The 72,089-nt window shown below is 38.6% G+C and overlaps 5 protein-coding genes and 1 long non-coding RNA gene across 13 annotated transcripts in view; 1 reads left to right on the top strand and 5 right to left on the bottom strand.

The window, feature by feature from the left end:
- Window positions 1–6,223, top strand: part of LOC126812229 (nuclear pore complex protein DDB_G0274915) — a 9,605-nt gene extending 3,382 nt beyond the window's left edge. The window contains exons 5-8 of one of the 2 annotated variants that reach the window (XM_050538547.1): window positions 935–1,021; window positions 2,123–2,172; window positions 3,204–3,235; window positions 4,449–6,223. In XM_050538547.1, coding sequence (XP_050394504.1) covers window positions 935–1,021; window positions 2,123–2,172; window positions 3,204–3,235; window positions 4,449–5,242 — 963 coding nt within the window. In that variant the 3' untranslated portion in view covers window positions 5,243–6,223. Of the gene's footprint in view, window positions 1–934; window positions 1,022–2,122; window positions 2,173–3,203; window positions 3,236–3,684; window positions 3,726–4,448 lie in introns of those variants that run through there. The other variant, XM_050538630.2, reaches the window with a different exon arrangement.
- LOC126815651 (protein dhs-3) lies at window positions 6,174–21,646 on the bottom strand. Of its 4 annotated transcripts, none has more exons than XR_007678074.2 (7): window positions 21,395–21,645; window positions 17,021–17,205; window positions 15,105–15,236; window positions 13,521–13,765; window positions 12,470–12,595; window positions 7,127–9,674; window positions 6,174–7,088 (listed from the first exon to the last, which is right to left on the bottom strand). XR_007678074.2 is itself a non-coding variant. In XM_056099403.1 (7 exons), coding segments are annotated over exons 1-7 (930 nt in total). In that variant the 5' UTR covers window positions 21,537–21,646; the 3' UTR covers window positions 6,174–9,517. The 4 variants fall into 4 exon arrangements, 3 of the variants coding, with proteins under 3 accessions (XP_055955378.1, XP_055955376.1, XP_050397408.1); XM_056099403.1 differs by having other exon boundaries at window positions 6,174–9,518; window positions 9,576–9,674; window positions 21,395–21,646; XM_056099401.1 differs by having other exon boundaries at window positions 6,174–9,527; window positions 9,558–9,674.
- Window positions 18,118–20,543, bottom strand: LOC126817412 (uncharacterized). The gene is made up of 3 exons (XR_007679016.2): window positions 20,475–20,543; window positions 20,050–20,107; window positions 18,118–19,396 (listed from the first exon to the last, which is right to left on the bottom strand). It is a non-coding gene; the product is annotated as an uncharacterized LOC126817412 (long non-coding RNA).
- A 6,669-nt stretch (window positions 21,647–28,315) lies between the features above and the next one.
- On the bottom strand, window positions 28,316–40,450 carry LOC126811440 (YTH domain-containing family protein 2). The gene is made up of 5 exons (XM_050537091.2): window positions 40,242–40,450; window positions 40,039–40,063; window positions 36,285–36,346; window positions 33,156–34,601; window positions 28,316–29,309 (listed from the first exon to the last, which is right to left on the bottom strand). The coding sequence occupies exons 1-5, from the start codon at window positions 40,260–40,262 to the stop codon at window positions 29,277–29,279; spliced, it is 1,587 nt and encodes a 528-aa protein (XP_050393048.1). The 5' UTR covers window positions 40,263–40,450; the 3' UTR covers window positions 28,316–29,276.
- A 5,630-nt stretch (window positions 40,451–46,080) lies between these two features.
- On the bottom strand, window positions 46,081–57,076 carry LOC126815956 (epidermal retinol dehydrogenase 2). Its single transcript, XM_050542096.2, has 6 exons — window positions 56,532–57,076; window positions 52,413–52,597; window positions 51,257–51,388; window positions 50,424–50,668; window positions 49,294–49,419; window positions 46,081–48,474 (listed from the first exon to the last, which is right to left on the bottom strand). Exons 1-6 carry the CDS (start codon window positions 56,671–56,673, stop codon window positions 48,387–48,389), a joined length of 918 nt encoding a protein of 305 aa, XP_050398053.1. The 5' UTR covers window positions 56,674–57,076; the 3' UTR covers window positions 46,081–48,386.
- A 12,693-nt stretch (window positions 57,077–69,769) lies between these two features.
- Window positions 69,770–72,089, bottom strand: part of LOC126810113 (PR domain zinc finger protein 15) — a 15,949-nt gene continuing 13,629 nt past the window's right edge. For all 4 annotated transcript variants that reach the window (XM_050535134.2, XM_050535262.2, XM_050535308.2 and 1 more), the window contains exon 6: window positions 69,770–72,089. This exon is cut by the window's right edge and continues 5,186 nt beyond it. The gene's annotated coding sequence lies outside the window, so the exon portion shown is untranslated.

Raw genomic sequence — 72,089 nt, 5'->3', positions numbered from 1 at the left:
AACGTACATATCAGATCAAATGAATTGATCCAAAGGCTAGCTGTACAGCACCGGGCCACTGCTGATAATGCTTCCTTGAAAATGATGAACAATAAATGAAATGAAATAGGGTTTAACGTCCTACTGTTTTGCCTGGGCAGTGGCGCTATGCCCTACTCTTATATCGAATTCCAACTGCCAAGGGATATTTTACGTGTACACCAATGTATACACAGGACTAGTTTTTCATCCCATTCGAAGGACTAGACAGCTGTCCTTGTCAGGCCCCACGTCCCGCACCACTGCTCTCAAGACCTCAGGCTGCAGACTCTGAATGTCTTGACTGACCCCCAACCTAAAGACTCTGAATGTCTTGACTGACCCCCCAACCTCAAAGCTCTGAATGTCTTGACTGACCCCCAACCTCAAGCCTCTGAAGGTCTTGACTGACCCCCCAACCTCAAGCCTCTGAAGGTCTTGACTGACCCCCCCACCCCGACCTCAAGACTCTGAATGTCTTGACTGACCCTCAACCTAAAGACTCTGAATGTCCTGACTGCAGACTCTGGATCTTCTGTCAGTCTTTACTCAATATTCTCCTCGGTCAGAAATACAATGATCAATTATCACAGAGAGAGAGAGAAATGGGGTTTAACGTCCACTCGACACAAACTAGGTCATTTCGGGACTAACATGGTTTAATTTTATTTCAATAATTCGCTTGCGCATACAGGTCTTTAGCAGTGGGAGGAAACCGGAGGACCCGGAGAAAACCAACGAGGTTGGACAGGCGACCCTACTCCTTGTCACGTACAACCGGGGAATTCAAAACCACGCCAGTCGACTCAATGACAGACTTTATGATACAATGTGCGCACGCTAACCATTCAGCTATCCCCCCCCCCAATTATCACAGACAAATAAATAAACCTTTTAAACATGTTTTATATTTCAGACTGAGAATATTAAACGATTATCGAACGAATATAGTAACAAACGTCAGATGTTGAAAAATCCATCAGCTAGTGTCCGACAACAGTTGGTGAGTACCATATATTCGATTTGTGAGTACCATATATTCGATTTGTGAGTACCATATATTCGATTTTGTGAGTACCATATATTCGATTTGTGAGTACCATATATTCGATTTGTCCAGATCACACAATTAATTTTACTTTACTTTATTACAGGCCAAGCAAAATGTTTGCTATAGCCAAAAACATATATACAGATATAAATAGTATGCATTGAAATTTATATATACATAGATAACAATATAAAATATATACCCCTCCCCCTTTATAAACTCTATTGTACACCCATATCACTGAAAATAAATTCATATATATAATCCCCCTCCCCCCTTTATAAACTCTATTGTACACCCATAATTAAACATACCATTATGCAAGAGCTAAATCTGTCTATTGCAGGTCTTTCTTAAGGCCTGAAATGTTTTCTAAATTATTAATTAGACATTAATTAACTTATCCAGACCATAATCAACTCTCGATGGCATCAGGTTTCTCCCATATTGAATAGAACAGTTCAGCCATATTTTGATTTAAGCTAAAAATGGAGGAGCAAGACTTAGCTTCGAACAACCAGTACGGTGGTTGAAATTATTGCGCACTTCTTGTCAAACCTTCCAAGGCTAATATATTTGCTTGCAATAGAGTAATTTGAATGAAATTTTCAAATTATTCATTTTACATTATCTATTTTCGAACTATTATAGCAAGAATGGCTAGCTCTTTATCTATATCTTACATAATGTATTTTTAAGAGAGAGAGAGAGAGAGAGAGAGAGAGAGAGAAATGGGGTTTAACGTCCACTCAACACAAACTAGGTCATTTTGGGACTAACATATGGTTTAATTTTATTTCATTAATTTGCTTGCGCGTAGGGGTCTTTAGCAGTGGGAGGAAACTGGAGGACTCGGAGAAAACCCACGAGGTTGGACAGGCGACCCTACTCCTTGTCACGTACAACCCGGGATTCGAAACCAAGCCAGTTGACTCAATGACAGGCCTTATGATATTGATACAGCGTGCAGCGCGCACATGCTAACTATTCGACCATCCAACCCCCCCTGTATCTTTAAGAAGGATGTAAAATGTTTAATGTATTATTTTACAGATTGATTTTATTATTTCCTCCCGACAGAATAGTTCTACATCAGACTCCAAGTAAGTTAAATTAGTATACCTGTTAGCCTTTATTGTAATCATAATCATAATATTTACTGTTACTTACCTTGGGGATCACGTGGCTAAGTGGGTAAGACGCTGGCTCGCTAGCCTGGAGGTCGGGTGTTCCATCCCTGCATTGGCCGAGAAAGTTCATCCAGATTTTCCGGCGTGGTTTCCCCTTGTCAGTGATGCGGGACGGACAAGGACAGCTGTCTAGTCCTTCGGATGAGATGAAAAACCGAGGTCCCGTGTATATATTGTATTTGTGCATGTACAGTGTTCAGGGCGGGAAGAGACACTTCCGTCTAGAGGATTTGGGAAGAGAACATGGCATCGGCCTCCCTTAATTATTAGTGATAATAAAATTTACTAATCAGTGATTTAAGTGTCAACAATACCAATCTGGTTAAAACACAGATCCAATTTCGTTTCGTTTTTATAGTTCAAAATTTCGTTTTTACTTGTCTTTACTACACTTGGATCTGGAAGCGTTGTTATTTAACTCGTGTTCTGCTTGAAATGAGGGGTGAGCCAATCAAATGGTCTGTCGAATCGACCGTTTGACCTTTTTTGCGCGGAAGTGTGGGTAGACATTAGCGGCAATAGAAATCAAAACAAAGCAAAAGAGATCAAAAATACATGGCGGTCGCTAATTGGTTAATCGTATGACTGACGTGATCGGGTCAAATGTCGCTTGCTTGGTACCTGACGTCATAGAACGTGAACTCCCACTATAACTTGTTAGATCTACATGTAGTGTAGGCCATCGAAAGTATAAAAACGAAACGAAATATAGATCTATATTTTAATTAGATTGCAACAATACCTACATGTATTCAAGTAAACTTAACTCACTCAGTGAAATTCCCCTAAAAATCACTAGTGAAATTCAAGTGCCAGTTTCTACTTGTCAGTGGTGCAGGATAGAGGGCCTTGACAGTTAAAAAATTTAAAGTAGTATATTAAACCCCATTTCATTCATTTTGATTTAAATTTTATTATCTTATTGAATGTTGTGTAAATTTCAGGTCGTCCATATTTAAACCATCAGCATTCGGAAGTAAGTTGACATCAGTACTTTATAATCTTTTATTGTTAGGGTTAAATTAAGTTGACATCATCATCATCATCATCATCAGTAATTTATAATGATCATCATTTTACGATCATTTATTGTTGTAGTCTTGACTGAACAAGCCAGTATTATCTTGTGTCTCATGTTTTGGCGTATTTTTGTTGCAATTATCACTCTTACTTTTTACATCACATTTATAGCTTGTGTTTCATTGCCTGGCAACCTATCTGATTTATAGCTCTCGTTCGTTGTGTTTTGATTGATCATTGAAAAGTTTGTTGACCAATCGTATTTTGACTAAGAAAGAGTATTCAGTCCAGTAAGGCTTTAAATTTCGTTGAAAACGGAATACCAAGAAATGCTTTAGCTATGTTACTCAAAGGCTACACAAATTTGAAACTATGTTCTACGGAAACACCTATTGCTTTCCTCAGGTTAGCAGGGAGCCAAAGTGGCTCAGTGAGTAGGACGTTGGTTCGCTGACAGAGGTTCCGTGTTCGATCACTGCGTTTGCTGAGAAAGATCATCAGGATTTTCCGGCGTGTTGTAGGACAGAAGACCTGGAAAGGGACAATGTATAGTTGCTTGGATGGTACAAAAAACTGAGGTCTGATGTACACATGGGCAAGCCCGTAAAAGAACCCTTGACAGTTGTAATTTGATATAAGGGTAGGCCATAGCACTGCTGTCCTGGTAAAATTTTCCCTTATAGCACTCTGCATATCGTATGACCATTTTCATAGCCCAGCTGGTGTAGAGAATTAGGACGTTAAACTCCATTTCATTTCATTATTTTGGGGGTGGATGGCCGAATGGTTAGCATGTGCACGCTGTATCATACGGTCTGTCATTGAGTCAACTGGCGCCGTTTCGATCCCCAGTTGTACGTGACAAGGAGTAGGGTCGCCTGTCCAACCTCGTGGGTTTTCTCCGGGTCCTCCGGTTTCCTCCCACAGCTAAAGACCCCTACGCGCAAGCAAGTTATTGAGATAAAATTGAACCATGTGTTGGTCCCGAAATGACCTAGTTTGTGTCGAGTGGACGTTAAACCCCATCCCTCTCTCTCTCTCATTTCATTATTTCTTCAGGAAAAGTGCTTTTCCTGGAAACTTCTATTCTAGTTCCATATTTTTTAAGTTTTGAAATTTTGTACAAAACAGAATTCAAAATTAAATTCATTGGCTTTATTTTATTTTAGCATCAAGTACCCCCTCTACCAACAATGGCATTTCTGGAGGTCAGAGTTCAAATAATATTTTTGGAGGTCAGAGTTCGTTTGGAAGTTCTGTTCAACCCAAGAAAACAGATAATTTGTTTGGCGGGCAAAGTAGTTTTGGAGCACAAAATCAAACCTCTGGAAGCATGTTCGGAAACAATAATCAAGCGAGTGCCAGTACATTTGGGGGTCAAAGTTCAAGTAGTATATTTGGAAATGCTGCTCAAGGCAGTACTTTTGGTGCACAAGCCACAGGTGGCGTGTTCGGCAACACGGCACAAGCAAGTTCTTTTGGACAGGCTTCAACCGGACAGCCAGCAAGTTCAATATTTGGACAAAGTGCAACATTCGGACAGACGGCAGCACCAACACCAAGTTCTGCAGGATCCATATTTGGACAAAGTGCAACATTTGGACAGACAGCAGCACCAACACCAGCCACCGGGACAGTGTTTGGTCAAGGTCAAAGTCAACCAAGCTCAAATCCCTTTACCACAAATCCTGGAACCCAATCCGGTTCTCTGTTTGGCTCAACAGGGTTTGGAACCACAGGAACAAGTTCAACAGGAAGTTCTGTATTTGGAAATAGTGCTGCCCCTAGTGCTGGTTTATTTGGTAAAGGACAGACAACTCCTGCTCCACTTTCCAACACCAAGAATACCGTGTATACACCCATGGACAAACTAACAGCAGATGAAAAGGCGCAATTTGAGGCAGATCATTTCACTTTAGGTCGGGTTCCGATTAAACCACCTCCAAGGGAACTTGTGAAATAAATCGTCGCCTAGAATTTGTGTCAAGTCTTAGCTTGGAATTCTTGTGAAAAAAATGGCCGCCTAAACACGTGTCAAGTGGGAAGTCTGAGTCTAGAAAATTGTTTCAAGTTACCATTCGTGGTACTTAAAGACAGTGATAAGTCATTATGATTCCTCGATCCAATATATGGGACAAAGACACTGATAAGTCATTATGATTCATCTATCCAATATATGGGATTAAGACACTGATAAGTCATTATGATTCATCTATTATAGGATTAAGACACTGATAAGTCATTAAGATTCATCTATCAAATGTATGGGATTAAGATACTGATAAATCATTATAATTGATCTATCAAATATATGGGACTATCAAATGTATGTTTTCCGGCAAGTTACCAAGGTTACAGAAAGGCCTGGTAACCATCTTCCACAATTCCATTTTGAGTTTGTCATACGTTAATTTGCATGAAGTCAGCTCAGAACTATCAGACCACAAGGAACAGTGCTCAATTCAACATAAGGGGCTGGCCTAGGTTCCACACTGGCTCATCACTGACCAGGAGATTCAGGGTCCGATCGCAGTGTGGGCCGATAATGTGGGAGAAAACCTATGAGATTGGGCAATCTACATACAGTATTGTCACTTATGCTACTGATATAGAAACCACACCACTTGAAGGCCTTATCATCTTAAGTGCATGTGTTAGACAATTCGACCACTAAATCTCCCACAATATAAACCTGATTATCTGAAGAATTTTGGGGCCTATGCCCAAGCCTGTTACTGCTCAGTCTCATGCCCACATTTGCCCATCAAGCGAAGCGGTATTCATGTTAGCTGTCTAGAGTCTATCCCCAGAGAAAATCCAATAAAATATGAAATATTTTAATAAAATATATTGTGTCATGGATTTCAACAATTGTATATAATTAACGATTACTGGTATAAAAAATTTTCTTGAATCAAATAAATAAAATATTTTGTAATATTTATATTGACTTCACATTTACATGTAACAAAAAATTTCTGGTTCTCTGCTAAATAAAAACAGGGGCCTGTTTCACGATATTCTAACTAAGATAAAATCCAAATTTTAGTAATTTGATTGGATAATATTAGATTTATTTTAGTGCTTAGCCAATCAAAATTGAAGTATCTACTAAAATTTGGATTTTATCTTTAGTTAAGATTTCAAGAAATGGGGCCCAGTCTCATTAATTACCACATGTAAATATTTTACCCTGGTTACAGGAATTCATAGGCTCATTTATCAAGTACACAGCCCTGATGTATGTTAATGACAATCATAAATAATACTGGATAATCATGCATTCCTATAAACAAACAATTTAGCCAAGTAGTGATTTATTAATATGGGGGCCACGGTGGCTTAGTGAGTAAGACGCTGGCTCGCTAGCCTGGAGGTCGAGAAAGTACATCTCGATTTTCCGGCTTGGTTTCCCCTTGTCAATGGTGCTCACTGTGTACACATTGGCGTGCATGTAAAAGATTCCTTGGCTGTTGGAATTGGATATAAGAGAGAGAGAAATTGGGTTTAACATCCACACGACACAAACTAGGTCATTTCAGGACTAACATATGGTTTTAATTTTATTTCAATAATTCGCTTACGCGTAGGGGTCTTTAGCAGTGGGAGGAAACCGGAGGACCTGGAGAAAACCCACGAGGTTGGATAGGCGACCCTACTCCTTGTCACACACAACCGGGGGAATTGAAACCCTGCCAGTTGATTCAATGACAGACCGTATGATACAGCGCGCACCTGCTAACCATTCGACCCCCCCCCCCCCGAATTCGATATAAGAGTAAGCTGCAATGCCGCTGCCTTGGCAAAATCTCCCTCACTGTATGGCTTATGCCTGTGTTCATTAGACCACAAAAGTAAGAAACTCCCACCCACAGCTGATTTTTGGTAACCAGAATATTTTTGGGTGTGGCATAAAATTTCATACACATTCTACTTTAATTCTATGTTGGGGGAGCCACAGTGGCTTAGTGAGTAAGACATTAGCTCTCTACCTGGGAGGTCTTGGGTTCGATCCCTGTCTTGGCTGAGAAAGTTCATCGATATTTTCCGGCGTGGTTTCCTCCTTGTCAGTGGTGTAGGACGGAGGGTCTGGCAAGGGACAACATATAGTCCTTCGGATGGGAGAAAAAATATGAAATGAAATGGGGTTTAACGTCCTACTGTTATGCTCCTATACTGGGCTAATGAAGACATGCATACACCATACAGTGTGCTATGAGGGAAATTTTGCCCGGGCAGCAGCACTATTGCCTACTCTTATATCGAATTCCAACTGCCAAGGGATCTTTTACGTGCATTCCAATGTATACATGGGACCTTGGTTTTTTATCTCATCCGAAGGACTAGACAGCTGTCCTTGCCAGGAGAAAAAATAACAAGGTCTTCTGTACAGATTGACATGCACATAATAGATCTCTTGACAGTTTGAATTCTATATAAGAGTAGGCTGTGGCGCCGCTGTTAGGGAAAAATTTCCCTCATAGCACAGTGCATGGCAAAGCTATCTTCATTAGCCCAATTTTATTTCATTTATTACGAATAATGACTAGAATGGACACTGCTATGTTTAGGACTCAAACACAGTATGTACAAATTATTGACATTTAGAAACATACCTTTCAGGGGAAGCAGTCCTGTCTATCACAACTGGATTTTAGTAATGAGAGAAATATGGTTTAACATCCACTTGACACAAACTAGGTCAGTTCGGGACTAATAAATGGTTCAATTTTATTTCAGTAATTTGGCAGTGGGAGGAAACCAGAGGACCTGGAGAAAACCCACAAGGTTCGACATGCGACTGTACTTCCTTGTCCCGCATAAGCTGGGAATCAAAACAACATCACTTGATTTCATGCGCATGGGTTAAACCATTATACCACCCCACCCCCGAGTTTAGAAATGATTAAATTATAAATAAATAAAAGATATATAATGTTTAAAAAGCTTAAAATAATACAACAATCAAATATGATTAATCAGCTGATACATAACATGGACACTTATCAGAATCAAACTGGTAGCCATCTTGGTCAACTGATGACTCAGTTACCATGAGGATGATATAATCATCTGCAGAATATTGTCTAACAAGCCAAATTAATTTATTTTCTTCAGCTTTTCATAGGCTGAATATAATTAAAGGGACAATAACACTCTTGCTGGCTTGACAGCTCCAGAAAATAAAAAAATATGTGTTAGTGTCCTACCTGTTGTGTAAATTATCCATTAAATCCTATTTTACTTGTCCATAGGGTTCACAAATATTTTTAAATCCAAGTCACATTTGAAAAGCTTTACGTCAGGCTTTTCGAATCATTTAGTTGAATTTTTCCAATTTTTTAAATTAGGTGTGTTAAGATGAAATTTGTATCATCAATTAATTGTAATATTGTAAAATAGTACAATTTGTTGACCAGAACAAAGATTGGGACATATTATTCAGTTACAACAAGAGTGGTATTGTCCCTTTAAAGATATATTATGTAAGATTTAGATAAAGAGCTTTCTTGTTATAATAGTTCAAAAATAGATAATAAAAAATGAATATACTGAACATTTTCATTCAATTGACTGTTTGAAGATCGTTTATTATTGTAGCAACAGACCATTTTATCATAAAATTTTTAAATCTCATGGGTGTTTAAATCCGTTTAAATCTTAGCCATCTGATGGTCTAGGGAGTTAAGTATAGGCTTGTCATCTGAGTAAATATCTAAATAATAATTTCAAGCCAAAAGAAAGGTCTGAAATAGACAGATTTAGCTCTTACACGATGCATCTTTAAAGACACACTACGCAAGAGCTAAATCTGCCTATTGCAAGTCTTTGTTTTGGCTTCAGAAGTTATAGAAATTATTAATTGGACCTTTATTTACATGACAAGCCCAAAATCAACTCTGTGGACCCTCGGATGGCTTGGATACAGTCTGGATTTAAACAGTCGTCACTGATGTCCCTACCGGAGACTATCGATGAAAGGCCTGTTAATCGAGGGTACACTCGATATCGAGAATGTTACTTGATAATTCGAGAATATGTGGGTGGAGTTATCGACTGTCAATCAAACGATCGTCAATTCTCGGAGACAGTTTATGCCTATTTCTAGTCCAAACTTCCAAAAGTGACAACCCCGTTCAGAATAAAGTAATTTGAGTGAAATTTTCAATATTTTTTCATCTATTTTTGAATTATTATAGCCATAATGCCCAAGTCTTTATTAAACTCTTAACTAATGTATCTTTAAACTGTTTTAAAATCAGGGTTACTATGGTTACAAGTTTTTCCGTCATGATTAATTCTCCTTCTTCTGACCCCGACCCTTGAAATCATCCATGCTGTTAGAAATTTGAAAAAAATCAACCAAAAGTTGGCAACATTTAGTTGGTAACATTCTGAAATATAACAAATAAATATTTCATGACAGGCCTTGATAAAAATCAAACATGGCGGACAGGCCTTAACACAATCTCGACTCCCAGAGACAAGAGTTTACCTTTCGTTTCTCTCTGGGCAATCGCGTCGGCCATACATTGACCATTTTGAATGTCATGTGATGTATCCTTTCACAGGTCTCGTCAGAAAGATCCATGATGGCAGCTCAAACTCGTGTTTCTTCACTGTGTATTTTACGCTCATATGTCTGAATCACTCACATTGCTCGCTAAAAATAGTTCCCGGAAAATCATGAAATGGCTGTTTTTGATTAAACTTTTGATGTCAAGATGTGGAAAATGTTCCAAGGATCATTAATATGTAACTCATGCGACGAACCGATGTCTAATTGTCGAGAAGCTGGCAGCGTTTAATTCAAACAAATCCAGCCAATCAGGAGCTACTGGGGGAGGAGCTTATGAACCGAATTCAGGCTGAAACATTGTCGGCGATATTTCCCAAAGAGAGGCGCACGGTAAACTTCTCTCTGGGAGCCGAGATTGGCCTTAACAAATATCAAACATGGAGGACAGGCCTTAATCGAGAATAAAGTGCATTGAGCACTAGACAACCTTGACCCAAGCTTATCTTAAAATAATAAATTAAGTGAAATTTTAAAGTCTCTGGTTAAGAACTCTTGATGCCCTGTGTTAAGACCTTAATGCCCTATATTTAGACCTTGATGCCCTGTGTTTAGACCTTGATGCCCTCTATTTAGACCTTGATGCCCTGTGTTTAGACCTTAATGCCCTCTATTTAGACCTTGATGCCCTGTGTTTAGACCTTGATGCCCTCTATTTAGACCTTGATGCCCTGTGTTTAGACCTTGATGCCCTGTGTTTTGGAATAATTAAAACTTATATAGGGTTGTAATTAATCATATAAGGATCATGTTAGTTAATTTGATATCACATGTGTTGGTGGACTGCGGCGACGGAGCGTGATGGCCGAACACACACACACATACACAGGGGCGGATGCAGGGGTGGGGGGGGGGGAGTGTTGGAGGATCGAAACCCCCCTCCCTGCTCAGCTACATAAATTTTTATACGCCCACATTTTCATGTGGACGTATATTGTCGTCGCCCCTGTCCGTCCGTCCACAATTGTTTGTGAACAGTCTACAGGTCACAATTTTTATCCGATTTAAATGAAACTTGAAATATAGTTTTATCACCCTAAGATCTCGGTTCCTTTCGATATTGGCATGTATCGGACTGTAACTTCATGGATTATGGCCCCTGATTGTACGAAAAATCACGTTTTTAGCTTGTGAACACTGTAGAGGCCACAATTTTTATCCGATTTTATTGAAACTTGAAATGTAAGTTTATAACCCAAAGATCTTGGTTCCTTTCGATATTCGCGCATATCGGACCGTAACTTCTTGAATTATGGCCCCTGATTGTACGAAAAATCACATTTTTAGCTTGTGTACCCTGTAGAAGTCATAATTTTTATCCGATTTAAAAAATCGTATTATTATATCACCGTTACACCTTAAGGACGGCTGAGTTCGAATTTCGTGAAAATCGGCCCAAAACTGACAGACAAAATGGCCGCCCTTAGTTCTCAAATAGTGTAAAAATATGGTATATCAAGGTTGTGGACCCTATAGAGGTCACAATTTTTATCCGATTTTGTTGAAACTTGAAATGTAAGTTTATAACCCAAAGATCTCGGTTCCTTTTGATATTCTCGCATATCGGAATGTAACTTTCTGAATTATGGCCCCTGATTGTACGAAAAATCGCATTTTTAGCTTGTGGACCCTATAGAGGTCATAATTTTTATCCGATTTAAAAATACGTATTATCATATCACCATTACACACTAAGGATGGCTGAGTTCGAATTTTGTGAAAATCGGCCCAAAACTGACAGACAAAATGGCCGCCCCTCGTTCTCAAATAGCGTAAAAATATGGTATATCAAGGTTGTGGATCCTATAGAGATCACAATTTTTATCCGATTTTCTTGAAACTTGAAATCTAAGTTTATTACCCAAAGATCTCGGTTCCTTTCGATATTTGCGCATATCGAATTGTAATTGTCTGAATTATGGCCCTTGATTGTAGGAAAAATCACTTCCTTTTTAGCTTGTTCTCTATCCATCTCTCGAAAATGTGGGCGTATCCTGCCTGGCAGCCACTGGTTTTGTAAATCAACACTTTTTATGAGAAAAGTTTCTCGGCCGTGTGCTTTATCCTTTATCGTCAGATGGGCACTTAAAGCACGAGATAATGATATAGACATTATGTCATATCACAATTAATGCTTTGCATCCATGAAATTGAATCACAATGTCATTGTATTAATTCATAATAAAAATTGACGTCAAACGAGGTGTTGAATTTCTCTGTTTAAAAAGCTCAATGTGTATGTATATACGCCAAAATGACGATAGAGACCATGCGGGAGGTGGGGGAGGGGGGATACATTGTCTCAGGAACCTGACAAACCCACTCCTGCAAAAATTCCTGGATCTGCCCCTGATACATACACACACACAGTTTTATTATCAAAATTAGCCTTTCAGTGTCAGGTAGAAATAACTTACCCTTTCAGTGCCAGGAAGAATGACAGAGTTTTAGGAAGAAATAACTTACCCTTTCAATGCCAGAAAGAATGATAGAGTTTTAGGAAGAAATAACTTACCCTTTCAGTGCCAGGAAGAATGACAGAGTTTTAGGTAGAAATAACTTACCCTTTCAGTGCCAGGAAGAATGACAGAGTTTTAGGTAGAAATAACTTACCCTTTCAGTGCCAGGAAGAATGTCAGATTTTTAGGTAGAAGTAAGACAGTCTGATTACACAAGATGGCATCCATGATTTTATTAACAGCGTATTCTGGATCTAATATAGGTAGCAAGAAGGGAAACCTGTTAAATAAAATATCACAATCAGACACAGGCGGCGTCCTTACTGCACTGCTGCGGTGACGGAAAATGGGCTCAGAGCGCATCGAGATCGTTATAAGAAATGGGGTTTAATGTCCATTCGACACAAACTAGGTTATTTTGGGACTAACATATGGTTTAATTTTATTTCAATAATTATTAATTCGCTTGCGCGTAGAGGTCTTTTAGCAGTGGGAGGAAACCGTAACACCCGGAGAAAACCCACAAGGTTGGATAGGCGACCCTACTCCTTGTCATGTACAACTGGGGACTCCAAACCACGCCAGTTGACTCAATGACAGACCTTATGATACAGCGCATACGTGCTGACCATTCGGCCATCCAACCGTCCTAGAAGCCTTGTAAAAGCGTAGTGGAAATGCCAGATATCCTGCTGTGGTTTTCATGGTCGCAAATGATCGGCGAGTCACGCCGTTTGGCTTGAGCATGTTCAAAACCAATGCCAAAATTCTACGATCTGACCTGGAAAGCTGCGAGAACGCGACTTTTTTCAAGTTTGTAATTTTTGGGACATTTTCTCGCATTGTGTTAACGTTTGCCGGCGGCCTTCTGCATTTCCTGGTCGCTGTACGGCTGCAGCAGCACAGTAAGACCGCCACCCTGGTCTGACGGGGGCATAAGGCCACACAAAAAAAAATATGCTACTTTTCATTTCTCTGTTCCTTTTTAGTCGAAAACACTAAGTAAGTACATTTCAAGAAGTTTGAGAAGCATATGTTCTGCTAAGCTTTCATTTGAAAAGGTTTAATTGGTCTTTTTGTGTATAAAAGATGTGAACAAGAGTAAAACGGCATTACAAAACAGTATACTAAATGGAAGCCATTTAGTGCAGAGATCTATTCTCAATGTAGTGTAGGTAGTTCTCAGTGTGGGGCTGTTAACTTACCTAGTTTTAACACCATCAAACATTCCAGTATTAATAAAATAAGGGCAGACAACAGTCGTGTGTACACCTGTTTTACCCTGACTGTTCAACTCAAACCTCATGGACTCGTCAAATCCTACGGCGGAATATTTACTGGCGCAGTAATCGGCAAGACCGGTAACACCCAGAAAACCTGCCGAACTCGCGATGTTCACCAGATGACCGTGATTTCTTTCAATCATACCGGGTAGAAAACATTTGGCCGTCTGAAATAAAATCGAAAAATATTAAAGCTACAGTATTTAAATCCATAGACTAAAAGCTACTAATTTTGCACAGCTTATTGCAGATCTTTGTTTGGCCTGAAATGTTATATAAATTATCGAGATACATTATGTAAGATTTAGATAAAGACTAGCCATTCTTGCTATAATAGTTCGAAAGTAGATGATGTAAAATGAATAATTTGAAAATTTAATTCAAATTATTCTATTGAAAGCGAAGATATTAGCCTTTGAAGGTTTGACAAGATGTGTGCAATAATTGCAACCACTGTACTGGTTGTTCGAAGCTAAGTCTCGCTCCTCCATTTTTAGCCTAAATGAAAATATAATGTCTAATTAATAAATTAGAAAACATTTCAGGCCTAAAGAAAGACCTGCAATAGGCAGATTTAGCTCTTGCATTTAATGTATAATTAATTAGATATTTATATACATGACAAGCCCATAATCAACTCTCTAGACCTTTGGATGGTTGCGATTTTCCATGGATTGAAAAACGATTGCCATTTAATGATCTAATTTAAAAATGAATCATCTAGACTTTGTTTATAATCGTAATAATGGTACTTGACAATCAAAACTAACTTGTGAACACTACAAAACCTGATGGGGGGGTTGGATGGCCGAATGGTTAACATGTGTGTGCTGTATCATAAAGTCTGTCATTGAGTCAACTGGTGTAGGGTCGCCTGTCCAACCTCGTGGGTTTTCGCCGGGTCCTCCGGTTTCCTCCCACTGCTAAAGGCCCCTATGCGCAAGCGAATTATTGAAATAAAACTGAACCATGTGTTAGGCCCAAAATGACCCATTTCTCTCTCTCTCTCTCTCTCACAAAGCCTGATAACTTCGCTCAGAAACGAGTAAATTGACCAAAATTTTCAATATATTAATTTTTAATTTTCTACATCTTACATAATGCATCATTAATCAACACCAATATATACTCAAATTGATTGATCACTTGGCTTGGATTCAATCCGATTAAAAACAGACACATCAATAATTTTATATTCACAAGATTTTTTGGAATATTTTGAACGCACAATTGCGCAGTCTGGCCCCGAGTTCACAAAGCCTTCTCAGACAAAAGTTAAGAATTTACTCAACTTTGAATCACTGTTTATGAGAAATATCTTTGATCCAGAAACACAAAACTTTGCACATAGTTTCTTATTGATGTATTTGATACATTAAAACAACAACAGTTTTACAAGGGGCTATATTTGAGTTAAAATAAGGTGAACAATTTTGAGTAAATTCTTAACCTAAGTCTAAGAATGCTTTGTGAACTTGGGGCCTGCATGAAGGTTTTGAGACTTACCCAAAAATGTGCCATGATATTCACGTCCATAGTTCTGATGACGAGATCGTCAGGGCAGTCAAGAAATTTCTTGCCAGTAACAACACCAGCATTGTTAACTAATATATCTATCTGTCCGACATCTTTCTTTACCTGGTCAAAATAAAATATCTTACACTAGCAGCATTATATACATGTAGCATAGGGGCGGATCCAGGATTTTCAGAAAGGGGGGGGCGTGCTGCCTCCATTTGGGAGAGCGAAGCCCGGCCCTCCGTGGGCGAACTGATGGGCAATCAACCAAGTCACCAACCGACTCATTTCGGAGTAAATTACAATTTCCACACTAAACTGACTTAATTCCTTTCCCACGAGAATATATGGGGTGTCCCCCCCCTCCACCCCCTGGATCCTCGCCTGTAGCATTCCGTCACTAGGATTATATATAGCCATCAACCAGAATTAATATCACTCCAGGGGAGCCACGGTGGCTAAGTGGGTGAGAGAGAGAGAGAGGGGAATGGGGTTTAATGTCCACTCGACACAAACTAGGTCATTTCGGGACTAACATATGGTTTAATTTTATTTCAATAATTTGCTTGCACGTAGGGGTCTTTAGCAGTGGGAGGAAACAGGAGGGCCCGGAGAAAACCCACGAGGTTGGACAGGCGACCCTACTCCTTGTCACGTACAACCGGGGATTCGAAACCACGCCAGTTGACTCAATGACAGACTTTATGATACAGCGCGCGCGTGCTAACCATTCAGCCATCCAACCCCCCAAGTGGGTGAGACGCTGAGGACCAGAGAATGACCTTCATATTTTCAGCTCTAAATTGGGGGGGGGGGGGGGGGGAATCGCCAAATGGTTATCACGTGCGCGTTGTATCATAAGGTCTGTCATTGATTCAACTGGCGTGGTTTCGATTCCCTAGTTGTACGTGACAAGGAGTAGGGTCCCCTGTCCAACGTTGTGGGTTTTCTCTGGGTCCTCCCACTGCTAAAAAGAGAGAGAGAAATGGGGTTTAACGTCCACTCGACACAAACTAGGTCATTTTGGGACAAACATAATAATATGGTTTAATTTTATTCCAATAATTCGCTTGTGCATAGGGGTCTTTAGCAGTGGGAGGAAACCGGAGGACCCGGAGAAAACCCACGAGGTTGGACAGGCGACACTACTCATTGTCACGTACAACCTGGGGATTCGAAACCACGCCAGTTAACTCAATGACAGGCCTTATGATACAGCGCGCACATGCTAACCATTCGGCCACCCACCCCTACTGCCCTCCTTAGAACTGGTATTGCTTTAGGCTGACTTTAAAAATATCTTTGTTTCGCCTAACGCGACCGACTAACTAAAACCACCCCCGACTTAAATTATTTTATTGCACTTTTCCGCGATCTTTTTATTTTATTTTGTGTGTCAACCTGAAATATATCACGAGAGTTATTTCCCTTTACTATGGCTATGGTTTGATTCATTATTGAAACTGGTTGATCAAGACGAAAGCATCATAGGTGTCGCTTCTCAACAAAATGGTTGTAGACGAAAGCACGTCCATTCCAACGAAATGATTCTGCCTCTATTTTTCTCGAAAACGGATATTGAATATCCGTTTTCGAGAAAAATGAAGGCACAACCCGCACAATCGTTAAAAAACGTGTTGAGGGAGTTTCAAACGTCAGTTTCTGGCAATTCGTGTGCGAGTCGTGCATCACGAAAAATCCCGATGTCATTGATTTGTTTGACAATAAAAGAAGACGAATGTTTGCACCCGGAAAATTATCAAGCTGTCAAATTAGCTCTTAAAAAAAAATCTGAAAAAAAACCCCGACCTACGGACCCTTCTCCTCGATTGTGGGTCGGGTTTGGTGAAACAAAGATATTTTTAAGGTCAGCCTAATTGTGTAAATATATTATATCTCTCTACCTCATTAGCTGCTTTATATATCTCATGTCTATCTGTCAGGTCTACGGAATAAGCCATAACTTTCCCGCCACGTTTTCTGATTTCTGAAGCTGTTTCTTCGTTTCCTTTATTATTAACATCCCAGACAACAACACGACATCCTTTCTCCGCAAACTTTATCGCCATTAATCGACCAATACCAGAACCTGTAATAAACAAAATAAATCTGATTAAAATTTCATTTTTTTTATACTTTTGATGGCCTACACTACATGAAGATCGGACCGAATGCTGTGTAAGGTCGTGTCAGAGGTCAGAGAGAGAAAAATGGGGATTAACGTCCACTCACTTGACACAAACTAGATCATTTCGGGACTAACACATGGTTCAATTTTATTTCAATAAATTGCATGCGCATCAGGATTTTAGCAGAGGGAGGAAACCAGAGGACCTGGCATGGACAATAGAACACAAGGTCTGTCTGGGAGTGGGGTCATTATCTGTACATGCTCAAAATATCTAAATCCACTAGATTCTCAAAGGACGGTGGCTGAGTGAGTAAGCTGTTGGCTCGCCTGGAGGTACCGCGTTCGATCCCTGTGGTGGCTGAGAAAGTTCATATCAGTGGTGTAGGACGGAGGGCCTGGCAAGGGACAATGCATTCGAATCTGTCGAAAAACCGAGGTCGGCCATGTACACATTCATGAATGCAAAATTTATTTATTAATGGATTTATTTACAAATAAGCCTATTTGATAAAGCTACATTTAAATAGCATAAAACTGTTTACAGATTGGAGATATCTTTATTAGAAGCCAAGATATGGACATTTATGTTCGGTGAATCGGGGTACTTTTTGTCTAAAATTTTATATAGACTCTTATAGAGAAAGTCTCAAGCAATTTAAAATAGACTGACAGGTCAATGGCACAAAATTCAGGAATTAACAATGGATCAGAAGCACATAATAATGCATAATACCTGGACAAAATATCCGATCTTGCTGAAAATTGGCACAACGCACGCCCAATCGATACTCTAAAGTATGACAGAAAAAAAAACATAGGTCGACCACGATGTCGGCCATTTTGAATAAATTAAGAACAAAAAATGCGTAATATTGTTGAAATCGTAACTATTTATATTCAAATTCCTGTTACATTTACAGAATAATTAACAATTAATACAACATCTAACCAAATAAGAATCATGGTGATGCAAATATGCAAATTAGGTGATGTCAGCCATATTTGAATCCAAGATGGCCACCATTATATAATCTAGTATGGAGTTTATAAGTGTCTATATATGTAAAAAAAATAAGTGGTTTATTCATTAAAAAATCTTGAATCAAACCTTACTAAAAAAAATTATTGGTCGATATTGGCCATTTTGAAATTCAAGATGGCTGCCACCAGCGTCCACAAACTATTTTATCGCAAACCAAAAAAACAAAAAACTGAACAAATGTCATCATCCAACATATCAAACTGAAGCAAATCTAAACAGCAATTCAAAAATAACACTTTTTCACTTTTTAAACCATTACAGTAATAACAGACAAGACAAATATAACTTATAATTTAATAAAAAATCAAAAAGTATCATGTTTAAATGTATTTTCTGTGATAGAAAAGTCATGCAATGATGTATTAGCATTTAGGAATCAAAGGGAGGTAATAGGACAGAGTTCACTCCCCTTAGACCACAAATATCATTAATCTGAGAAAAAATCTGTAAGATTCTGAATATTTTATACAAAACTGATCATCTTTGGTGGATGCTTAGTGAACATGCTAAGTAACATTATAATCATTTAAATTCCATTTTTTGTCTGTCAAATTAAAATATTTACAATATCCGTCATTCTATTTACTGCATTTTAGTAATGATAGTGACCCTTGTGACATTAAGGATAAAATCAACAGATTTTACAAATCCACTAGCAAACTAATTTTACATATAATTATAAAGTGCAATATTTATATAAAATTGTGCTGTATAAATAGTACTGAATCAAAGCATCACATGAATGATTATTTTACTGATTTGTTCACTTAAGTAATTGCAATATATCCTTTTAGTTTTACTGTTTATTTTGGTGGGGTTTTTACGGCCACAAAATGTTGTTTTACGTTGTAGGTTTTTGTAGCCCTATTCTCAACCCTCCTCCTTTCACAGCTCGTGCTTGCATGGGACCGGCCTCGACAGATTTAAACAGGACAACAGTAGCAAAGACAACACACACAAGAAACCTATTACAATAACACACGATATAAGGAACAATTATGAAGATAAACACACACGACGATTGCTATGATAGTATTTTTTCAATCCTTTGTCATTAAAATGGATTTTGTCCATCAAAAGGATCATCAGGCAGGATGCAGAATATTTCTGAAAAAAAAAAAAAAAGACATGAAACAATCATACAAAAGACGGTTAATTGCTTTTCTCTGAGATTCACAAACACTTAAGGTAAGACTGGGAGATTTTGAGAAATTTTCCCGCTCAACAATACTCCCCACATACATGTATGCAGATACATAATAGGCCTACTAAAATATTACTAAGTGTAAGTCTGCTGCTAACGTCTTTACGCGTACTATAAATAGGTAGCCTACTACGTAGGTAGATGATTTAGTTTTCTGTCGTAGGCCTACTGATTTTATATTTTATGAAAATTTTAATGTAAAATCTAATTAAAATTAAAATTTTCATTCAATCAATGATGCTATTTTTTAAGTAGGCCAACCTGTAAGTAAATTTACCAGCATCAACAATTAAACGAGAAAACTGACAGTGACAAGATCAAGACTTCTATAGTCTATAGGCTAGCTAAAAAAAAAAAAAAAAAAAATATTTTATCATGTCTTTTAATTGTATTGATCAAAATCAAAAGACAGTAGATGATTTAGTCTTCTGTCGTACTGATTTTTTATTTTATATTTTGATTCAAATTTGAATGAAAATTTTAATGTCGTCTAATTAAAATTAATTTAAATTAAGACTTTAAAACATTAAGAAGACCTACCTATAAGTAAACTTACCAGCATCAACAAGAATTAAACGAGAAAACTGACAGTGACAAGATCAAGACTTCTATAGCTAACAAAAAAAAAAAAAAAAAAAAAAATATTGAAACATTGCATTGATCAAAATCAAACTAGCTACTAAGATAGGCATACATTACAAAACAATGACAACTGCTGATTGAAGCAGAAGACTGTACCATCCAGACGTTTTTATTTCTGTTTTACTGTAGACAGACATACACGTCATAAACTGGATGAATAGGACTACATCAACTTCTAACGGCTCCTGCATTTCGAATGGGACATGCTGGTTTACCGTTTGTCAACAACAGCCATTGCAAAAACGCAATAGGAACCGTTTTATAAAGTGGAGAAATGAATTTCCAACATCGTTTTGCGATTAAGTTAGATTAAGACGAATTCTACATTTGAAAACTTACATAATGCTCCACAATCTTCTTCTGTGGACACGTCCTTGAAAATCTCGCGAAGAAACGTAGCGCGGCCACGCCCCCTGGATTTTGTCTCGAGAATTGAGGACTACCCCTCACTCACATATTAGCTTCGTAGCTATTTATTTATTAATATTTTAGAATAATTTTTTTTGCAGTTTGTAGAAAACATATTAGTCTTCACAAATCCGCGTGCGCGTGTAAAAATTTTCTTTTCTAAATATTATTAAAAAGCAATTTTTTCCTTCAATTTGGCATATCTTGGCTTCTAATTCGGTTAGAAATCGGGCGCAAACGGTATAAATAATTTTAGGATTTCCTCTTTTTGATTGGACAGGAAATTTGGTTCTGCGATGCATCCCCATTAGCTACGAAACGACTAAAAATAGCATACAAAAATCGAAAATCGTAAAAATCTGTGTGCCACAAAATTTTACGGCGAGAAAATCCCTCGATAAGCCGTATACGCTTTTTAACGGACGATTTCTCGGCAGGTAATTAGCGTACCAAAATATACATAACACCATTGACAGGCTAATTCAATTCTGATTCATACCATATAAATCATTATAATTTTAAGTAGAGACATCTGCTTACAAATTAGTGTTTTGTAATACGTGTCCGGATTTTTGACGCCATCGAGGAAAATTAGCCACGATGACGTCACAGCATTCATAGCCCTACGGCCGGGAGTGACGGTGACATTGGCATGCAAGAACCCTTGACAGTTGGAATTTGAAATTAAGATAATTTATAGAGTGGCTGTCTAGGCAACATTTCCTCATAGCACACTACATGGCGTATGCACGTCTTCATTAGCCCAGTCGGGGCAGAACTGTAGGACGTTAAACCCCATTTCATTTCATTTCCTAATCGGCTTCATTTTTTTTCAGCAAGAATATACCTACCAGCTCCTGTGATTAACACAGTGTCATGGGAGATATCTTTGGCGAGAAAGGAGGCTGGAACGAAAAACAGAACAATTCCCTCAATCCAGTAGTACACCATTTTCAACAACATCTCCAATAATTCAACAAAAACATTCGCCATCGTTCCGATCTTTCTTCTCGACCAAATAATCACAACCTGCTTGTCCTGGGAAACTTTAACCCCCCTGGATGATTAGGACTACATCGAAAGATTCCTTGTCAACCAGACTACCCTTTGTTTTTTTTAATAAAAATATGTGCATATATTTTAGAATACTGCAGTTATTCGCAATGTGAGTGTTTTTATGTTTTGGTCCACTGTCAATCGATAACGGTTTATCGGTGATTTAAAAGACATTTTTTTTTAAATTGAACAAGGGGAGCAACTCTTACGAGCTTGACGACTTCAAATTTACTGTATCTAATACTTTCGTCTTCGTGGATAAACAATTTCTACATTTCTCATTCTAATTAAAATTTGGATCTTTATTCCGTTCCCAACCGGATAAATTGTTGTTCAACATCAGTATTGATTTGCCAATATTGAGTTACTGGTATAGCAACTTTAGGCGAAAATTACAAAATGAAATGAAATTAAATGGGGTTTAACCTCCTACTGTTCTGCTAATGAAGACGGGCATACGCCATACAGTATGCTACAAGGGAAATTATGCCCGGGTAGCGGCACTATCGCCTACTCTTATATCGAAGTCCAATTGCCTATGGATATTTTGCGTGCATTCCAATGTATACGTACACGGGACCTCGGTTTTACGTCCCTGCACCACTGAAAATCCCGATGACCTTTCTCGGCCAATGCTATTCCATAAAACACGGGCTTGATCAGATCCACTATACATCTTTGTAAATGCTATCTTATAAAATACTGAACGGAATTGAAGCATATTTGAACAGGTATTCCTTTCAAAGATCCAACATTGAAAGTTACTTTAATTCATTAAAGGCAATTTGGATCAAAAGATTATTAGATCAAAATTGCGCCAATTAGAAGATTATTCCATTAAAATTTTATAATAAACTTGGAAAGAACCTTTTAATTTTTCACATGAATATAGACAGTATAAAATCTATCCAAAATATTAATTCTATACCAGAATTCTATCAAAATATAATAACATGCTGGGTGAAATAAAATTAAACCATATGTTAGTCCCGAAATGACCTAGTTTGTGTCGAATGGACGTTAAACTCTCTCCCTCATTCAGCTACTAAATGCCACTTAAACAATAAATTTACCTCAATAATAGATTTATCTAATAAAATCTAAGGAATCTGCAACAAATACCTGCACGTGAAAAGTAGGACGTTAAACCCCATTTCATTAAATTTCCTTAAATATCCATGCGTTTTACTAAGCCCGTCCATACCTTGTCATTGTTTGCATGGGGATGAGTTTGCATGGGTATAATTTGTATTAAAGGACAATATTGGTGTCAGTCATTATAAAATATGTGATAGAGCTCGTTAAATACATCCCAAATATAATTTTAACACACAGATCATTGCTACGGGATGTGTTTCAAGCACGTGGAGAAACGGGAAGTGACGTCAAACATGACAAACACGAGTTGTCCTTCTATATAACTGACTGAAGTAACGAGCGATAACAGACAAACGATCGAATTTCATTTCACTGATAATTCAGTTGAAGATGAAAAGTTGTTATATGAGACGATGAGGGGATATCTGACAATTCAAAAAAAAAAGAATTGGCTGTCAGTAGATAAAAGATAACGAAGAAATTAGAAAAAGTCCGTGCATTACCATGTTTTTGGCCTTTAGAGCGTCCACAAGATTTTTTGAAGTGATCAAGGGCCATAACTCTGGCAGTAATTATCGGTAATCGCTGAAAATCAATAGGCTTCTTCGTCTCATGACCTTAAACACTGTGTCAATCGGATATTAACTTTGGTCTCTAGAGCGTCCACAAGATTTTTCAACGGGATCAAGGGCCATAACTCTGGCAGTAATAATCGGAAATCACTAAAAATCTGTATTTTTAATCAGATTGGACACAGCCTACTCTTATTTCGAATTCCAATTGCCAAACGATCTTTTATGTGCACACCTGAACTTGGCAATATTGTTCATTGCCAGACACTGTGTTCTACACCACTGACAAGGGGGAACCATGGTGGATGAACATAAAAGAGCCACAATTGTGAATGAGAATTATCACTTTTATGAACAAGACAGATCAAGATGTCTGATGGAAATCAAAATGAAATGCGGTTTAACTCCCTACTGTTCTGCTCCAACTGAGCTAATGAAGACGGGCATACACCATACAGTGTGCTATGAGGGAAATATATCGAATTCCAACTGTCATGGGATCTTTTACGTGCACGCCAAAGTGTGCACAGTACCTCGGTTTTTCATCCCATTTGACTAGACAGCTGTCATGCACCACTGACAAGGGGATACCACACTGGAAAATCCTGATGAACGTTCTCAACCAACACCGGGATCGAACCCATGTAGAGTCAGCAACTTACTCACTTAACCACCCTGGCTTGAAATCCAACAGCCATACGTTATGAACAAAGACAGATGGAGATGTCAGATGGAAAATGAACGGACATAAGTTATGCGGAGATTGATAGGTTAGGAGATTATCAAGATATTGGAATTCTTTTAGCTGCATGTCAACAACCTTGTTTTTTTGTCAGAATAAAGTAATTTGAATGAAATTTTCAATATATTCAATTTACACTATCTATTTTTGAACTATTATAGCAAGAACGATAAGCTCTATGCAAATCTTACCTTTGAGCCTTGTGAAAGTAAGACAAGCCTACAGTGAGGCTGATGTCCCCCGCCGAAATCCCCAAATAAATAAATGACATTAATTAATCGCACATCTATTTTTTTTCAAAAGTATCGAGCCATCAAACTGATTATCAACTATACACTAAGTGTCATCACTCTATCAGCAGGAAATTGCTTATCTTTGCTTAGCTTTAGCTCGATATGTTAATCATTGAACTCAGTCAAGACGATCATCTACATCAAGTTTAAACATTCTACCTTAATTAGAAGCAGAGTTATGTTCCAAAGTCTTGACTAATCAAAATGCTTATTTCTCCTTAGCCTAAGCAGACAATTCTCATCATCGAACTTAGTCGAGGTATTGGTGTAATGAAACTATACACCAAGTTTTATCAGTCTCACTTAATTAGAACTAAAGTTATCTTGTCCCAAAGCATCAACCAATCAAATTGCTTATCTCTGCTTACCCTAAGCAGAAAATGAACATTCTAGGTCAATTAGAAAGAGAGTTATTGTGTCCTAAAAAGTGTTACGGATAGACAGACAGACGAACCCATTTTAATAGTCCCCTGCTTTCTTCGAAAGGCGGGGACAAAAATCAAATACATGGCCGTACATGTATGTTACAAATCAAAAGATTGCAAAATCATATTGGATTAAAATCCGTTAAAATACTGGGGCCTGTTTCACGAAATTGTAACTTAGATAAAATCCAAATTTTAGTAATTTGATTGAATAATATTAGATTGATTTTAGTGCTTAGCCAATCAAACTTGAAGTATCTACTAAAATTTAAGATTTTGTGGAACATGGCATAGATCTATATTTCATTTTTTTTTACATTGATGGCCTCTACTACATTAACAGAGATGTTCTTACATGTAGTTTCTACACGTATAATGTAGTTTGTATCAGTGAAGTGAGAGAGAGAGAAATGGGGTTTACCGTCCACTCGACACAAACTAGGTCATTCCGGGACTAACACATGGTTCAATTTTATTTCTATAATTCACTGGTGCATAGGGTTCTTTAGCAGTTGGAGGAAACTGGAGGACCCAGAGAAAACCCACGAGGTTGGACAGGCGACCATACTCCTTGTCACGTACAACCGTGGATCCGATACCACGGCCGTTGACTCAATGACTGACCTTATGATACAGTGCGTACTTGCCAACCTTTCGGCCATTAAATCCCCTTTATCTGCGAAGTAGACTTACATGTACATGTAAACACAGAGAGCGGAAACCAGAGTACCCGGAGAAAACCCCACAAGGTTGGACAGGCGACCCTACTCCTCGTAACGTACAACAAGGGAATTGAAACCACACCAGCTGACTCAATCACAGGCCTTATGATATAGCGTGCCCGTGCTAACCATTCGGCCATCCAACCCCCCAAGAAATTGTGGAGGACAGACCTATGGACAGGGTGACAACAATATATGACAATATTTCCATGTAAGATCTTGGTGACAATCGCAGGTAATTCTGTCTTGTTTTGACTATTTCCAATATACTGACAGAAGATGAGGCTAAATCGACAAATCCAATTCAATTATTAAATGCAACTAAAACAATTTAACAGAGAAAAACAAAAGGGGGTTCAACGGGACTATCATATGGTTCATTTTTATTTCAATGATCCACTTAGGGGTCATACATGTCTTCAGCTGTGGAAGGAAACTGGAGGGCCCCCAAGCAAACCCATATCATGTACATGTACAAGCGTCAAATAAAAATCGCGCCACTGGACCCAATGTAGTCTCCATCACCCAGCAAAATATTCTACAAAAATTAGTCTGGATGCATTGTCAACATTTGCGAAGAACAGGTCATTGGCTAGATTATCCAGTCTTTTACATTATCATAACAAAGTGTAAGGGAGGTAACTAGTCTTAAAACAAGATGAAAATTAATTTAAGAATGCCATTTCAGAAAACCCATTTGATTGCAATGCCAGTTCAATATCAAAAACTTAAAAAAATTTTTTTAATGTAAAATTTCTCCCTTCATGGGTAATATCTATGTTTTTTTTAAATTAATCCTAATTCCTTGTCACGATTTACGATTTATTTTTGTTTATATTAATGCAAGGATTATGGGATTTATTGCGGGAAGGGGTGCAACTCTTACTTGGCTTGGCCGAAGATACTGTATAATCAAGCAAATAAAAACAAGCGGTTGCCATGCAAGATACGCCCACATTTTGCAAGAGATGGACAGAGAACAAGCTCAAAAAAAGAAGTGATTTTTTCGTAAGTCAAGGGCCATAATTCAGGAAGTTATGATCCAATATGTGCGAATATCGAAAGGAACCAAGATCTTTGGGTTATAAATATGTATTTCAAGTTTCATCAAAATCGGATCAAAATTGTGACCTCTATAGGGTCCACAACCTTGATATACCATATTTTTACGCTATTTGAGAACTAACGGCGGCCATTTTGTCTGTCAATTTTGGATAAAAATTATGACTTCTACAGGGTACACAAGCTAAAAACGCGATTTTTCGTACAATCAGGGGCCATAATTCAGGAAGTTACGGTCCGATATGCGCGAATATCGAAAGGAACCAAGATCTTTGGGTTATAAACTTACATTTCAAGTTTCAACAAAATCGGATAAAAATTGTGACCTCTATAGGGTCCACAACCTTGATATACCATATTTTTACGCTATTTGAGAACGAACGGCGGCCATTTTGTCTGTCAATTTTGGGCCGATTTTCACGAAATTCGAACTCAGTCGTCCTTAGGGTGTAACGGTGATATAATAATACGGGTTTTTAAATCGGATAAAAATTATGACTTCTACAGGGTACACAAGCTAAAAACGCGATTTTTCGTACAATCAGGGGCCATAATTCAGGAAGTTACAGTCCGATATGCGCGAATATCGAAAGGAACCAAGATCTTTGGGTTATAAACTTACATTTCAAGTTTCAACAAAATCGGATAAAAATTGTGACCTCTAGGGTCCACAACCTTGATATACCATATTTTTACTCTATTTGAGAACGAACGGCAGCCATTTTGTCTGTCAATTTTGGGCCAATTTTTACGAAATTTGAACTCAGTCGTCCGTAGGGTGTAACGGTGATATCATAATACGGTTTTTTAAATCCGATAAAAATTATGACTTCTATAGGGTCCACAAGCTAAAAAACGCGATTTTTCGTACAAACAGGGGCCATAATTCAGGAAGTTACAGTCCGATATGCGCGAATATCGAAAGGAACTGAGATCTTTGGGTTATAAACTTACATTTCAAGTTTCAACAAAATCCGATAAAAATTGTGACCTCTATAGGGTCCACAAGCTAAAATCATGATTTTTCGTACAAACAGGGGCCATAATCCATGAAGTTTCGATCTGATACATGCCAATATCGAAAGCAGCCGAGATTTTTTTGGGATAAAGCTATATTTCAAGTTTCGTCAAAATCGGACAAGAATTGTGACCTGTAGAGAGTCCACAAACAAATTGTGGACGGACGGAAGGACAGGGGCGACGACAATATACGTCCACATGAAAATGTGGGCGTATAAAAACGAACACCTGGTTAAGCATGGGAAATTGAACTTTTCGTCAAATATTAACAGTCCCAGACTGTATGTTAAAGACTGGGAGGTTCTGGGTGACCAAGACTAAATCCAATGCCCCCCAAATCACATCACTAGACCCAATGCTACCCAAATCACGTCACTGGACCCAATGCCACCCAAATCACGTCACTGGACCCAATGCCACCCAAATCACGTCACTAGAACCAATGCTACCCAAATCACGCCACTGGACCCAATGCCACCCAAATCACGCCACTAGACCCACTGTCACCCAAATCACGTCACTAGACCCAATGCTACCCAAATCACGCCACTGGACCCAATGCCACCCAAATCACACCACTGGACCCAATGCCACCCGAATCACGCCACTGGACCCAATGCCACCAAATGCCACCCAAATCACGCCACTAGACCCAATGCCACCAAATTCACGTCACTAGACCCAATGCCACCAAATTCACGTCACTAGACCCAATGCCACCAAATTCACGTCACTAGACCCAATGCCACCCGAACCCCAAGATTAAGAAAAACCTTTGTGGCTACATTTTGGGATATATTTTATTCATTGGATTATCTGACATTTGAGTTGCTAACTTCTCACTGGCTGGAATCAGCTGTCAATCATTATAGTATCCATGGAAACCCCTCCTTTAAACGACAGAATAAGGAGCACAGTTAATCAGCAAAAAAATAGCCAGTTTGTTTTTGTTAAGTTTATCGTTTAAAAAGTTTCTTTTTTAAGTTTCTTAGTTGTCATTTTTTGTCCTTTTTCAAAACACAAAGTGTCCATAATTCCACAGTTTTTGTTTTTATTTCCGTACTAAAAAAAGATCACAGATTCAATGATTATCGTTACAAATAACCATATTTTAGTTTTAAACACATTATTGAGGTCTATATCACTTGAATTCTGTTAAAAACACAATTAATTCCAGTTCGGAGGGTCGTAGTTTGACGAGCCGATTTGTTTTCATAAATAAACACACAATTTTTAGGGGGTGGGGCTCGTTGATTTCTGTCCACAATTCAACACTAAATGTCCAAACAAAAAGATAGCTGTCATAGTCAGTCAGTTGTCAATCATGTAATTCAAATTGTATAGAAGGATTTGAGTGGATAATTACCACAAATGGAGGGGTGGCTTCAGTCTAAAATCACGCCCCTGATGCCTGCACTTTTTATCCACAACATTTGCCACCTTGTGTAAATCATAGTAGTGTATTATTAAGTGTCTGCATCATTCTATCCAATAGGCCATACATAATGTACAATTCGTCTTTAAAAAAAAAAAGTTATTAAAAAAATAACGTAGTAGTTGTATATGCTCCTGTGTCCCTAAATCCAAAATTCCATCCTTTATAATCGGAGAAGAAAAGAAAAAAAAAAAATAACTAATAAGGAAATCCACGAATGGTTTCTCTAACCATAGAACTATACTGGTTGTCATAGTAACTGAATAATTCTGTATGCACACACTATGATAAAGTAAGGAAAAGTTGTTTTAATTCTGACGAGGACGACGCTCTGGACGTTCCTGAAAAAAAGAAAGAAAAATATTAACATAAATATACAGTATACGTTGTATCATAGTTATTCATGGAGCTGCCTTGGCTTAGTAAGACGACAATATTCGAGGGGAGGTGTCACCACATCTGATAGGAGGGCCACATCTGCGGGGAGGAGCCACCACATCTCAAATGAAATGAAATAGGGTTTAACGTTCTACTCCGACTGGGCGAATGAAGAAGGGCATACACCATACAGTGTGCTACATGTATAAATTTGGGAAATTTTTCCCGGACACTGTCACTATGGCCTACTCTTAACGAGTTCCAACTGCCAGGGATCTTTTACAGACATGCCAATGTGTACACAGGGCTTTTTGCATCCCATCCAAACGACTATATGTTATCTGTTGTGCCCGAGTCTTTGTCCGGCACCAATGACAAGGAGGAACCAAACTGGAAAAACCGGTCACGTGGCTAAGTCGCTGGCTTGCTAGCCTGGAGGACGGGTGTTCGATCCCTGCATTGGCCGAGAAAGTTCATCCAAATTTTCCAGCGGGGTTCATGCTTGTCAGTGATGCAGGACGGAGGGCCTGACAAGGATAGCTGTCTAGTCGTTCAGATGGGATGAAAAACCGAGGTCCCATGTACACATGTGCAGTGAGAAGTCGATATAAGAGTAGGCCATAGTGCCGCTGGCCGGGTAAAATTTCCCTTATAGCACACTGTATGGCGTATGCACGTCTTCATTAGCCCAGTTTAGGAGCAGAACAGTAGGACTTTAAACCCCATTTCATTTTTTCTACTAATGCAGGGATCGAACACGCAACCTGTAAGTTAGCGAACCAACATCTTACCCGCAGGAATCCTCCCCCCCTTCACATTTGATATGAGAAATTTAAAGATCAATACATATCAAGTAAGTTCCATAATTTATAAAATATGTACCGATTAGGTGATTAGGCATAATATACATGTACATGTAGTTTATTGGTTACTTATTATTTTAGTTACATGTACTGCATCAAACCATATGAATTGACTTAGATTTCAATCTATCCCAATTCCCAACCGAGCAAGGGACTTCACTCTAACATGTTTACTTTTTACCGTTAGGAAACCACAAGGGGTCTCATATTTCATTTTCATATTGTGTATTACTATACAGGAGTAATTCTTTGAGTAACATTATAAGTATGGTTAACTATTTTATCCTTGAATGACATTTAGAAGTAGAGGTATAATATTCATAATAACACAATAACGTTGCATGTGTTATGAAATGTCATTATTAAATAACTGCGGAGTAGTTATATACTTTGTGTTGTGTTATGTACACTTGTATTATGAATGTAACGTGACCTGCATGTGTTATGAAATGTCATTATTAAATAACTGCAAAGTGCATGTAGTTATATACATGTACTTTGTGTTGTGTTACATGTATGTACATGTATACTTGTACACACATTCTTAATGCATTAGGCTAACCTTAAAAATATCTGTTTCACCAAACCCAAACCACAATCGAGGAGAAGGGTTGGTAGGTTGTTTTCTTTTTCTCCCTTTTTTTTTTTTAAAAGTCAGTTGGGTTAAGTGAAGGACGAGATATTTTTACTTTAGGCCTTTATACATGTACAAGCCTCACACGGTAAAAATGGACCCCCCAAATTTTTTTTTTTAATACTGTGAGCCCTTAGATCTCGGCGGCCGAAAAAAAGGCTACAATACTGATTGGCCGAAAAGGTACCTGCAATCCAGCCATGGGGCATCCGGATGGCGTTTATCTTATTTTACTAAGTCCGGTTTAAAGGTCAAGAATGAGATCTTAAGATAATGATACTGCTCTAGCGTTATCAATATATTACACAATTTCAGGCTTGACACTTTTAAACTTAAAATACAGATATTATCAAGCACGTTCATTTTTATGAAATCATCATGTGACCGCTATCTATATATTATGCAAAATTGGCACAGTGCCCATAATATTTCAAAGGTGCATATATTTAAAGATATTGAGCTCTCTATTGCATATATCTTTATTTCGGGCTTCAAAATTATTATTTAGACATTTATTCACATGACAATCCCATGATCTACTCTCTACACATAGCTCATCGGATGGCAGAGATTTAAATGGATTTGAAATGAAATGTGTTTTAACGTCCCACTGTTCTGCTCCGACTGGGCTAATGAAGACATACAGTGTGCTATGAGGGAAATTTTGGCCGGACAGCGGCACTACGGTTTACTCTTATATCAAATTCCAACTGTCAAGGAATCTTTTACATGCACGCCAATGTGTAGCCTACACAGGACTTCAGGTTTTTCGTCACATCTGAACGTCTAAACAGCTGTCCATGTCACATTCTCCGTCCAGCATCACTGACAAGGGGGAACCAGGTCGGAAAATCTGGATGAACTTTCTTGGCCAATGCAGAGATATAAATGGATTTGAATGATCAATTGATAATACAATACTATTCTATTTTTATTGCACCACATCCGTGCATGGGCATGCTCAAACAACAGTCCAAAAACGATCACAACTGTCACAAAGTGGCAGATCATTCCACTCTGTTGAGGCTAAGTAGAAAAAAGTCCTTTGACCAAAACAGGCCGTTTTAGGCTTAGGTACTAGTACTACAGATCTTAAGGTCCTTGCAGGAGTGTAGGAATGTCAGATCACTCTGGTATTTTGGGGCAGTACCCATTTAAACATCAAAATGTATAACACAGAATTATTGTCATGGCTTTATATATAATATGCATGCATGTGGTCCTAGGTTTTTAGACACTCAATACTTGTTGGCCTCATATGAGGTGCTACCCCCTTTTCAAATTAAGACTGGACTTGTACAGGGTTCTCGCGGCTTCGTCAAACATTTTTTCAAGGATATTCAAGGATAAATATACGTCAAATTCTAGGATTTTCAAGGACATTTTTTAGCCTAAAGTTACAATTTTTCATCTTTAATAATAACCAAAACATTACCAACTATCGTTATAATCTCATATTTAAAAGGAATTGAAGACATTTGAAACAAAATTAAGGATCTCAACTGAAATTCAAGGATATTTTCCTTTTTCCGCGATATTCAAGGATATTCAAGACCTTGAAAATGAAATTTTAAATTTTTAAAAAGGATATTCAAGGATTTTCAAGGACTGCGGGAACCCTGTTGTAAAACCCAAGATTCAATCATGGGACAATAACCATGACCGCCACTCTTATGACAAACCGTTAAGCAGGCATATAAATGACAATTATTTATCTCATGTGAATGGGATGGCCTAGTGATCTAGAGCTTTGACCTCTAGCTGGCCTGTCACCTCTGGCTTGTGATCATGGTTTTGATCCCTGCTGTGAACGTATGTGGTTTGAGATAGGGGCACCTTCTCAACCTTGTAGGATTACTCCAGTTTATCTTCCACAAGGGGTTTAACGTCCTACTGTTCTGCTCCTATACTTGACTATTGAAGACGGGCATTCGCCAAACAGTGTGCTATGAGGGAAATTTTGCCCGGGCAGCGGCACTATCGCCTACTCTTATATCGAATTCCAACTGCCAGGGGATCTTTTACGTGCATTCCAATATATACACAGGACCTCGGTTTTTTTGTCTCATCCGAAGGTCTAGACAGCTGTCCTTGTCGACCCGGAGAAGGCCCACAAGGTTGGACAGACATCCCTACTCCTTGTCATGTACAACTGGGGATTCGAAACCACGCCAGTTGACTCAATGACAGGCGCATGAATTTTCAACAGATTTCATTATCTAGTGTTTAACTATTATAGCGAGAATTGTCAGCTCTTTATCTAAATCGGACATAATGCATCTTGGGAGTTATAATGGAATAATTTACCATACCTTTTGAGAGTTAGAATGACCTTGAGGAGGTCGTTGTTGAGGTGGCGGTGGACCAGCAACCGGGTCCTTTGTCTGATCTTCTTCCTGGCGTTTCTCGTAGTGAATGAAGTCATCAAAGATCGACGTATTGTGATGATAGTTATGCAGAATTTTCAACACTTGCTTTCCTTTCTCCGGAGGAACCTCCTGTGTATCGCGAGAATTAGTAACGGGTTTATTTTCGTTATTTTCCAGACGAATGTGACGCAGAGAACCGTTCGGCACGTCCTTCACGTATATCCACTTTACTTCAAATACGCCCTTCCACTTATCCTGGGCCCAAACTCCACTAGAGCTATTGTAGTCCACTGCTGACATCATCTGCGCCATGCCGCAAAAATGTCCGCTTCCATTGACACTGTAGAAGAGATAGATGGGCCCCTTGCTTTCGCGTTCCCGATAAGCACTATCCAATCGTTTGTTGCCGTGTTCTGTACTACACCAGATACTGTATTTTATAGATCGGTGGATATCGTCCTCGGAGTAGCTCTTAATAATAAAATATCGAGCTCCTTTAGGGTTCAAGTTAAACTCTTTCGGATTGTACATGTTAGCCGAGCGCAGTTTTTCTAATACAGGGTTATTTTTGCCCACGGGTGCTGCGGCCCCAGCTGCGGTATTATTGTAACCAGCATTGCCGTTAGAGTTGCTTTGGTTATTGTTTGAGGCGCCACTAGTCGTTCCTGAACTAAAAGAATTGGTGGACGCCATCTGACGTCTCGGAGCACTCCAAGTTTGTCTTTGCGGAGGTGGTTGTTTGTTGCCTAAGTTACCGCCACGATTGTTATCCCAGGTTCCAATGTCCATGTTATGCTGCTGCTTGGGGTTCGCCGGGGCCCTTGGGATCAATCGCTTCATAGGCTGGGGTCGAGCTGGTTGGCTGGCAATTGCTGCCCACGAGGTCTTTTTGGGAGCAGAGGACATAGCAGTCTGCATTGGGGGCGCCACATTTCCCGACACATTGCTATCGACCCCTATATCACTAGGACCGTTTTCACCCACGTTCTTATCTCCGCCGATTGACATTCCCTTTAAGCCTTGATCTACATTGTTAATATCGTGGTCGAGTTCTCCGTTCATCATATAGGGGTCGCCACCCATCATGTCCGGTTGGTAATATTCCGTATCACTATAGGGTCGTGCATCTTTCCGCCCTTGTCCTACTGTTCCCCAATAGTCATTGGCACTATAGTCCCAACCGTAAGGAGGAAAACCGAAACTGTTAAACATTCCATTATAGTCATACGTGCTCATCGAAAACATGGGTTGATCACCTCCATTAGACCACGCTCCTTCATTCATTCCCTGTCCCATATAGTTAAAGGACATGGAAGGGGTGAAATAATTGGGAAGGAACGAGTTCTCGGCTACACCTGGACTGGACATGTTACCTGGACCGTAGCTAGTCTGAAAATATACACATATCAAATATAAATACAGTATATACAAGCTGAACTGTTAACCTTGCATGAAGATATTCATTTTGTTGTACTCGACTATATGTGAGACACTAATAAATTAACCCTTTCAATGCTAGACGTAAATCCACTGCCTGTGCTAGACCCTTTTTTTGAGGAAAAAAGGGAGGTTGGAACTAAATGCCAAGCAGTAACTGTGGAAGCTTTTATGAAAAATCTTTTTGTCTGTTGGGATGGGCATGAAGTTGGGCTAAGAGGAAAAAATAGAATTTTGGAAATTCGCATAATAATGTAGTCACGTGACGTCATGGCGGCCATTTTGGATTTCTCATTTCTCACTAAAACTAACACGAAAACGAATTTTTCTCCATGAAATACTTAAAAGATATTGTTTTTTTCACTGGATTTTGATAAAGATATATATAAAATGAACAAAAATATCAATAGCAGCCATGAGCAATGCCGCCACGAACACGCGCATCACGTCTCCCGCTGCCATGACCACGTGCGGATTGCAATACCTTGTTTTTACTTTCACTTTCATCCCCAAGTCCCATATCATTATCAATATAGTCAGTCAATAGATCTACACTTTCGGGTCTCAGGAATTGCCTACGTCTTTTACGATCCAGCAGGCCAGCATTATTATCAACATCAGAATTATTGTCAGAATCTACTGCAGACACAGGGCTATTGTGTTCACATTGGGCTTGTTCATCATGCACGGGAGACATAGCTAGCCATGGGCGGAACGTCGCGCAACAAATCACACACTTCATAATACCAATCACTGTCCTGACTACTATCATTATCAAGTAACTGGAAACGAATTATGTGTATCACCCGCCTCGAAATTGTCCAATAATTCGTTTGAGCATAGAGGTCTTTACCAGTGGGGGGGGGGGGGGAGAAACCAGGGGACCGTCACAAAGAAAAAGTGTTTTTTTTTATTTTGTCGAAGGAGAGAGATGGAGAAATGGGGTTTAACAACCACTTGACACAAACTAGGCCATTTCGGGACTAACAAATGATTCAATTTTATTTCAACAATTTGCTTGTGTGTAGGGATCTTTAGCAGTGGGAGGTAACCGGAGGCCCAAGACATGCAACCCTACTCCTTGTCATGTGCAAGCGAGGAATCATGTTAACCATTCAGCCCCCCCCCCCCCCCGTCAAAGGATCACTACTGGGCTAAATTACTATCATTTTTTAAACGAATTTTTTTCGCACCTAAATACATGAATTTACTAAATTTCCGACAGTTATCTTTGTCTTTCATGTTAAAGCTATCAATGGCTATTTCTAGGGCTTACGACAGCTATTGCCAGAAGGCCCATCGTCAATTTTGAGCCCTGCAATAAATACTTGTATTTTTAAATAGAGAGAAATGGGGTTTAAGGTCTACTCAACACAAACTAGGTCATTTCTGGACTAACACATGGTTCAATTTTATTTCAATAATTCGCTTGCGCATACGAGTCTTTAGCAGTGGGAGGAAACCAGAGGACAAAGAGAAAACCCACGAGGTTGGACAGGCGACCCTAGTCCTTGTCACGTACAACCAGAGAATTGAAACCACGCCAGTTAAGTGAATGATAGACCTTATGAAACAGCGTGCATGCGCTAACCATTCGGCCACCCCTGCCCCAACTATTAATAAAGAATAACAAACCTGAGATGGTTGCAAATAGGCATCAAACTTCTCTTCTTTATCTCTTCCAGGACCATTGGACACTAGATTGACAACAAAAACACACATTTCAAATAGCAAATATAAACAAATTTTTGGATTATTCGTAGGGGTGATGACTTTCTGCAATAACAGAAAAAAAAAATGTGGAAATCGCAGAATCTGGCATTTGGAACAGTGTTACAATCAGAAACGCAAAATCGTTTAAAAGATCATCATTCCAAAAATCTACAATGTGATCATAAAATACACTTATTGCTGATGTTTTATTTTCGAATATGCCCCCCCACCCCCCAACTCAAAAATTGAATTTAGTTTCTTGTCCAATACCGGAATAACTGGTCACTAAGACTAAGAGGGAATTTCTTTATTGACAACTTCTGGGAAAATCTATCTACAGATGCACGAACTACGGCATATTCAGCTAATAAGATGAAATGATCTCACTCAGTAATACAAATTTCCTCTGCAAATGTAGCCAAACAGTTTGGAAATAGACATTACATATAACTGATAAAACGGAAAGTTCCATTTCAAGTAAGGAAATAAAAGAATTCACAATGTTTAAAATGGTATTCCTCATTTTGAGAAAAGGTATTCCCATTTTGTGAAACGGTATTCCCCATTTTGTGAAACGGTATTCCCCATTTTGTGAAACGGTATTCCCATTTTGCTTAAACAGAAAATCATCACCCCTATATTTGTAGAGTAAAATTATTTAAGTAAATGTACCGGTATTTTATTGATTTCATTTTCATTAGCCCGTTTGGTGCAGAAAATAAGGATGATGAACCCCACCCCACCCATTACCGATAAGTTTTCTCCTGCTATACCATACAAGTTTATGTACAATTCATATTTTCAGTCTCACCCTCCCTCCAAAGGAAATTTAAATAAAAGAAATCCAATCTTAATTTGATAATTGAATTTACTGAAAGTGAAACGTAATCACTTTATAAATTGTCATTTAAGTTTAACATTCACAAAATAAATTCAACTTTTATTAAGATTTTATCAAACTAAACTTAGGTTGTCTGTCTACAATTAGCCCCCCCTTGAAAACAGACACAAAGCTAGTAGACCGACATTTTAAGTCTTAAATCGACAATTTTGATCGAAAACACTATGTTTACTTTGGTTATTTTGAGAAGTATTTATCCTGTTTCCATTTAATGGAATTGAAAAGGTTTAATTACGACTACAGAGACCGTACACAGATTTATGTCAAAAATATATATTTTTATGAAAGCTCCTAGTGGAATCTAATATATTTTTCAATCAAATTTGTGACGATTTGATCAAATATTATGACGATTTGATCAAATTTTATGACCTTTTTATGATGTTTTTATCACATTTCAGGCCTTTTTATGTTTTTACGATTATCAAATATTATGACTTTTTAATAACTGCACTGACAGTAAATAACTTATCTATGGTCCATGAAGTAGTGTTCAGCCAGTGTTATGTGGATAAGAACGTCCCACCAGTAGTACTGGTGGTATTAATGGTCGCAGTAATCTTCTCCTATGTTCAAATATCCACATAACATTGACTGAACACTGTCAAACAGAAAATGAAAGAGCAGCAAGCTGGGGATCATAAAATGCCTGGATATTTTCTTATTCACATCCGGGTTTATTAGTATAGAAATTTATTATTGGGAGTAGTGATTTATGGTTAATTGCCCGTCAAAAAACGAAATGTGTTCAAAATCTTGCTGCAAACTTATTAAGCATTGAATGACAAATCACCACTATATTTAAAACAGCTGTTAAAACGATGTGAGAACAACACAAGAACCTTGAGGTCATCGTCAGAAAATAAACTGTTAACTCTGTCTGTGAAATTTGAACTAGGAAACTGAGCTTTCTCATTCTCAGCCCCCTACCTATGGAATAATCTTCCCAAAGAATTACGAATGATTAAATCTGTTGACCAATTCAAACGCGAGTTAAAAACACACCTATTCAACATTTAGTTCTTTCATAGTGCTCGTTAATTGGAAGCGCATTAGAAACTTTAGGGTAATCTTGCGCTATATAAATCTGTTATTATTATTATTAATTTTATATTTTGAACTATTTTTCTTCTCATTTTATGAAAATATAAATGTTTTTGTACTGTACGGTCCCAAGATACCAAAACTTTTTACCCAAAATACCTGTACCAAAAAACATACATGTAACCCGGAATAAAATCTGAGGCGTTTTTACGAGAAAACAAATCGGTTTCGATTACCTATCTCGTTTTGTACACGACTTCGGTCTCGAGTTGGTATTCGAATCGCTGAAGACTGAAGAATTTGAGGAAAAATGGTAAATTTTAAAAATTCATTTTTCTTTATTCTCTTCTTGAAGACACCGCCCAAAAATAAAAACGAGAAGTTGTACCCGTTGACTGTTCCCAAATGCCCTGTATTTGTATTAGGAATGTCCCCGATATTCATATTTCAAAGGCTCAATACCACTCTTGTTGTAACTGAATAATTGAATATGTCCCAATCTTTATTCTGGTCAACAAATTGTACTGTTTTACAATATTTCAATTAATTGATGATACAAATTACATCTTAACACACCTTATTTAAAAAATTTGACTTAATGGTTTGAAACGTCTAACATAAACCTTTTCAAATGTAACTTCGATTTTAAAATATTTTCGAACCCTCTGGACAAGTAAAATAGGATGTAATGGATAATTTGCAGAACAGGTAGAACACTAAAACATCTAGTAATTAGATAAGGATATTATTTATTTTCTGGAGCTGTTAAGTCAGCAAGAGTGGTATTGTCCCTTTAAAGTGAAATTCAAAAGAAAACATCATGTCACTTGTGGGGGATGCCATATTGGAAATCGAATCGCCAATCCAGCAGGCGAGCCATCAATTTGGCAAATCGTTGTGGAAAATTTGACAATTAGGTGAAACTGATTAGACTATTTTTTGTCGTAAATGTGTTTGAAAAGGATTTGCAAATCGATTAGCCATAATCGGTTTCTCGTAATAAGGCCTCTGTACAATGGGAAATATTAAATATATAAGTTTCAGAAAAGAAAAGTTGTGTTTTTGTCTTAGAACAGAATTACAATCGGAAAATGTGAAGAAACAACCCTCAGCAATGAGCATGAATTATGACCATTATGGAGATTCTAAAATTTGTGACCCATTTCTTTAAAGCTTTATTTGAATATGGCCAGTGATAAATCATTTTTATTCAGATCTCTTGTGGACCTGGTACAGGACTACATAGGTTTGACACCTTTTAGTGAAATCCATATCTGGCTGTGTAGTAGTACAGCCATATCAAGGATGTAAATATCGATGATTCACAAGGAAGACAAAATGGGTGTAATTTGTCTTGTCTTGCTGCATATTGTGTTTAGTCATGTAGAACGTTTATTGTGGTGTAACTGCTGACCTCACCCCTCACTTAATACACAAAATGGCCGTTGAACAAGCAAGCCATGATTCAGGGGATAACTTCAATACGTTTCATAACTCAATGGCTAAACATAAAATAGCTTTATGTGGACATTTCGTAAGCTCTACTTAGAAAATTTTGGCATGTGCTAAAAAGAAATGTAATTTAGCAAGGTATAGTGTACAAAGTTGTCAAAACATGATTCAATAATCTTGTCGACATGCCCTCATTCAGACAGAAAGAAGGCGGGAGCTGACATGCGTGTCAAACCGGTACTAGAATTACTTCACTTTTAGACGTAAAAAAGTAGTTACCTTGATTCGCTTGTCCTTTTCCTCTCTAGAAAAATGAAATCACATGAAAAAGAAGAAAAAACAAAATATTAGTACACAAAAAATCGTAAGAAACAGGCAGAATTTGTTGTGTAAATTCTCGAGATGAATGGGAGGGCGCGCGCAAGTCAATCTACACTGATCTACGTAAAGAAAAGTTGAAGCGTGGCTGGGGGCTCCTTTACCTGGTCAATTAAGTCAGACATTACACTATTGTAAACAGTTTATAGTACAAAATAACTAGTCTTTAATAGTCTGCACACACGGGGCTTTTATATAACACACAAAAACAAAATCACAAGTCTGTCAATTTAGTCCTTGAGCGTAAATTATTTCACAGAAATCCACTATCTCCTTCCCCTGTATACGGCTAACAATGGCGGCTACGCATGTGCCTCGCTTCCGCGTGGATTCACGTGACACATGATGACGTCATACATCCTCTATCTTGCCGAAACACGTTGAACTTACTTTTTAGCTACACTGTGGTGAACAGCAATTTACATTTAAACATTTTGGGGTGCTTTAGACTTATTTTCAATTTAAATATACATGATTTTAATAATAAAAAAAACCCACCTACGTATATTAGTATATAATATAATTAACTATATTATACTCCGAATTAAAACTCCGACCGGGCCTTAATAACTAAAATTCATCTTAAAATTTGGAGACGAAGAGGGCCTATATGTAGGGCTACCTTTGCGAAATACACAAAGTTAATCATTTTTAGCCTTTGATCAAAAAACGTGTGTATTCGTCACAATATCCACAGCGATGTACATGTAGAATACACAACCGTACATTATACATAAATCTAGCCCCCCCCCCCATATCCTACAGTTTTGGAGTTTCAATATACAATATTGTATTTTACGGTACGAATGCATGAATGGACGAACGAATGAATGGACGAACGAATTAATAAATGGATTACAAGAAAAAAACGAACGAATGAATGAATTGACGAACGAATGAATGAATTACAAGAAAAAACGAACGAATGAATTAATTGACGAAAGAATTAATTAATGGATTACAAGAAAAAACGAACGAATGAAGGAATTGACGAATGAAGGAATTACAAGAAAAAATGAACGAATGAATGAATTGACGAACGAATGAATGAATGAATGAATTACAAGAAAAAAAAAACAAATGAATGAATGAACATTACCTGTTTATGTGGGGTGTTTCTTGTCCAGATTTGTTGAATATTCTTCCATTCCTTCATGCTAAATATCATATAAATACGTCACTTCACGAGGCGAAAAGAATAAAAACACCGTTTCCCCTGAAATAGCCTATCAGAGAAATTGTACTAAACACCGTACATTTTACCGAGTTGTACTGCGATACCCGGACAAAATATCTTTCTCCCCTTCTCTCTTTGTATAGCGAGTTGAACTGCGGAAACTGGACAAAATATTTTTCTCCCCTTCTCTCTCTGTAGCAAGTTGGATCCTAACTATTTTTATCCGCTTCTCCCTCAATAGGGAGTTGAACTGCGGTAACCGGACAAAATATTTTTCTCCGCTTCTCTCTATGTAGGGAATTGAACTGCGGTATGGTAACCGGACAAACTTTTTTTCTCCGCTCCTCTCTGTAGATTAACGTCCGCTCTCACTGGGGCTGATATCGTAGACAACGGTTCGTGTATCTAAGCAGGAACAATTATATGTTAATTGTTAATTTCTTTTCTTCTTCCTCGATGACATTCGATAATTTGTGATAAACAAAACCTAACGCGGCCAGGATGACAAAAGTACACAGACGAAGGACCACGCCCCTTTTAGGTCAATCAGTGATTGGTCCACCTCATTCATAATTGGGTTTCCCACTGCCGATGAAACGATTTGACTCAAAGCGGATAATCCTTTAAACATTTCTATGCTTTCTTTGTGTGAGAGAAACATACAACGAAAATTAATTAGACATTATTGTCCAGGCAGTTGATTTAAACTACAAACGTTAATTAATTAGACGCCATTGTCCAGTCAGCTGATTTTAATTACTGGCTTAGTAATTAGTTTATTCAACAAGTGTCGTAAATCAGTTGAACCGCCATGGGGCTTAAAGGATAATAAAGCGTAAATCATTGGATTCGCTAGGGTCTTAGTTGGAAACATGTTAAAATATCTATGGAAGAAATGAAATGAAATGAAATGAGTTTAACGTTCTAGTGTTCTGCTCTGAAACAGGGCTAATGAAGACGGGCATACGTCATACAGTGTGATATGAGGGAAATTTTGCCCGGACAGCAACACTACGGCCTGTTCTTTTATCGAATTCCAACTGTCAATGGAACTTCTATGTGCACACCAATTTATACACGGGACCTTGGTTTTACGTCCCATCCGAACGACTAGACAGCTGTCCTCGTCAGAACTTCCGTCCTGCATCACTGACAAGGGGGAACCACACCGGAAAATCTGGATGAAATTTCTCGGCCAATGCATAGATCGAACACCCTTGTCACGTACAACCGGGGAATGGAAACCACGCCACTTTACTCAATGACAGACCTTATGATATAACGCGCATGCGCTAACCATTCGGCCATCCAACCCCCAGGACCAGTTTTTATTACTATTGTTATGTATAGAGATGTTACGTCATTCCCGATGTTACGTCATTATAAGTATACATGTCTTATCATACCTCCTCGAAAAACTTTTTCCTACAGGTTCATGTACATCAAAATGTTGTATAATTAATGAAATATTTAGTTCTTATCAAGATCCCTTACTCGCAACTTGCGGTTTCCTACAATCACAATCTGATTAAATCACAGATCCTATTTCGTTTCATTTTCATAGTTCAAAATTTCGTTTTACTTGTCTTTACTACACTAGGATCTGGAAGAGTTGTTATGAGTGACGTGTTCTGAATGGTGTGAGGTATTAGCCAATGAAACGGTCTGTTGCGGCGAGCTTTAGGCGTGTTTTGCACGGAACTGTGGGTAATCCACTAGTAACATCAATGCTGATTGGTTAATCAAATGTCTAAAATCATAGGGTCAAAAGCCGCTCGTATGACCTCTGACGTGACCTATCACAACAACCGGTCAGATCTTCATGTAGTGTAGGCCATCGAAAGTATAAAAAACGAAACGAAATATAGATCTGTATTTGAATCAGATTGCTACAATCATAGGTTTATACTGTGTTTAGAAACTAAGGGGACTACACACGTATTATTGGCGTTCTACTGTTCTGCTCCAACTGGACTAATGAAGAGAGAGAGAGAGAGAAATGGGGTTTAACGTCCACTCGACACAAACTAGGTCATTTTGGGACTAACATATGGTTTAATTTTATTTCAATAATTCGCTTGCGCGTAGGGCTCTTTAGCAGTGGGAGGAAACCGGAGGACCCGGAGAAAACCCACGAGGTTGGACAGGCGACCCTACCCCTTGCCACGTACAACCGGGGATTCGAAACCACGCCAGTCGACTCAATGACAGACTTTATGATACAGCGCGCGCACGCTAACCATTCAGCCATCCACCCCCCCCCCCCTGGACTAATGAAGACGGGCATACAGTGTGCTATGAAGGAAATTTTGCCAGGGCAGCTGCACTATAGCCTACTCTTATGTTGAATTCCAACTGCCAAGGGATCTTTTACGTGCACGCCAATGTGTACACGGGACCTCGGTTTTTCGTCCCATCCGGCCCCACTGACAATGGGAACCACGCCCGGAAAATCCTGATTAACTTTCTCGGTCAACACAGGGATCGAAAACGGGACCTTCGGATTAGCTAGCCCGTGTCCTACTCATTGGACCACCGTGGCCCCCGCTGTAATTGCATTTTTACCTTTATTCGTCTCAGCAGTTTTAAACATCCTAAAACCACTGTTGCTCCGGATCACGCCGGTTTTTCGTCCCATCCGATCGATTAGACAACTGTCCTAGTCGAGCCCTCCGCCTTGCACCACAAACAGGGGCCAATTAAAATGCCAACTGTGCATGTGATCAGTCAACACAATAATTAGATATTAATTACATATTAATTGATTAGTCTGTAACCACTACACTGCGCCATAATATTGTTACAATTCTTGATATAATTAACATGAGATTACTGGATAATCGTTGTTAATTAAATACATACTGACAGACAGATCTAATAGCTTTTATTATCCAGATCGCAGCTGTTCTGTCTTTATAATTAGTTTTAAAATCGACATTCATTCGATAAATACCGGTAATCTCCGTCCCGTTTTGGGATTTAATCCAGGATATCACTTTAACACATTAAGTAGGAAAGGCTATTTACCATATGAAAGGGCCGAGAAAGTTCATTGGGATTTTCCGACGTGGTTTCCCCTTGTCAGTGGTGCAGAACGGAAGACCTGACAAGGACAACTGTCTAGTCGTTCGGATCGGATGATGCGAAAAAACCGAGGTCCCGTGTATACATTGACATGTACGTAAAAGATCCCTTGGCAGTTGGAATTCAATATAAGAGTAGACCATAGTGCCGCTGCCCGGGCAAAATTTCCCTCATAGCACACTGTATGGCGTTTGCCGAGTCGGAGCAAAACAGCAGGACGTTAAACCCCATTTCATTTAATTTCATATGAAAGGGGGTATAAAACCCGACGTGATATTAAATGAGGGGGGAGAGTGTATAAAACTCCACGTTATATTAAATATGAGAGGGGAAGGGGAATATAAAACTCCACGTTATATTAAATATGAGAAGGGGATATAAAACCCGACTTGATATTAAATGAGACGGGGAGGGTTTATAAAACCCCACGTTATATTAAATATGAGAGGGGGAGGGGGTGTATAAAACCCTACGTTATATTAAATATGAGAGGGGGGGGGTTATAAAACCCGACGTGATATTAAATATGAGAGGGGGAGGGGGTATAAAACCCCACGTTATATTAAATATGAGAGGGGGAGGGTTTATAAAACCCCACGTTATATTAAATATGAGAGGAGGAGGGTGTATAAAACCCTACGTTATACTAAATATGAGTGGGTGAAGGGGTATAAAACCCGACGTGATATTAAATGAGAGGGGGGTGGGGTATAAAACCCCACGTTATATTAAATATGAGAGGAGGAGGGTGTATAAAACTCTACGTTTTGTTAAATACATGTATGAGAGGGGTGTGTGCATATAAAACCCCACGTTATATCAAATATGAGAGGGGGAGGGTGTATAAAACCCCACGTGATATTAAATGAGAGGGGGAGGGTTTATAAAACCCGACGTGATATTAAATATGAGAGGGGGAGTGTTTATAAAACCCGACGTGATATTAAATATGAGACGGGGGAGGGGGTATAAAACCCCTCGTTATATTAAATATGAGAGGGGGAGGTTGTATAAAACTCCTCGTTATATTAAATATGAGAGGAGGAGGGTGTATAAAACTCTACGTTTTGTTAAATACATATATAAGAGGGGTGTGTGTGTATAAAACCCCACGTTATATCAAATATGAGAGTGGGAGGCGGGTATAAAACACTACGTTATATTAAATATGAGAGGGGGAGGTGTATAAAACCCCACGTTATATTAGATATGAGAGGGGGAGGGGGATATAAAACCTCACGTTATATTAAATATGAGAGGGGGAGGTGTATAAAACCCCACGTTATATTAGATATGAGAGGGGGAGGGGGATATAAAACCTCACGTTATATTAAATATGAGAGGGGGAGGTGTATAAAACCTCACGTTATATTAAATATGAAGGGGAGGGTGTATAAAACTCCACGTTATATTAAATATGAGAGGGGGAGGGTGTATAAAACCCTACGTTATATTAAATGAGAGGGGGGGGGGGGTATAAACCCCTACGTTATATTAAATATGAGAGGGGGAGGGTGTATAAAACCCTACGTTATATTAAATATGAGAGAGGGAGGGTGTATAAAACCCTACGTTATATTAAAAATGAGAGGGGGAGGGTTTATAAAACCCTACGTTATGTTAAATATGAGAGGGGGAGGGGATGCATAAAACCCCACGTTATATTAAATATGAGAGGGGGGGGGGGTATAAAACTTTATTAAAATCAATTTTATGTACAGTGAAATCAATAAATAATTATTACATCTTATTATGGTGGTGTCGCGGATATTAAAAGTGTTGTCGCCGGACAATCTGATTAAACCACAGATGTTATTTCGTTTCGTTTTTTATAGTTTAAAATTTCGTTTTACTGTCTTCACAACACTAGGATCTAGTTGATGTGAGGAGTTAGCCAATGGAACGGTCTGCTCGAAACTGTTGGTAAAGCCCTAGAAACGTCAACGCTGATTGATTAATAAATGTCTGACGTCATAAGGTCAAAAGCCGCTCGAATGTCCCCTGACGCGACCTCCCAGTACAACTAGTCAGATCTCCGTGTAGTGTAGGCTATCGAAAGTATAATAAACCTAAACGAAAAATAGATATGGATTTTAATCAGATTGGTCGCGGCTATTAGTACTGTTGTCGCGGGTATTAATACCGTTGTCATGGGTATTGGTAATGTTGTCATGGGTATTAATACTATTGTTTGTCGCAGGTATTAATACCGTTGTTTGTCACAGGTACCGATACCGTTGTCATGGCATCAATCCTGTTGTAATGGTTATTAATAATGTACATCACCGGTATCACATAATATATACAATAACTGAGCACCAAGTTGACCGTTTACCAGACAAGAGTTTACATAGCTAAAACAATGGCTAGATGTGTTTCTTAAGGCCTACTCAAGATTTCGTCAAGGTCGCTGAGATGTAAATAAGGTTAGGGCACGTGATTTTTGGGTAAGGGTTGGGGCTAGGTCCAGGGTTTGGGTTAGCGTTAACTCTGTTTACATCTCGTGATCTTTGAAAAAATCTGAAGATGGCCTTAATAAATAGATCTCACCCTAAAACTATATGTACAGTGTACACAGCGCCATTTGTGTTACCTCAGCTCTGATAAAAGTAATCTAAATTTCAAAACTTGTTTAATTTGATACACCTACATTTTAAATATAAAACTGAATCTAAATGATAGGGATTTAAAAATAAATTTGCAGTTCAAGGCGGCTGTGGCCAGTTTGCGCTGACTGCTCTGCTCTGCGCAATCTGATACTTCCGCGGCCTTATATTAGCAAGGTTACTTTTATCAGAGCTACAAGTAAAAAGTGACTTTGGCTCTGTGTTGATATTAAATAGGATTTATAACAATTTACAGCACCAAGAAACATCAATTCATATCTATGTGTGGGGGAAGAGAGAGAGAGAGAGAGAGAGAGAGGGAGAGAGAGAGAGCACAAACTAGAATGTTCCCAAATCGTAATCTGGTGTGGGTCGATAATGATTTTATGCTGGGGCCCACTTACAACTTTAAATATCAGGCCCCGAATTACAAAGCATTCTCGGACTTAAGTTAAGAATTTACTCAACTTTCAATCAATGTTTATGAGAAATATTTCTGATCCAGAAACACAAAACTTTGCACATAGTTTCTTATTGATGTATTTGATACATTAAAACGACAAAAGTTTTATAAAGGGCTATATTTTAGTTACAATAAGGTGCACAATTTTGAGTAAATTCTTAACTTAAAGATATATTATGTAAGATTTAGATAAAGAGCTAGCCATTCTTGCTATAATAGTTCAAAAATAGATAATGTAAAATGAATAATTTGAAAATTTCATTCAAATTACTCTATTGCGAGCGAAGAAATACGATGCCATCGAGAGTTGATTATGGCTTTAGGATAAGTTAATTAATGTCTAGGTAATAAATTAGATAACATTTCAGGCCTAAATAGACCTGCAATAGGCAGATTTAGCTCTTGCATAATGTATGTTTAAGTCTGAGAATGCTTTGTGAACTCGGGTCCTGGTCAAATAACTAAGACCACGAGAACAATTTGGAAGACCTTCATGAGGATGGAGGGGCAACACATTGTTTCTGCTTACTTCTCTTTTATTTACGACAACTGTCACTACTGGCAAGATCCAAATTATATGAGGTAACATCCTCGTGAAGCCAGCTTCGCATACGGAATAATCCTAGTTTTTGCAAGGATGAGGAAGCAAGCACATACATTTACATTTTTTTGTGTCAATATTTCTCTGTGCTGTAAATCGCTTTACTAGCCCCTGTGCTTTACTAGATACAGCCTTTTTCTGATAGTTTATTTTGTTCGACCTTTAAATGTATCCGTCATAGTGTTAGCACCCATAAAATTACAAATCAAAAACAGACATTAAGTAAATTCCTCTACTAGTCCCTGTGCGTTACTGGTCCATGTGCTGTACTAGTCCCTGTGCTTAACTGGAGATAAAATCCAGCCTTTTTCTGATAATTTATTTTGTTCTGCCTTTAAATGTATCCATCATACTGTTGGCACCCATAAAATTACAAATCAAAAACAGACATTTAGTTGGTAAAATCCTGAAAATATAAACAATCAATTAGTTTGTTGTAATTTGAAGGATATTTTGTCAGGGTTGTGGCGTTTCGGCCTACACTTCACCGAATTACAATCCTGGGGAAGAAATGAAATGAAATCGGGGTTAACGTCTTACTGTTCTGCACCTACTAGGCTAATGAAGACAGGCATGCGTCATGGTGTGTCCACGCATTCCGCCGAATGAATTCGCATGCAATTCGGCGCCGATTGATTCGGCTAATGTGTCTACCGCTCAACAAACACGCGAAGCATTGGCGTGGTTTTGGCCCCACTGCGCGCTCTATGTAAGCTAATAAATGAGCAGAAATATTGTTTCAGAGCTACAGATTTTTAGTGGTTGGATGACCGAATTGTTAGTGCGTATCATAAGGTCTGTCATTGAGTTAACTGGCGTGGTTTCAATTCCCCGGTTGTACGTTACAAGGAGTAGGATCGCTTGTCCAACCTCGTGGGTTTTCTCCGGGTCTAGAAATTTACCCTTAAAGCGTCAGTAAGAAATAAAATATTTTAGAAACACACCCTTTAAGCGCCAAAAATAAATAAAGTATTTTAGAAACTTACCCTTTAAGCGTCAGAAAGAAATAAAGTATTTTAGAAACTTACACTTTAAGCGTCAGACAGAAATAAAATATTTTAGAAACTTACCCTTTACGTGTCAAAAAGAAAGAAAGTATTTTAGAAACTTACCCTTTAAGTGTCAGAAAGAAATAAAGAATTTCAGAAACTTACCCTGTAAGCGCCAGACAGAAATAAAGTATTTTAGAAACTTACTCTTGAAAGAAAGTATTTTAGAAACTTACCCTTTAAGCGCCAGAAAGAAATAAAGTATTTTGGGTAGGTAAACCACCCGTTGATTACATAAGAAGGCTTCAATGATTCCATCAGCGACCTCTTCCGGTAATAACATAGGTAAAATCCACGGAAACCTGCGCATAAAATAATATTTATCGTTTAAACATCCCAACGCTAATTTACATCAAATAAATCGTTTAGGAGAACATGCATAAAGAAACAATATTTATTTTTTAATTTATAAAAACATCCCTCGACTAAGTTAAGAGAGAGAGAGAGAGAGAGAGAGAGAACATGCATAAAGAAACAATATTTATTTTTTAATTTATAAAAACATCCCTCGACTAAGTTAAGAGAGAGAGAGAGAGAGAGAGAGAGTGAGAGAGATATGGGGTTTAACGTCCATTCGACACAGACTAGGTCATTTCGGGACTAACACATTGTGCAATTTTATTTCAATAATTCGCTTGGTCGTAGGGGTCTTTAGAAGTGGGAGAAAACCGGAGGACCCAGAGAAAACTTACGAGGTTGGACAGGCGACCCTACTCCTTGTCACGAAATAAAATGAACTGGGGTTTAACGTCCTACTGTTCTGGTCCTAAACTGGGCTGTCACGTACAACCGGGAATCGAAACCCCGCCAGCTGACTCAATGACAGACCTTATGATACAGCGCGCACCGGTTAACCATTTTGCCCCCCCCCCCACTTCGGCATAAGAAACCGATGTTGGACGAATATAAAGAGAGAAAGAGAGAAATGGGGTTTAACGTCCACTCGACACCAGGACTAACATATGGTCCAATTTTATTTCAATAATTCGCATGCGCGTAGGGGTCTTTAGCAGTGGGAGAAAACCGAAGGACCCAGAGAACAGGAGACCCTACTCCTTGTCACGTACAACCGGAGAATCGAAACCACGTCAGATGACTCAATGGTAGACCTTATGATACAACGCACACGCGCTAACCATTCGGCCATCTTACCCCCCTGGACGAATATAAACAGCGAATATTATCATATCGACACAAAAACTCATATAAGCCTAAACAATTTGAAAGCAAAGGAAATTCCAAAATGACATCATGTTGACTCATAAATGCTTCCCGTTGAAAACAAAGGAAATTCCCAAAAGCTTACTTTGCTTGGCAGCCTTCAAACATGCCGGTGTTTACCAGGTAAGGGCAGATAACTGTTGTATGAACACCCGTCTTCCCTAAACTGTCCAGTTCAAACTGTAACGATTCGTTAAAACCGACAACTGCAAACTTGCTAGCACAATAATCAGCCAATCCAGTCACACCTATCAAACCCGCAGAACTGGCTATGTTTATCACGTGACCATGATCACGTTTCATCATTGTTGGTAAGAAGGCCTTGACAGTCTAAAGTGATAAAATAACACTGCATAGCTTATATATATATATAGAGAGAAATGGGGTTTAACGTCCACTCGACATAAACTATGCCATTTCGGGACTAACATATGGTTCAGTTTTATTTCAATAATTCGCTAGCGCGTAAGGGTCTTTAGCAGTGGGAGGAAACGGAAAAAAACTTACGAGGATAGACAGGCGACCCCACTCCTTCTCGTACAAGCGGGGAATCGAAACCACGCCACTATATACAATGTCATGCCTTATGATCCAATTCGCGTGCCCTCCTGACACCTATCATAATTTTATAAATAATATAATCCCAGTAATTTGCAAATATCTGTTCATTGGTTTAAAAATTGTATCTAGTCTTTCGGATGGGACGAAAAAAAAATCGAGGTACCGTGTAATTCGATGAAAGAGTAGGTAACAGTGCCGCTGTCCGGGCAAAATGGCCCCCACAGCTTAGTCAGTGCAGAAGAGTAGGACGTTAAACCCCATTTCATTAAAAATTGTGTCTCGCACAAGTCCTCCACCCCCTCCCCCGACCCCCGTTTTGACTCGCTACGCTGCCCAATATGAACAATAAAAGTTTACCCAGAAGTGTGCCATGACGTTAACGTCCATTGTTTTTCGCACCATTTCGTCCGAGCATTCGAGAAACTTTTTACCAGTAACAATTCCAGCATTATTAACCAATATATCCACTTGACCCACTTCTGTTCGCACCTGTAATAATACATAAACAATTTGATTAAAATACAGATTTATATTTCGTTTCTTTTTTTTATACTTTCGATGGCCTACACTACATGAAGATCTGAGTAGTTGTAGTGGGAGGTCGCGTCAGGGGTCATGCGAGCGGCTGTTGACCTTAAGACGTCAGAATTTGATTAACCAATCAGCGTTGATGTTTCTATTAGGATACCCACAGTTCCGTGCATCACACACCAAAAACACGCTGCAATAGACCGTTTCATTGGCTAATCCCTCACATCAACAAAAACGCGGGTTATATAACAACTCTTCCAGATCCTAGTGTAGTAAAGACAAGTAAAACGAAATTTTGAACTATAAAAAACGAAACGAAATAGGATTTGTGTTTTAATCAGATTTATACCTAAAGGAATTTACACATAAAACACGGTATAACGATTTCCATGGTAACTAGAAAGTCAAAATTATCCCAGAATAGTTAACATCGCTATTCTTTGACACCTAGAAATGGACACAAATGGGTCGCAACGATAATAATGTATGATGAATGTATATAAACTGATTTAAATTCAATCGTTTCTGTTTTTACTGTAATTCTTATCAGTTATTTTCAGAGAAATACGCGAGGAATCCGAATTGAATGGTAGTCTTTGGCGTCTGGTTATTCCAGTCTACACCAGTAGTACTCTCCCCTGTGGTATGTTTAGCCTCGTTCATCGTGTCGCTTCACAAATGGCACTCGAAAGCATTCTGACACGCGATCCGTGTGCCAATTTTAAAATGTTCATTTTGTCTTAAATATTGGATATCAGAAGCCCATCTGGATTAGATGGCTAAATCTATTTGTTAAGGCCAGCTAAATTTTCGCCAACAGTCACGTGTCCTAACCTTATTTACATGTCAGGGACCTTGACAGAAATTGAGCTGGCCTTAACAAATAGATTTAGCCATAATGACCCGATTACATACATCTCGTGACCTTTGACCAAACTTGAAGTTGGCCTTATCAAACAAATGTTTGGCGCCGTTTTCTCACCTTATCAGCTGTTGCGTAAATATCTTTCTGATTGGACAAATCAACCCGATACGTTCGAACTGTTACTCCTTGTTTTCGTATTTCTTTAGCTGTTTTTTCATTGGCTTCTTTGTTTATATCCCATAATATTAAACGACATCCCAAGTTTGCGAATCTTTTGGCTAACAGACGACCAATACCACTAGCTGGAAAACAAATGATATGGGGGTTTAACGGCCTACTTGTCTGAAGACGAGCGATCGAACGCCATACAGAAATTTTGACCGAACAGCGTGCTGGAAAGTCATTTTATCTCCACACTGTTAGAAATTTATGTAAAATTACAGTAGTACAAGTAGTTTTTGTACCTTAATTGTCGGTATATTTTCCACAATTTAGTAGTTTTACCAAGTCTGGCGTATTTTTACGGAGTTTCGTGTATGTTTACCGAGTTTCGTGTCTTTTTTACAATAAACGGTGATGAAATCCAAGACACATTCAAAATCAGTAAAAATACATTCTTACATACGTAATATTTACAAACTGAACTGAAAATAAATAAGCAAGCATGTAATTTTACAGATCTTACGTTTATTCACATTTTTTTTGTAAATTTACTTTTAGGTTAGAATAAAAGTAAAATTACAACAGTTCTCATTATAATAGTTAAAAACTAGATAATGTAAAGGGGATATGCTGAAAGTCTCTGTCAAATTGCTCCACTCTGAACCGAGACATTAGCGATTGAATTTTAGGCCTTGCATCGGACACCATTACTAAAGTCGGTACGATAAAAAAACATAGTCTCGATTATCCATTTTTGAATTTAATCACCAATGAGTGTTGAGCCCCAGATCGGACTCAAATCCAGTGAAAATCCCACACATAAGATGGCATCAAGAGTTGTTTATGGTCTTTTCATGTTAATGTCTAATTCATAGTTTATATAACATATCAGGTCTAAAGAAAGACCTGCAATAGGCCGATTTAGCTCTTGCATAATTTATGATTAACCTATTGGTAGTTATCGTATTCGGTAAATTTATTGTCTCTTAGCATGCAATTTTACAGATTTTACGTTTGCTCACATTATTTTGTAAACTTTCAAGTTAGAAACATAAGTAAAATTACATCAATAAAAGTATTTGTTTTTACCATAAAATGTTAGGAATATTTACCAAAATGATGTATTTTTACCAAGTTTCTTTCTTTTTTACAATAAACTTTGATGAAATCAAAGGCACAATAAACCCCGTAAAAATACATACTTACATATATAGAATTTCAATATTGAACTGAAAATAGCAAAGCCAGAAGGTAATTTTACAGATTTACGTTTATTCACATTATTTTGTAAATTTACTTATTGGTAAATTTACTGTCTCTTATTTTATTTTAGTATTCCATGGCAACGAACCATTCCTAATACTTATCTTCTAATAGTACTCATTCTAATTTATTAACCATAATATGGACAATCACATTTTGTGAAATTTGGTATATTGCATGTTATGTATATCTAATTTCCTTTATTTATACGATCTATAACGTGTATTATTATTCATCGTACACTAATCAGATTGTAAGTATGTTCATAAATGTATAAAAAAATGTTTTGACTTTCCGGCCATAGGTTGTATTATCTCGTTATCAAGCTCACTTGAAGACGGTTAATTAAACCGATTGGCCAGTGTTAGCTGTACTGTCTCTAAAGCAGTTTCAATGCCTGCAATAGACAGTACCGCAAGCTGACATCTGAAAGCATGGAACCGCCGCAATCACTGACGAGCGGCGGTTTCAACCTGTGTTGGCTTACATGACTAATCTACCAAACAGGATTAGTATTATGTTTTCGGTACGCAACAAGCGGGGTTTTAAATTTAAGCCTCTTATTCAGTTGAGATTTTATTTCTCTTTCGGGGAAATTGTTGTTTACTTAAAAAAAAAAAAGGTGGGAGGGTAAGCGGAAGTTAGTCATTGTGGTTTTTTTTTAACATTTGTCTGTAATTTTTCATTTACTGCTTTTAGGTAAATTTACATTTGGAAGTTAAAAAACAAACTTACGGTAACCGTTCATTTACTGTGTTGCGGTGAATTTACAGGCCAAAGTTAAAAAACAAACTCATAGTTATTTTCTATTTACTGATTTCAGGTAAAGTTACACACAAAGTCAAATTACAGAAACTCTGTAATATTACAGCTGAATGTTTATTTACAGTAAATTTACTGGCAACTTTTGCTGCCAGTAATTTTCATGTAAATTTACCAGATTTTTTCTAACAGTGCAACGTTGCTTATTATATTGAAGGCACGACACTCGGGCGACACCGAATTCAGTTCGGTTAGCCTATCTGAGCGAAATTATGACGTAGCCAAACATAACAATCTTGGTTGAGAAATTAAAGTGCTCAATTGTCCGTCCGGAACAAGCCGGATTGACACAATTGTAACCGAGTGACACAGAATCCTGTCATAGTTCTACTATAGTCGGTAACAATAACTGATTGCCATTTTTTGAATCACTTCCGGATTCTTCAAATCCTTATAACGAATCCCGTCTTCATTCATTTATCCCAATCGGAGCAGAACAGTAGGACGTTAAACCCCATTTCATTTCATATTTATAACGGATCAACCGTTCAGGCAACGTCAAGTTCGACGTGGGGTTCTTGGTTACCGTTGTCTTTAAGGAGGGTTCAGAGAATTTGATAAAATATGTTCAATTTGTAACAGGAAACAATTAGGAAACGAACTACATTTTATATTATTCTGTCCTATACTTAAAGATCTTAGAGCCAATTTCCTACCCACATGGCTAACAAAACACCCTACCGAAGAAAACGCTATCAAATTGTTTAAATGTCAAGACTCAAGCATAGTTCGTTCTCTGTCCATTTATATATGTAAGGCGATGGAACTAAGATCAGAAATCCTGCAACCATAGTGCTCTTTGATAATGCTCTGCATAAAGATAATTATATATACATATTAATTTATATCGAATTATTTTGTAAATTATATTGTTTGTACAAATATCATGTATGTTTTTGATACTGTAGGCATATTGCCTCAAAGTAACTGAATAAAGAATTAGAATTTTATAAAATTAGTAGCTCTGAGACAAAGATGAAATGAAATGAAATGGGGTTTAACGTCCTTATACTGTTCTGCTTCCATACCGGTCTAATAAAGACGGGCATACGCCATGCAGTGTGCTATGAGGGAAATTTTGCCCGGGCAGCGGCACTATGGCTTACTCTTATATTGAATTCCAACTGCCAGGGTATCTTTTACGTGCACTGCAATATACGTCGGACCTTAGTTTTTCTTCATCCGAACGACTAGACAAGACCTCCGTCCTGCACAACTGACAAGGAGAAACCACGCAGGACAATCTGGATGAACTTTCTCGGCCAATGCAGGGATCGAACACGCGACCTCCAGGCTAGCGAGCCAGCGTCTTACCCACTTAGCCAAGGTGGTTCCCGCTCATTTAGGAGTCAAAACCACGTCAATGCTTCCTGGATTTGTTCGTTGAATGTAGGAGAAAGACTATACTCTGCAAGAGCAGCAGAAGACCCAGGCCACGCGTCTGGTATGGAAGGTCCCCGCTTCAGTGACAGATGTCTATTCAGGCCAATGGGTATAACTTGCAATTTAGTTCCGAACCCAGGAGTATAACGTGCACATTAGGTCCGGACCCATGGGAATAACGTGAAACTTAATTCCGGACCCACGAGAATAACGTGCAATTAAGTTGAAATGAAATGAAATGAAATAGAGTTTAACGTCCTACTGTTATGCTACCATACCGGGCTAATGAAGACGAGCATACGCCATACAGTGAGCTATGAGGGAAATTTTGCCCGGGCAGCGGCACTATGGCCTACTTTTACATCGAATTCCAACTGCCAAGGGATCCTTTACGTGCACGCCATCCGAACGGCTAGGCAGCTGTCCTTGCCAGGCCCTGCGTCCTGCATCACTGACAAGGGGAAATCATGTCGGAAAATCCCTATGAACTTTCTCGGCCAATGCAGGGATCGAAAATGCGACCTCCAGGCTAGCGAGCCAGCGTCTTACCCACTTAGCCACCGCGACTCCCTTGTAATTAAGGTTATTGTGTGTAAAAATACGCACCTGCTCCAGTAATAAGAACTGTTTCTCCAGACACATCTTTACCGCGAACACTGGCTGGTATAATCGAGAAATAAATACCCTCCAACCAATAATAAAACACCAAACATAACACCTGTAGACTCTCTAACACTAAATTCAACATGGCTGCTCTCTTCCTGTCCTCGCTACTACAAACTTCCTAGTTGTTATTTATTGAATTTATTCAGGGATAATATTCGCATATGTTACATTGATTTGATATTAATAGTCTACACGAGTAACGCGCTATTCATTTATTACTGTAATTATACTAATAATATACACGAGTAACGCACTATTTCATTAACAACAGTAATAATATTAATAGTATACACGAATAACACACTAGTTCATTTACAACAGTATAATAATATTAATAGTATAAACGAGTAACGCACTATTTCATTCACAACAGTAATATGGTATACACGAATAACGCATTATTTCATTAGTTTAAATAGCCTACACGAGTAACGCACTATTTCATTAGTTTAAATAGTATACTCGAATAACGCACTATTTCATTAGTTTAAATTAATCTCCAGATTTCTTTTCCATCCATTCACTGGTTGAACTCTAACAATATTCTGATATTCTGAAAAAAAAAAGAAAAAAAAAAGGAAAAAAAGAGGTAAACTATTAAAAAAAAAACGAAATGAAATGGGATTTAACGTCCTACTGTTCTGCTTCGTCTAGGCTAATGGAGATGGGCATGCGCGATACAGTGTACTTTGGGGGAAATTTTGCCCGGTCTACTCTTATATCGAATTCCAACTACCAAGGGATCTTTTAAATGCGCTTCAATGTGTACACGAGACCTCGGTTTTTCGTGCCATTCGAACGACTAGATTGCCCTAAACCATGCACCACAGACAAAGAGGTGGGGGCTAAATCTATTTGTTAAGACTAGCTCAATTTTCGTCAAGGTGGCTGAGATTTAAATAAGGCTAAGGCACGTGATTGTTGGCGAACTTGTAGGTTAGAGTTAGGGTAAGCATTAGGGCTAGGTCCAGGGTTAAGGCTAGGCTTGGGTAACGCTAGAACCTGTTTACATCTCGTGTCCTTTGACCAAACTTGAAGTTGGCCATATCAATTAGATCTAACCAGGTGGGGTGGGGTAGGGGGTGTTCGAATAGTTATCGCGTGCGTGTTGGATCAGAAGGTCTTTCAATAAATCAAGTGGCATGGTTTCGATTCCCCGCGCTTGTACGTGAGAAGGAGTAGAGTCGCCTGTCCAACCTCGTGGGTTTTCTCCGACCCCTACGCACAAGCGAACTATCATATGATAGTCCCGAAATTATATGCGTCGAGTCGATGGTACTCTCTCTCTCTCTTAATGGTTTTCCGGCGTGGTTCCCCCTTGTCAGTGATGCAGGACGGAGGGCCTGACAAGGACAGCTGTCTAGTCCTTCGGATGAGACGAAAAACTGAGGTCCCGTATATACATTAGAATGCACGTAAAAGATCCCTTGGCAGTTGGAATTCGATATAAGAGTAGGCGATAGTGCCGCTGCCCGGGCAAAATTTCCCTCATAGTACACTGTATGGCGTATGCCCGTCTTCATTAGCCCAGCATAAGAGCAGAACAGTAGGACGTTAAACCCCATTTCATTTCTCTCTTAATGGGCAGTTAATGATTGAACATTAACGCAAGAGATGGTTTTATGGTTACGGAAGCGAGATTGATAACGACGAGAATATCCTCGACAAAATTCAGTAATTGTGTTTACATGAAATTTGTACCTTGTGGCAATTTGTTATGATGTCGTAAATATAGGGCTAATTTTACGACCTTCACCGATTTCGTTTCTAAAATAAACAAAGGGTCATGTTGTTTGTCTGTCAAGGAGCCGCGATGGCTCAGTGAGAAAGACATTGGCTCTCGAGTCTGGGGGTCCCGGGTTCACCTCCGGTTTTCCTTGGGGTTATCAGTGGGGCTGGACAGAGGGGCCTGACAAAGACAGTTGTCTAGTCGTTCGGATGGGACAGAAAACCGAGGTACCATGTACACATTGGCGTGCACGTAAAAGAACTCATGACAGTTGGAATTTGATTTAAGAGTATAGGCCGCTATCCGGGCAAAATTTCCCTCATAGCACCTTGTATAGCGTACGACCGTCTTCATTAGCCGTTAAACTTTATTTCAGTTCATTTTATTTCATTCCGTTTGAATTGGGGTTTAACGTCCTACTGTTCTTTTCCCACTGGGCTAATAAAGAGAGAGAGAGAGAGAGAGAGAGAGAGAGAGAGAGAGAGAGAAGGAGAGAGAGAGATGGCGTTTAACGTCCACTATAGGTCATTTCGGGACTAACATATGGTTCAATTTAATTTCAATAATTCGCTTGCGCGTAGGGGTCTTTAGCATTGGGAGGAAATCGGAGGACCCGGAGAAAATCCACAAAGTTGGATTAAGACGAGTGTACACCATACAGTGTGTTATGAGAAAATGAAATGAAATGAAATGGGGTTTAACGTCCTACTGTTCTACTCCGACTGGGCTAATGAAGACGGACGTACGGCATACAGGGTGCTATGAGGGAAAGTTTGCCCGGGCAGCGGCACTATGGCTTACTCGTATATCGAATTCCAACTGCCAAGGAATCTTTTACGTGCATTCTAATGTATACACGGGACCTCGGTTTTTCAATAATTCGCTTGCGCGTAGGGGTCTTTAGCAGTGGGAGGAAACCGGAGGACCCGGGGAAAACCCACGAGGTTGGATAGGCGACCCTACTCCTTGTCACGTACAACCGGGGAATCGAAACCACGCTAGTTGATTCAATGACAGAACCTATAATACAGCGCGCTCACGCTAACCATTCAGCCATCCAACGCCCCGGGCTGATTAAGACGAGTGTACACCATACAGTGTGTTATGAGAAAATGAAATGAAATGAAATAGTGTTTAACGTCCTACAGTTCTGCTCCGACTGGGCTAATGAAGACGGACGTACGCCATACAGGGGGCGATGAGGGAAAGTTTGCCCGGGCAGCGGCACTATGGCTTACTCTTATATCGAATTCCAACTGCCAAGGGAGCTTTTACGTGCATTCTAATGTATACACGGAAACTCGGTTGTTCGTTCCATCCGAGCAACTAGATAGCTGTCCTTGCCAGACCCTCCATCCTGCATCACTGACAAGGGGAAGTGTGTTATGAGAGACCAAAAGATATTTAGTGACAAAGACCCTTTTCGTCCAGTATTGAGAAAGTTCCTCGGGATTTTTCAGTCAGATTTACCCTTGTCTGTGATGCAGGTCGGTGTGCGCCTAGTTGTTCGGATGGGACGAAAAAATTTGGATCCCGTGTGGAACATTGACTGCACGTTAAAGATACCTTGTCAGTTGGATATTGATATATAACTAATCGTTCGGATGGGGCAGAAAATTGAGAGCCCGTGTGCAGAACTGACTGCACGTTAAAGATCACGTGACATTTGAAAATTGAAAAAAAAGTAGGCAATAGCGCCGCTGTCAAGGCAAATTTTCTCTCGTAGCACACTGTCGGGTAGTTACTTTAGTAACGCATTCTTACTAAAGACAGTTTCATAATGGCGGATCGATTCAAACGAAACTTGTTTGTGTTTTTGTATCGGTAAATTCTACATGAATTATATTATAAATATGTGTTGGATGTGACAAGCAACGATTCCTTTTTGCGAACAAAGAAGAATCCTGGTGAAAAATACACGGTAAGAATTCCAAAATAGCCTTAGAACCATTCTGATTGAAAAACAGATCCAATGTCGTTTCGTTTTTTATAGTTCAAAATTTCGTTTTATTTGTCTGTACTACACTAGGATCTGGAAGAGTTGTTATATATAACTTGCGTTCTGGATGGCGTGGGGAATTAGCACGGAACGGTGGGTAACGTCAACGCTGATTGATTAATCAATGTCTGACGTCATAGGGTCAAAAGCTGCTGGTGCGATCCCTGACGCGACCTTCCAGTACAACTGGTCAGATCTTCATGAAGTTTAGGCCATCGAAAGTATAAAAAAAACGAAACGAAATATAGATCTGTATTTTAATCAGTTTGTCTTAAAACCGAGCTGGAGGATCTTATTGTCATATTAGTGTATAAGCCTGGGATGTAAAACCCCATTCCACCTCATTCAATAGCCTTGTGATATACACAATCACTCAACGTGGTTGTTCCCCATTATTGCAGGGGGGATCACGTGGCTAAGTGGGTAAGACGCTAGCTCGCTAGCCTGGAGGTCGGGTGTTCGATCCCTGCATTTGGTCGAGAAAGTTCATCCAGATTTTCCGGCGTGGTTCTCCCTTGTCAGTGATGCAGGACGGAGGGGCTGACAAGGAAAGCTGTCTAGTCGTTCGGATGGGACGAAAAACCGAGGTCCCGTGTACACATTGGCGTGCACGTAAAAGATCCCTTGGCAGTTGGAATTCGATATAAGAGTAGGCCGTAGTGCCGCTGTCCGGGCAAAATTTCCCTCATAGCACACTGTATGGCGTATGCCCGTCTTCATTAGCCCAGGTTAGGAGCAGAACAGTAGGACGTTAAACCCCATTTCATTTCATTTCATTTCCCATTATTGCAGGGTGGGGGTTCTGGAAAGGAACAACGACTAGTCGTTCGGATGGGACGAAAAATCAAAACTCCTTGTACACAGTAGGCGGAAATTTGCCTTGATTTCAAACTTCATTCTCAAACTCAAACATACATTATGCAAGAGCTAAATCTGCCTATTGCAGAAGTCATTCTTTAGGCCTGAAATGTTATCTAAATTATTAATTAGACATTTATTAACTTATCCAGACGATAAGCTTGTGATGTTTATTGGATTAGGTTCCGATTTCCTATGCGACTTCCATTCATAGTTTAATCATGAAATGGATAATTGAGAGTATGTTCTTAGTAATGATGATCGAGGCTAGACCGAAAATTTAATCGCTAAAATCTCGGTTCAGAGTGGGGCTCAATTTGACTGAAATTTTCAGCAAATTCCCTTTACATTATCTAGTTTTTAACTATTATAGTAAAAGCTGCAAGCTCTTTATCTAATCGCCCATAATGTATCTTTAAGTAAAGAATTTACTCAAATTTCAATCACTGTTCATAAGAAATATCTTCGATCCAGAAACACAAAATTTTGCACATGCATGATGTTTTTTTATTGGTGTATTAGATACATTAAAACAACAAAAGTGTTATAAATGACTATATTTTAGTTAAAATAAGGCGAACAATTTTGAGTAAATTCTTAACTTAAATCTGAGAATGCCAGTTTGAGCAGAAGACTCGAGCTCCACAATTACGTGGACGCCATTTGAGAGAGAGAGAGAGAGAGAGAGAGAGAGAGAGAGAGAGAGATGGGGTTTAACGTACACTCGACACATAATAGGTCATTTCGGGACTATTTCAATAATTCGCTTGCGTGTAGGGGTCTTTAGCAGTGGGGGGAAACCGGAGAACCCGAAGAAAACCCACGAGGGGATGCCATTTGAATACAGCTAGCCATATTATAAGGTAATACGCAATATATATTTATAATATAAATTTGAAATGAGCTATATTATAAGGTAATACGAAATATATATTTATAATATAAATTTGAAATGGTGGTTGTTTGATTTAAAACTCACCTATAATATATCGCTGGTCTTGTGTTTTATCAACCTACGACTGTTGATATATACTGACCGAGATAAAACCACGTGACCTGCTGTGTGAACGACATATCTACTCATTATCTATTATAACCTTCACCCACGGTGCAAGATGTACAGAGGCGGACCCACGATATTTGGTTGTGGTGGGGGGGGGGGGTGTATCTGGAGAAAAAGAGAACTAGCTATGTTTACCACGTGACCATGATCACGTTGCATCACTGTAGGTAAGAAGGCCTCGACAGTCTAAAGTGATAAAATCACATTTCAGAGAGAGAGAGAGAAAGAGAGAGAGGAGATTAATGTCCACTCGACACAAACTAGGTCGTTTCGGGACTAACATCTGCTTCAGTTATATTTCAATAATTCTCTTGTGCGTAGGGGTCTTTAGTAGTGGGTGGACCCAGAGAAAACCCACGAGGTTAGATAGGCGATCCTACTCGTCACGTACAAGCGAGGAATCAAAACCATGCCAGGTGACTCAATGACAGACCTTATGAGGCAACACATTAAACCATTCGATCCCCAAACCCCACGCGAATATAACATTTAATTTTAAAAAAATGATAAAATTTACACGTTCCTTAGATTCAATATTTAGTAAATTCTATATGGTCAGGTAAGGGAGTCCTGGACCCCTATACACATCCCACCTGCATTCAGTAATAAGAGAATTTAAATTTTTTACGGTCAGCTAAGGGAGCCCTTAACCCTTACACATCCCACTTGGATCCGTCACTGAAGATGTCTCCAGGTCATATTAGATTAAAGTCGATTCAATCGTCCCATTTATTGTGTAATGGTTTTATAGCGAAATGAAATGAAATGGTGTTTAATGTCCTACTGTTCTGCTCCGACTGGGCTAATGAAGACTGGCATAGACTAATACACTGTGCTACGAGGGAAATTTTGCCCGGACAGCTGCGCTATGGCCTACTTTTATTTCAAATATCAACTGTCAAGATGCATTTCACGTGCACGCTATGAGACCTCGGGTAAGACACTTCTTGTTGTCAGGCCCTCCGAGGTTGGACGCCACGCCACTTGACTCAACCATTCGCCCCCCCCCCCCCACATCGTAATTTGTGGACCAAAATATAACACACCAAAAGATCAGATTTATACATTCCCAATGATCGGCCATTTTTCATCCCGTTTTTGATCCCTGCATTGGCCGAGAAAGTTCATCCAGATTTTCCGGCGTGGTTTCCCCCCTCGTCAGTGATGCAAGACGGAGGGCCTGACAAGGACAGCTGTCTAGTCGTTCTGATGTGATGAAAAAACGAGGTCCCGTGTACATATTGGCGTGCACGTAAAAGATCCCTTGACAGTTGGAATTCGATATAAGAGTAGGCCGTAGTGCCGCTGTTCGGGCAAAATTTCCCTCATAGCACAGTGTATTAGCCTATGCCCGTCGATCTTCATTAGCCCAGTCGGAGCAGAACAGTAGGACGTTAAACCCCATTTCATTTCATTTTTTTCATCCCGTTACAATGTAGACTCAGACGCTAGGCCAGTGATTCTCTACCTGTGTGCCGCCGCGAAATTTTTAACGGCACACTAAGAAAATGTGAAAAACCACGTGATCCCAATTGAGTATTCATTTGTGTCTAATGATAAGTTCATAGCTGTGTTTTTCTTTATTTAGTTTAGTTTGAGTCATTCTATGTGTCTATGACTAGTCTCTGTCTACGGTTGTATGTCGTCTATGACTTGCCATGTTTTTATTTTACAAAATTCAAATATTTTTCATATATATTTAGCCAGGCGTGCCGTTATTTTTTCTTGTGTTCCAAGGTGTGCCGTTGGCCCAAAAAAAAAAAAAAAAAAAAAAAAAAATGTCGACAACTAAGACAAGAAACTACTGCTACAGACAAGTTTTATTTTAATTGAATAACGACTAGGGTTTTTTTTTCATCCCGTTACCATGTAGACTCAGATACTAAGACGAGAAATCACTGCAACAGGCAAGTTTTATTTTGGTTGAATAACAGATTAGTTTTTTTTTTCATCCCGTTACCATGTAGACTCAGACACTAAGACGAGCAATCACTGCAACAGGCAAGTTTTATTTTGGTTGAATAACAGACTAGTTTTTTTTTCATCCCGTTACCATGTAGACTCAGACACTAAGACAAGAAATGACTGCAACAGGCAAGTTTTATTTTAGTTGAATAACAGACTAGTATAAAGTGGAACATTAAATTATGATGAAACATGTACAAAATAAACTAACAATATATGGCTAGATATATATCTTAAGGTCACCTGCAGATTTGGTCAAAGGTCACGAGATGTAAACGGGGCTAGCACCAATCCCAAACCCTCACCCTGGACCTAGCCCTAACCCACAATCTCGCCATCAATCACGTGCACTAACCTTATTTACATCTCATCGACCTGAGAAAATCTGAAGGTGACCTTCGGAAATAGATCTAGCCAACAAAATAAATATCAAGATCTTAATGCTTTGGTCTTACTTTAGAAAATTATTTTCATGCCCACTAGGGATAGGCATATCCGTAATTTCCACACAGAGTCATCATTCTGCACAGAGACCCATCTACTTCATACTTCGAGAATAGATCTCTGTCCTAAATGGCCGCCATATCCAACAATTAGTATACTGGGGCCTGTTTCACGAAATTTTAACTAAGATAAAATCCAAATTTTAGTAATTTGATTGGATAATATTAGACTGATTGTAGTGCTTAGCCAATCAAAATTGAAGTATCTACTAAAATTTGGATTTTATCTTTAGTTAAGATTTCGAGAAACAGGGCCCCGTTTTGTAATGCTGCTCTAACCCTTTTCACACAGCGATTAAATAAACAATTTCAATTTTATTAAATGCAAGCAGAATAAATACTTCTCGAAGGATACTTAAAGACAACCGGAAAACCTTTTTTTAAAATTATTTTTAAATATTGTAAGTTATTATGTCAACATATCCTTTCCATAAGTATAACACGATCCCGAATGTCAATGTTACCTGTCACATGTAAATTTCAACGTTAGCGATTTACGCCGTTCTACGTGAGTAGACGTAACTTTCCACCAATAAACTAATTTTAGTCCTGCTCATTTCTAGAAATATAGACTAGAAAATGAGCAGTAGAAAGGGCCTGTTTATTGGTGAAAAGTTACTGTTATCTGTTCAAAAATGGTTGAATTGCATTCCGTGTTTACATCAATCAAGTAGGGGAGGGAGAGAGAGAGAGAGTTTAACATCCACTCGACACAAACTAGGTCATTTCGAGGCTAACACATGGTTCAATTTTATTTCAATAATTTGCTTGCGCGTAGGAGTCTTTCGCAGTGGGAGGAAACCGGGGGACCCGAAGAAACCCCACGAAGTTGGACAGGCGACCCTTCTCTTTGTCACGTGCTAACCATTCGGCCATCCAACCCCCCTCAATCAAACAGGACTGTATTGTATCTAAATTCACTCAGCAAGGCAAAGCTCGGATGATTCCGTTACTCTGCATACTGGAATCTGCTGAGGTTTGCCGAGTGTATCTAAGGTAAGATCACAGCATATGGTCTCAATTCAAATTTTATATACAATGGAATTTAAAGATACAATTTCATATTTTTAAGTTATATTTTTATAATGTATTAAAATAATGCCTTCAAATCGACGCTATGTATAAACAGTCCTACCTTGATAAAGAATAATCACTATTGCCAGTTGAGAAATTGGCAAAAATATCATTTTCAACTTCAAATTCAAACGTTTGAAGATAGCTATTCCATTGCAGGGAATAGAAAAACAAGGGAGGTAATTGTGTTATTATTTCCGGTGTGAAATATTTTTGAGTGTGAGAATGATAACTATGATCGTATAATAGTGAGTTGACAACCTATTGAGCAAAAGACATAGAAATAATTGTTTTAACTTTCTTAGAAAATATGAAATTCTCGCTTTAATGTCTCATCAAGTCAACACAGTATTAGGTTATTTTGCAATCTGATTAAAATACAGATCTATATTTTTTTTATGAAGATCTGACCAGTTGTACTGGGAGGTCGTGCCAGGGGCTCACACGAGCGGCTTGTGACCCTATGACGTCAGACATTGAATAATCAATCAGCGTTGACGTCTCTAGTGGTTTACCCAGTTCCGTGCATCACACGCCAAGAATTCGCCGTAATAGACCGTTTCATTGGCTAATTCCTCACATCAACTAGAACGCCTGTTATATAACAACTCTTCGAGATCCTAGTGTTGTGAAGACAAGTAAAACCAAATTTTGAATAATAAAAAAACGAAACGAAATAGGATTTGTGTTTTAATCAGATTGCATAGATATGCGTATTCTACATATCATAACCTACATAAAATTGAACATAAATTATGACGTCACATTAATAATGACGTCATTGCATTAATCATATTAAACATACATTATGGGACGAAAAATCAAAACTCCTTGTACACAGTAGGCGGAAATTTGCCTTGATTTCAAACTTCATTCTCAAACTCAAACATACATTATGCAAGAGCTAAATCTGCCTATTGCAGAAGTCATTCTTTAGGCCTGAAATGTTATCTAAATTATTAATTAGACATTTATTAACTTATCCAGACGATAAGCTTGTGATGTTTATTGGATTAGGTTCCGATTTCCTATGCGACTTCCATTCATAGTTTAATCATGAAATGGATAATTGAGAGTATGTTCTTAGTAATGATGATCGAGGCTAGACCGAAAATTTAATCGCTAAAATCTCGGTTCAGAGTGGGGCTCAATTTGACTGAAATTTTCAGCAAATTCCCTTTACATTATCTAGTTTTTAACTATTATAGTAAAAGCTGCAAGCTCTTTATCTAATCGCCCATAATGTATCTTTAAGTAAAGAATTTACTCAAATTTCAATCACTGTTCATAAGAAATATCTTCGATCCAGAAACACAAAATTTTGCACATGCATGATGTTTTTTTATTGGTGTATTAGATACATTAAAACAACAAAAGTGTTATAAATGACTATATTTTAGTTAAAATAAGGCGAACAATTTTGAGTAAATTCTTAACTTAAATCTGAGAATGCCAGTTTGAGCAGAAGACTCGAGCTCCACAATTACGTGGACGCCATTTGAGAGAGAGAGAGAGAGAGAGAGAGAGAGAGAGAGAGAGAGAGAGAGATGGGGTTTAACGTACACTCGACACATAATAGGTCATTTCGGGACTATTTCAATAATTCGCTTGCGTGTAGGGGTCTTTAGCAGTGGGGGGAAACCGGAGAACCCGAAGAAAACCCACGAGGGGATGCCATTTGAATACAGCTAGCCATATTATAAGGTAATACGCAATATATATTTATAATATAAATTTGAAATGAGCTATATTATAAGGTAATACGAAATATATATTTATAATATAAATTTGAAATGGTGGTTGTTTGATTTAAAACTCACCTATAATATATCGCTGGTCTTGTGTTTTATCAACCTACGACTGTTGATATATACTGACCGAGATAAAACCACGTGACCTGCTGTGTGAACGACATATCTACTCATTATCTATTATAACCTTCACCCACGGTGCAAGATGTACAGAGGCGGACCCACGATATTTGGTTGTGGTGGGGGGGGGGGGTGTATCTGGAGAAAAAGAGAACTAGCTATGTTTACCACGTGACCATGATCACGTTGCATCACTGTAGGTAAGAAGGCCTCGACAGTCTAAAGTGATAAAATCACATTTCAGAGAGAGAGAGAGAAAGAGAGAGAGGAGATTAATGTCCACTCGACACAAACTAGGTCGTTTCGGGACTAACATCTGCTTCAGTTATATTTCAATAATTCTCTTGTGCGTAGGGGTCTTTAGTAGTGGGTGGACCCAGAGAAAACCCACGAGGTTAGATAGGCGATCCTACTCGTCACGTACAAGCGAGGAATCAAAACCATGCCAGGTGACTCAATGACAGACCTTATGAGGCAACACATTAAACCATTCGATCCCCAAACCCCACGCGAATATAACATTTAATTTTAAAAAAATGATAAAATTTACACGTTCCTTAGATTCAATATTTAGTAAATTCTATATGGTCAGGTAAGGGAGTCCTGGACCCCTATACACATCCCACCTGCATTCAGTAATAAGAGAATTTAAATTTTTTACGGTCAGCTAAGGGAGCCCTTAACCCTTACACATCCCACTTGGATCCGTCACTGAAGATGTCTCCAGGTCATATTAGATTAAAGTCGATTCAATCGTCCCATTTATTGTGTAATGGTTTTATAGCGAAATGAAATGAAATGGTGTTTAATGTCCTACTGTTCTGCTCCGACTGGGCTAATGAAGACTGGCATAGACTAATACACTGTGCTACGAGGGAAATTTTGCCCGGACAGCTGCGCTATGGCCTACTTTTATTTCAAATATCAACTGTCAAGATGCATTTCACGTGCACGCTATGAGACCTCGGGTAAGACACTTCTTGTTGTCAGGCCCTCCGAGGTTGGACGCCACGCCACTTGACTCAACCATTCGCCCCCCCCCCCCCCACATCGTAATTTGTGGACCAAAATATAACACACCAAAAGATCAGATTTATACATTCCCAATGATCGGCCATTTTTCATCCCGTTTTTGATCCCTGCATTGGCCGAGAAAGTTCATCCAGATTTTCCGGCGTGGTTTCCCCCCTCGTCAGTGATGCAAGACGGAGGGCCTGACAAGGACAGCTGTCTAGTCGTTCTGATGTGATGAAAAAACGAGGTCCCGTGTACATATTGGCGTGCACGTAAAAGATCCCTTGACAGTTGGAATTCGATATAAGAGTAGGCCGTAGTGCCGCTGTTCGGGCAAAATTTCCCTCATAGCACAGTGTATTAGCCTATGCCCGTCGATCTTCATTAGCCCAGTCGGAGCAGAACAGTAGGACGTTAAACCCCATTTCATTTCATTTTTTTCATCCCGTTACAATGTAGACTCAGACGCTAGGCCAGTGATTCTCTACCTGTGTGCCGCCGCGAAATTTTTAACGGCACACTAAGAAAATGTGAAAAACCACGTGATCCCAATTGAGTATTCATTTGTGTCTAATGATAAGTTCATAGCTGTGTTTTTCTTTATTTAGTTTAGTTTGAGTCATTCTATGTGTCTATGACTAGTCTCTGTCTACGGTTGTATGTCGTCTATGACTTGCCATGTTTTTATTTTACAAAATTCAAATATTTTTCATATATATTTAGCCAGGCGTGCCGTTATTTTTTCTTGTGTTCCAAGGTGTGCCGTTGGCCCAAAAAAAAAAAAAAAAAAAAAAAAAAATGTCGACAACTAAGACAAGAAACTACTGCTACAGACAAGTTTTATTTTAATTGAATAACGACTAGGGTTTTTTTTTCATCCCGTTACCATGTAGACTCAGATACTAAGACGAGAAATCACTGCAACAGGCAAGTTTTATTTTGGTTGAATAACAGATTAGTTTTTTTTTTCATCCCGTTACCATGTAGACTCAGACACTAAGACGAGCAATCACTGCAACAGGCAAGTTTTATTTTGGTTGAATAACAGACTAGTTTTTTTTTCATCCCGTTACCATGTAGACTCAGACACTAAGACAAGAAATGACTGCAACAGGCAAGTTTTATTTTAGTTGAATAACAGACTAGTATAAAGTGGAACATTAAATTATGATGAAACATGTACAAAATAAACTAACAATATATGGCTAGATATATATCTTAAGGTCACCTGCAGATTTGGTCAAAGGTCACGAGATGTAAACGGGGCTAGCACCAATCCCAAACCCTCACCCTGGACCTAGCCCTAACCCACAATCTCGCCATCAATCACGTGCACTAACCTTATTTACATCTCATCGACCTGAGAAAATCTGAAGGTGACCTTCGGAAATAGATCTAGCCAACAAAATAAATATCAAGATCTTAATGCTTTGGTCTTACTTTAGAAAATTATTTTCATGCCCACTAGGGATAGGCATATCCGTAATTTCCACACAGAGTCATCATTCTGCACAGAGACCCATCTACTTCATACTTCGAGAATAGATCTCTGTCCTAAATGGCCGCCATATCCAACAATTAGTATACTGGGGCCTGTTTCACGAAATTTTAACTAAGATAAAATCCAAATTTTAGTAATTTGATTGGATAATATTAGACTGATTGTAGTGCTTAGCCAATCAAAATTGAAGTATCTACTAAAATTTGGATTTTATCTTTAGTTAAGATTTCGAGAAACAGGGCCCCGTTTTGTAATGCTGCTCTAACCCTTTTCACACAGCGATTAAATAAACAATTTCAATTTTATTAAATGCAAGCAGAATAAATACTTCTCGAAGGATACTTAAAGACAACCGGAAAACCTTTTTTTAAAATTATTTTTAAATATTGTAAGTTATTATGTCAACATATCCTTTCCATAAGTATAACACGATCCCGAATGTCAATGTTACCTGTCACATGTAAATTTCAACGTTAGCGATTTACGCCGTTCTACGTGAGTAGACGTAACTTTCCACCAATAAACTAATTTTAGTCCTGCTCATTTCTAGAAATATAGACTAGAAAATGAGCAGTAGAAAGGGCCTGTTTATTGGTGAAAAGTTACTGTTATCTGTTCAAAAATGGTTGAATTGCATTCCGTGTTTACATCAATCAAGTAGGGGAGGGAGAGAGAGAGAGAGTTTAACATCCACTCGACACAAACTAGGTCATTTCGAGGCTAACACATGGTTCAATTTTATTTCAATAATTTGCTTGCGCGTAGGAGTCTTTCGCAGTGGGAGGAAACCGGGGGACCCGAAGAAACCCCACGAAGTTGGACAGGCGACCCTTCTCTTTGTCACGTGCTAACCATTCGGCCATCCAACCCCCCTCAATCAAACAGGACTGTATTGTATCTAAATTCACTCAGCAAGGCAAAGCTCGGATGATTCCGTTACTCTGCATACTGGAATCTGCTGAGGTTTGCCGAGTGTATCTAAGGTAAGATCACAGCATATGGTCTCAATTCAAATTTTATATACAATGGAATTTAAAGATACAATTTCATATTTTTAAGTTATATTTTTATAATGTATTAAAATAATGCCTTCAAATCGACGCTATGTATAAACAGTCCTACCTTGATAAAGAATAATCACTATTGCCAGTTGAGAAATTGGCAAAAATATCATTTTCAACTTCAAATTCAAACGTTTGAAGATAGCTATTCCATTGCAGGGAATAGAAAAACAAGGGAGGTAATTGTGTTATTATTTCCGGTGTGAAATATTTTTGAGTGTGAGAATGATAACTATGATCGTATAATAGTGAGTTGACAACCTATTGAGCAAAAGACATAGAAATAATTGTTTTAACTTTCTTAGAAAATATGAAATTCTCGCTTTAATGTCTCATCAAGTCAACACAGTATTAGGTTATTTTGCAATCTGATTAAAATACAGATCTATATTTTTTTTATGAAGATCTGACCAGTTGTACTGGGAGGTCGTGCCAGGGGCTCACACGAGCGGCTTGTGACCCTATGACGTCAGACATTGAATAATCAATCAGCGTTGACGTCTCTAGTGGTTTACCCAGTTCCGTGCATCACACGCCAAGAATTCGCCGTAATAGACCGTTTCATTGGCTAATTCCTCACATCAACTAGAACGCCTGTTATATAACAACTCTTCGAGATCCTAGTGTTGTGAAGACAAGTAAAACCAAATTTTGAATAATAAAAAAACGAAACGAAATAGGATTTGTGTTTTAATCAGATTGCATAGATATGCGTATTCTACATATCATAACCTACATAAAATTGAACATAAATTATGACGTCACATTAATAATGACGTCATTGCATTAATCATATTAAACATACATTATGACGTCACATTAATAATGACGTCATTGTATTAATCATATTAAACATACAT

This window comes from Patella vulgata, chromosome 1 (genome assembly GCF_932274485.2).
Source record: "Patella vulgata chromosome 1, xgPatVulg1.2, whole genome shotgun sequence".
Classification (NCBI taxonomy): domain Eukaryota; kingdom Metazoa; phylum Mollusca; class Gastropoda; family Patellidae; genus Patella; species Patella vulgata.
Note: the sequence above shows the minus strand (reverse complement) of the source record. Positions and strands in the feature narration are given on the sequence as shown.

Excerpts from the sequence above, each read along its gene's own strand:
- LOC126815651 (XM_056099403.1), bottom strand. The coding sequence starts at position 21,536 with ATGGCGAATGTTTTTGTTGAATTATTGGAGATGTTGTTGAAAATGGTG. Across the intron at positions 13,766-15,104 it reads ATATCATGGCACATTTTTGG|ACGGCCAAATGTTTTCTACC; the intron begins GTAAGTCTCAAA and ends ATTTTATTTCAG. Across the intron at positions 12,596-13,520 it reads TTTGATGGTGTTAAAACTAG|GTTTCCCTTCTTGCTACCTA; the intron begins GTAAGTTAACAG and ends TTTATTTAACAG.
- LOC126811440 (XM_050537091.2), bottom strand. The coding sequence starts at position 40,262 with ATGTCTGACTTAATTGACCAG. Across the intron at positions 36,347-40,038 it reads AAAAGGACAAGCGAATCAAG|TGTCCAATGGTCCTGGAAGA; the intron begins GTAACTACTTTT and ends TTGTCAATCTAG. Across the intron at positions 29,310-33,155 it reads GTCATTCTAACTCTCAAAAG|GAACGTCCAGAGCGTCGTCC; the intron begins GTATGGTAAATT and ends TCTTTTTTTCAG.
- LOC126815956 (XM_050542096.2), bottom strand. The coding sequence starts at position 56,673 with ATGTTGAATTTAGTGTTAGAGAGTCTACAGGTGTTATGTTTGGTGTTT. Across the intron at positions 52,598-56,531 it reads AGTTCTTATTACTGGAGCAG|CTAGTGGTATTGGTCGTCTG; the intron begins GTGCGTATTTTT and ends TTTGTTTTCCAG. Across the intron at positions 48,475-49,293 it reads TTCTTTCTGGCGCTTAAAGG|GATTTTACCAACTAAATGTC; the intron begins GTAAGTTTCTAA and ends TTATATTTTCAG.